Below are 71060 nucleotides of genomic sequence, written 5' to 3'. Positions count from 1 at the left end.
CAAAAGTGTTGAATACCTGGCAAGTTTCTGATGCTCCCCCTGCCCCACCCCCATCCAATTTCCATATATGTTGTTTTATTCTTTTTTTAACAATCACCGTGTGGGAGAGGATTTCCACCTGATATATTGTTTTATTCTTTTTTAACAATCACCGGGTGGGAGAGGATTTCCACCTGATTGTTTCATTAAATGTTGTGATTTACTTATTCTACCATATTTATTGGCATATACCTATTTAAAGGTTCAACTTTGACCCCAAAATCGTGTGTTGTGTGTTATAAAAATTATACATTCAATTCGTATTAGTGCGCTCGCAATGCTTGGTTCTTAGCACAGATTTATAGGGGAAATGCTGAGATGTCACAGTAATAAAAAAAGAAAAAAAGGTAGATCAAGGCTAGTAAAAGAATTAAAATTATGATTTTGGGAAATACCACTCCCGAAATAAGTTTGGAGAAATCGTATTACAAATTCTCAAAGCTTTTGCTGATACCGTTATGATAATTTGTTCACCAAAGTGCGCCTAAGGAAAGTCACTAAGAAATGCCACTAAGAAAAGTCAGTTTGGAGAAATCGATTCTGAGAAATGCCACTAAGAAAAGTCGGTTTGGAGATATGATATTGCAAATTTTTAGATCTTTTGTTGATACAATTATTATGATTTATACACCAAAATGCCCCTACATTATACCTTCTCATCACCTTTTCATATGCCCAAAAAGTGTCTTCTAGCTCCAACCAACACCACTACTCATGCTCGTCCCTCCTCCAGTTCGTATTACCTACATTCTATTTAATTAGAGAATCCACATCTAATCCAAAAGTTTCATATTAATTTGCAAAATGATGATTAATGAAATGAAAGTTTAATCTGAACAAGATTCAACCATACTTCAGAACATCGCAGCATCTAGCTAGCCATGCAGTTGCGGTAGGTTTACGATCACTCCATGTTTTTTCTTCTTTGCCGGAAACTTAGCATGACAAAAGTGTTGGATAACTAGCAAGTTTTTGTTTTTATTTTAAGTTCTATAATACTTTGTTTTATTAAATGTTGTGATTTACTCACTCTACCCATATTTTAACATGGCACACATGTATTTTAAGGTTCAACTATGAAGGAAAAAAGGGTTACGAGTCACCACAACTATACCATTCTATTTGTACTAAAATGTAGTTTTCAACGGTATAGTCTCTATGACACACAATTATTATATTGTTGGTGAAATTGATAGTCATCATGGAAAACAAATGCACCATGTAAATAGGGACAAGTGGAGTAAAATCTTTTATGTTCGTCAATTTTATTGCCAGATGTTTGGATGAGAGAGGTTTTCTTACCGAGTTAATAGGATTGAGTTGAAATTTAAACTAGACTATAAACAACCTCGCAATAGATGAATATGTATTGTCCATACTGGGAAGCTGAACCATGTTACTAGTAGAAATCCATTTGAAAAGTGGAATAATGCAATAGTTAAACAAAAAAGGGCACATGACATAAACATGTACCACGACAAGAATTACGGAACACAGGGAGTATCAGATAAGAATGCTCCATAGTATTTTCCCTGTTTACTACAAATTCCAAGCATTAAAAACGAAATAATACCTAGGACTTCCCCTAAGGAAGGCCCACAATAATACGTTGAAGCCAACATGGAGATATCATCAAAGCCGATGCATTGATCTAGCTAAACAAATTAAAAGAGTATATCAAGCTGCTGTTGTCCTAAATGAATGGGACACTGCATACATTTTCCCATGTGGCCCATTAGGCAAGTGATCGGGCTGTTGGTGTTTTGCATTTGCCTATATTTGATTCATGTTGTGCTAGTGTTTTTATCATCCATGTACTTATGTCATCTCATCTTAAACATTTTTGTGTTAAGAGAAACCATGTCTTATATTTGTTTACTTTTTTTAGAAGCGAGGCTACTGCCCGGCCCAAGAATAAGGCCCTTTATAAGGTTTTAAAACTTTTTTTTTTGAAAGGAAGGTTGAAACATCCAAGGATGCACACAACCATTTTATTAACTTATTCAACAGAGTCTGACAACATAAGGTTTTCAAACTTAGACAACATAAACAACAAAGTAAGGGAGGGGTTACAAGGCCAACTCTGACCCAACTCGCGACATAGCGCGCTACTGAACACTCAGCCTCATTTGAAAGAGGTGCGCCATTTATTTTTCCCAAAAATCTGCAGAGGTTGACAGTTCAATACTTTTTCCAGATGCCCTCATTTTCTGAAAACCTTGTCTGTTTTTTAACCTCCTTATTATGTTTACAAGGCATAAGCGATGGCATACACAAAAAGCCTAGGTGATTTTGGCTTCGATGGTATGTCAAAATATACATATTCATTCAGATCAGCTAGTAGTTATGTTTCGATGAAGCTTCTCTTTTCAGAGAGATGCCTTTTCTAAAGCTGGCTAGTACTAATTAATTGATCTGACTGCTGACACAATTTAGCATGTGACCGACCATAAATCAGGAAACAAGGGTGTCAGGCATTTCTCTATTTTTCGTGCAATACGGTTGATACCATTCTAGGGTTATCATGAAGGTATCTTAACTATAGCAATAGAATATGCATGTACAGCCCATGCGCCAGACCCAGCCTCCCAATAATAGAAGAATTATGCTTCTGACGGCGAACAGTTGCTAAACATGTAGCTGTAGTTAGTGAGATACTCCTGTCGGATATGGATAGTGGGACACATGAGCGAACTGAACATACTACATTTTGCTAGGTTGTCAACGGCCCTGTGCTCTTGCGCACCACGCATGGGCGAAGCCATGGAATCTGTGCATGGGCATGGGGTCGCTCCATTCGCTGTTGAATTTGGCAGATTTGAGTTGGGATCAACTGAACCTAACTCCACAATGCAGCTGCAGTAGCACTCTATTGGCCCCCATATCTGCTGGCTACGCTGCAGTGTACGTAGCTTAGATTAGTTTTGGTTTAATTTTGGCTTCTATCGGTTGCTTGTTAGCCTTGCTTTTAGTTTTGGGCTCTGCCTTGTTCCGCTTTGTAGGCCTTTGCGCCTCCTTGGTATGCTTCTTCTAATAGTAGGGACATGACCTTTAGATGCTCGGTTTTCATCCGATTTTTGTTAATTAACTGAGTAATTATCTTCTGTTTAATTAATTGATGAGTCGAAACTTTTGCCTCCGTTTCTGCGTGTTCAACTGAAAAAGAAAATCTACAATGCTGGCACCCGAGACGTTCCATCTATCCGTTGCCGGGGCGCCACGTACGTATTGGCCGGAGACGCCCGAATGAGAACGACCATTGCACATACAGGGGGCTAGGGTTCAAATCATCTGTACCCACTAGACCGGCCGAAGAATGTCAACCTCGCTCCTGTGGACGCACAGGCGATATACGGCTTAGATAAGCATTGACAAATCATGATAAGGCCAGGCCAGTCATGGCGTGTAGGGTATTTTGGTAAGTATTTTTCGACGTAACACGTCCATCCGTATTAGCTAGCACTAGAAATAATTGTGTGGTGTTCAGCTAACCTGCCATGCATGCATGTATACTCCCTCCGTTCCTAAATATTTGTTTTTCTAGACATTTCAAATGACTACTACATACGGATGTATGTAGACATATTTTAGAGTGTAGATTTACTCATTTTGCTCCGTATGTAGGCACTTATTGAAATGCCTAGAAAGACAAGTATTTAGGAACCGAGGGAGTACATGTCTATGCCGGATCAACCTACCTACCACTGAAATTGTGTCATTGGTGACGGGACAATCCGCAGACGTAGGCCGACGAAGAATCGCAGAAAATGCTCGCAATCATGCAGGCCAGGCGAGACCGCGATGGGCAATTCAAGCCTCGGTGTGAGGTGGCGGCTGCTGATTGGAAAGAGATAGAATGTAACCCATTTTGCACTGGCGGTCAAACCCAGCTTTCTATGATGATTGATGCATGCATGGCTGATGGCTCATCCCAGGTTTAGTGCACCACATTACATGAAGCAGCAGCAGCCGAGAAGGCGAGGTAACAACGTGCGTCCTTCAGTTGGGCGTTTGCTCCTTTCCCTCGGTAACTAACTGCCTGCAAGTGACGGCCGCCGTGACGGCATCGCGCACAAGCCTCGCTCTTGTTTACTATAAAATGTAAGTGGACCTTTTTCTACACCTTCATACGTGCAACGTTTGCATGAAAAAAGTTAAGCAACGCGCATTTCAACTTTCGAAGTGCCGCCTCGCAGCCGTCGCACAGTAGCCGCCCGGTCCAAACTTCTGAAAAGGGCAAAGCCTGGACTTATTACCTTTTGTTTTCTTCCCGAAAACCCTTTATATCTTCTTTTAACAAACAGTAACGCAGACGCTCATATACACGCGCATACACTCGTCCTTACGAACACACACGCACACCCTATCCCCTATGAGCACATCCGAGAGACTGAGCTGGCATACCATCTTGAGATTGACGAAATCATCAAAGACGTCTTATAGTTGATGAGAACGTCTCCTCCCACTGAACGCGCATCACGGAAAATACTGAAATAAATCCAGAAATAAATGCGAGCACGGAAACTTGAACCCTGACAGGCTGGGGATATCACTGTCCACCTAACCATCCAAACAGACAGACCCCACTCGAGAATCAGTTGGGCCAATTAATCGCTTGGCACGCGTACGTGGCTCCTCCAAAGCTACTCTCCCCTGGCTCCCCGCAACACATTTTTTTAAGAGAAACATTCCCAATCGGCTGACGATCAATCCGGAGTTTCACCGGCTGAACGCCGGCGACACATGGCCCATGGGACTCGTGTCTGAAGCGGTCTCGTCCGAAGCCTTATCGTAACAATGAGGCGATTCTCATCCGCAAGTTTGAAGTCGTCTTAGCTCGGTCTCTCCATGCAAAGGCATGACAAGCGCTCGTTTTCGACCCCTTTGCCCGCTTCTCCGTCGACCTCCTCTGCCAGAGGCCCCCCCTATCCTTCTATATACCTCCCACATACTGCTGCTCTCGCTCCAACCGTGCACCGCCGGAGCTGCAAAAGGCAGGAGTCGTTGATACAACGACGAGTCTTGCTATGACCGTGCGGCGTCGATGTTGATCCAGCAGCGTGGGTGCTGCAACATGCACGATGGTTGGGCTACGATTGACATCAGGGGATAAAAGCTCCAACGTGGGGGCGGTGGCGATGCTGGGTCGTGAATGCTGGAACCAGTAGCGACGGTGTCACGGCGATGCAACCATGCGGTGCGGATGCTAGAACCATAGGGCGGTAGAGCTACGACCGGGAGGAGGTGGAGCTGCGACGCATCACATATGTTCGAGCCATCAGTGGTTGGTGTTGTGATCGTGTGGCAAGGATGCTGGAACCGCATGACGACGGAAGTACGGCCACTTGAAGACGCGGCTTGGTGCTACCGTTTGGTATTAATATATTTTCTTTATTATTTTTTTACCACTTTGGCTTCACCTTTTTTCGCAAAGGAGGATAACCCCAGCCTTTTACATCGAGTGATGCACACAACCATATATTATTTATTATTCAAAATACAGCAACCGAACAACATCTATCCAGAAAGTAAAAAACACGAGGTCGCATGTCCCACAATAGTAACTCCATCAAATGGCCACTAACCCTAAGCCTTTAATAAAGAATAGCCGCTCGTGCACCAAAACCAAGATCATAACCAAAAACATGATCTTTGTTTTGGTAGCTTCCAATGCAACAACACTATAGTATGACAAGGCTTCTTTGTCATCTCTATCTTAGTCTCTAGTTAATTTTGGGCAATTCGTATGGGTGAGCAAGCAACACCTTAACTAGTCAACCATACAAATAAACCAAACACATCCTTGGATCTTCTCAGTGCTCCTTTGTAAGTCAAATTGACAAAGGAGTAACAATTCAGAAACTACTAGAACTTAGACTACAACTCAAAATTTTGAGCCCCCTCCTGATACTTTTTCTTTAGACCAACAATCAAGGCTAGAGTGGTGTATTTATTAGGGGAGACACTACACGTCGATCGATCGGGCGATAATATGATTGTATCGGCTGCCTGGGCATACATTGGATGGTGTGCGGGACAGCTGTGCTTCTAGCCGTTCGTAACATGGCTGGTGTTGCATTTGAGGCTTTGCAACACGAGTCAAGTTGCGCCCCGTCTTTCCTTCTATGCCGTCCTTTGCAATATGGCTCATGTTAGGACTATCGTATGAGCCATGTTGCAATCTTGGACTAAGTTCTCACACACAGACATACGTTGCCGAATCCTTTGCAACATGACTCGTGTTGTCACTCCAACATGGGTCATGTTGCAATCCTAGGCTGAGCTCCCATACTAACAACACCTCACGCTGGCCCTGTTCTTTGCAACATAGCCCGTGTTACAATTGCAACATGGGTCATGTTGCAATCTTGGTTGTGCTCCTACACGGACAAACGTGTGAGGCGGCAGATAGCGCGGCAGATATCAGTCGGTTGAGCCCAAGCCTTTCCCATATACTATTTCCAAACGAACCATCATTGCCCAAAGTGCAAAACTATTATTTTGCGGCCGCCCAAGTCCAAAGTACAACTTTGAACAACGGCTGATCCAAAGTACAACCGATGATGACACAATATCCATTCTAAAATGCAATGTGCTCGTGGAATATACCATTGGTTTGAAATACTTGCATTTCACTTTTGTTTTGAGTGGCATATCATAATTTGGGTCGGTTAGATGTGGCCATGTGGGCCCTGTTGCGACGTGAGGCAGGATCTGTTCCGCGTCCTTTGGATAGAGCTTAAGAACACAGACCTAATTAATGGTGCATTAGTGCTCAATTATCTGCTTCCTTTATTGGATTCAGCGGGGACCTAGCTGGGAGAATGAAGGAATCATGCAAGTTACCCCGTTAATTAGTCATCTGGTAAAGCTCTCAACGATGGACAATGTTCAAAGTAGCAACCATGTTTTTCTTACCGGGAGTCACCGTATTCCCTTGCCGACAATTTGTGATGCCCATTACTTAACACCTACTTTCTCTGTTCTTAAATATAAGTCTTTTTAGATATTTCAACATGGAGTACATAGGCGTAGTTTAGAGTGTAGATTCACTCATTTTGCTCCGTATGTAGCCATATTAGAATCTCTAAAAAGACTTATATTTAGGAACGGAGGGAGTAGAAATTAAAATTTACTGATGCCTAGGCACTCCTTTCAGTTGCATTGGTACAATACTGGTGGGTCATTGCCAAATTCATGTCGAAACTCGACGAAAATCCTATCAAACCCCTCTTCTAAAAATGGCAAAATATCGAACCATCATATAGTGCAACCAATTTAGCAAGAACACGTGAGTATCATCTAGTTTGCACGATACTCAAAGTCTGTTTTGGATGCCTTTTAAGTTGGTGTTCTAGTCAAATGGCAACAACAGTCTAGTTATTCCCTAGTAATCATTGAATTTGTTTTTCTTTTTAATTTACTTTTGCATGGGAAAGGGGTACTCATGAGGAGTAACATGGTTCAAAATTTTGCATGCATGGAGCTAGATGTCTACGTCTATAATAAATACACTATGCTTCCTAATTTTAGAGCTTCCTAATAATCACCGAGCAAAAATGAATCGTCAACATGCGACATTGTAGCATCAATATAATACATGCGGTCGCCAGCGAAAGAAACTTTCCTACATACATGTGGATTGATTAGCAGGTAACACAAAATCACACCTCTATAAAGGCTCAACTAAAACACTACATTATAAAAAGAAGAAAATATACACCATCATCTCCCTCATGCTCCAGACCAAATAAAAAAATTACTAAGTTTGACAACACAAACGCCGCAGCAAAGTGCGCACAACTCTTCTAGTGTATACCAGTTTACCCACCCACTAAAAATAGTAGTTGTTTTTCATTCATGACATTTTCAAGACGGTATTTGCATGCAGGTTATAATGCAAAAGTCACTACTGGACATTGCCAATTGGCTTCAGCAACTGATCATCATCGCTTCATCGTGACTACCTATATAACAAGGGTATTGGTTTGTGTCAAATATATGGCACAAAAGGAGTACTGGTAAGGAGCGTGCATCATGCATTACATATTCTCTTCAATCTTTCATGGATATGCCATCAATCGGCAAATGGCCCTTCGTTGCATCGAAATGCTAGTCCTTCCAAATGCTGCCTCCCCTAGATTATATGGAAAGATAAGTGGTACAACACGCGTACCGACGTATCGGAGCGCTGAAAGTAAACCCTCCCTGCTTATTTATCTACGTATAAAATTTCCATTGAAGTGGTATTTTAGAGTGGTACACTACATGCTGCATCGCCTACAAGATGCAAGCGCTAGCACTATAGTAAGTAGTTTTTGTCCTTTACAAATGTCAACTGAATGGTTCCTAATTTTATTTTATCAAGTACAGCCGGACATAAATGAATAGTAACCTTTTCTGGACAACAAAAACAATTTTCAAGGAACATATATAACATTCCTTGATGGCAGATTGTACTGTCTAAATATTAAGACTGAAAGCCAACTACCAAAAGAGACTTCCAATGTTGACTAAGATCGAATCACGGGTGCTGCAGGATGAGGCCAATGGGAGAAGTCCATCTCGGTGGACGCAACGGTAGGGTGAGCTCGGGAAAATATGGGGTGCCCCGGAAGCACCTAAGCTCAGGTACGGTGCTCCCATACAAACTCGGCTGTTAGATCTCAGATTCAAGAGCTCCTCTGAGATGACGAACATTTTTGCAAAAAATCCCTCGAGGAGTCCAGAAAATATGCATAAGTACAGTAGCTACAACAGCTCCTCATATGCCATTGGGTTTGATATCCAACGGTCCAAGAGGCCGTATCATGGGAGCACCTAAGCCTCCGTATCACAGGATACTCTCCTGGGCGAGCTCCTCTCGTATCGCGTTGCTTCGTCCCTGGTTGGGGCAGTGGGCCCTAGGCGGTGGTTCTGGTGGCAAGCCTGCTAGCCGCGTAGCAGGAAGGTCGAGCACGGCGGACCATGGGAAGGTCCAGCACATGAGGGATTTGGGCTCTAGTGCCATGATTCGTCAACTGCGATGGTGGCTTGACATGCTCATGGGGACGGGGCCGACCAACACGGTGGTGGAAGCTTGGTGTAGTGACCGGATTCAGAGTGGCAATTCGGGTGGGTCATTTGGCGATGTGTCGAGCTATGGGGCGGCTCGGCATTTGGCGGATCTGGCCCCAACGTCCATCTCGGTAGGTGGGCGGTGCACGTTGGACACGTGGGGTCGGTGGATCTGTGATGTATGGTTGTGGTGGTGGTCCTACTACGGGGTGATGTCTCTCATGGTGCGGCGGTTGGTACTCTAAAAGTCGGCGGCGTCGATTATGCTTGTGGAAGTTTGGGCACAGGTGGTGGTCATGTGTGGCAATCCGGTCGAAGCCCTGCTCTAGCTACGAGCTGGAGCCAAGAGGCCTTCGGGTGCCGCTCACCTCCATGGAGGCATCGTTCGATGGAGCTGCGACACTTCCTCCTGGTATGCGAGTCTTCGGGGGAAACTCGGATTCATTTGGATCCATCCATAGCACCGCTTCGATCATTACTCCCTCCTTGGAGGCATCGATTTGGAGCCTCTCTGTTTGCCAGCTGGTTGATGCCGTCCAGGGAAGTGGTTTATTTCTGGTGGTGTGGTTTCTTTTCTTCTCTGTTGGTGTTGTCTTCTGGTGTGGTTCCGTGGTGCCGGAGTTTTCCTTCCGCAATCACGACGGTGGGTGTGCACGATGAAGTGATCCAGGTGTGGACTCGGCAATTTGATGCCCTTTGGCTTAGTCGGCGGTGCCGCTGTTGTGATGTAAACTGCATGGTTTTTCGTCTGGGTGTGGACTTGGCTGCTCGTTGCCCTTTGACTATGCCAGTAGCCTTGAGGCATCATGGATGGTCCGGTTAATTGGGGCTTTTCATGTATGTTTGTAGTGTTCCTCATGCATCCTCGTACGTGAGGGAGGACGATGGAAGATGAAGGCACTCCGGTTCTTTTTCCTTTTTCGCGCTTGCCCTGCTATTGCCTCGTGTGTCAACCGGTGTGATCTATTGTCTTTCATTGTATTATAAATGGTGTGATCTATTGGTTCTCGTCCTTGTTTTCTCATGTAATTTCTCGGTTACTCCGGTTCCTCTTCTTAACGAATGAAAATAGCAGTTCTACGTTTGGTAAAAGAAAAAAGAATGTCAACTGAAGGGTTCCTAATTTTTATAAAGTACAGCCGGAAGCGATCTCACAGCACGACGGCATTTTGCAAGTCCCAATCTTTCTTCCCGTCCAAAATATTTTACTTGAAGATTCGACCTCTCCGAAATGGAACTACCTATATCATATCATTATACGACTAATTTAAGCGAGTCAAATAAACTCAGTACAGTTTCATTGGGGGAGCTCATATTAGCAACTGTTCGAGCAAGGAGGAGCCGTCGTCCGCTTAATAATGCACTTAGTTAAGCTAATGACATGTCTCCGATCTACGGTGAAAGCTTATCCAGTTGGTGGCCTGATAAGGTACCGGCAGATTAAAAACGGGCTGGACGCACATATATTAGGGCAATAATGCCGCCAGAAGAACCTGCAAGTCTTCACGGCGACCGATGAAATTATGTGCTTCCACATCGGAGAGGGACGATGCTTCGGTGCCTTAAGACACCTACCTTTGTGTCTATGACATGTGGGCCCAATAGGTGGCTGGCCCACATATCAGTGACCCAAAGGCAGGTGCCTTTAAGGCACCGAAGCTGCGTCCCATCGGAGAGCATCTCATAATATAAATTGTACTCCTACTTGTTTCCGTTAATGTAGCTTACATGTTAATCACCTCCAGAAGCCAAATACGGCGAAGTCCAATCTCGATGACGTGCTTATCGCCAGGAGATAATCAAACAAGGGTATCAATGTAATCGATGATCGATCGGCGTCCATCCCTATAATTCTCCACAATAGCAAGATGCTGAACTTGTACTAATTTGGATAAGTCAATTTTATAGGAGGAGGAACGGTTGTAGAAGGAAGAAAGCTGGAGGTTGAGAAAAGAAGGTTTTTTTTAGAATCACCCAGGGGGGGGGGGGGGGGGGGGGGGGGGGGGGGGGTTCTCCACCTGAATATATTGCTCAAAGTGGCCAAAAAGCCTGAGTAGTGATCCAGTTTATAAGAAAAACCGGATCAAAAAACTTAACAAATTGACCCCGTTTATAAGGAAAACCGGGCCGAAAAACCGAACAAGGCATGACCAAGCTGGCAGACATAAGACATCACCACGAGAGACACAAGTAGATGTGGGGTGTCGTCGAGAGATCACAATACCAGGACTTTGCAAACAGCCGGACGCATCGGCAGGCATACCGGCCCCCATGGCACAACTCAGGAGCAACCACAATCAACGAGTCTCATCCCAGACACGAACCTTGACTGGGGCTCCGCCACAGAAGAACGGAACGATTAGCAAGTTTGAGAGGCATCTTGCGCCATCCTTGAGCAAAGATGAGCCGAGACAACACCAAGAGCACGAAGCTTGCCGCAACACAACGGTAACCATGCGAGAGTCTTGAGCAATCATCACCAACCTGAGCCACATGAGAACACCACCATCGTAGATGAGGAGCTCCAATGAACCGAGACCATCCATGATGTGTCAAGGCTATTGGTGCAGCCGAAGGGCAACGAGCGACCGAGTCCACACCCGGACGAAGAGTCACACGCAGCCGAGTCTACATCACAACAGCGGCACCGCCGGCATAGGCGAAGGGCATCAAGGAGCCGAGTCTACACCTGGATCGCATCAGCGTGCACACTAGCGCAGGCCGGTCACGCCACCACCACCACAACACACACCACCGTCGACCCCAGTCGGCCGCACAACCACACTACCAGCTGCACCACCACCAACAACCACCGACCTCAAGCCAGTCAAACACCACCCAAACCTCAGGTAAGCAACATGGAGCAACGTCTACGAAGACAGGCACCACCAAGGTGGTAACGACGTTGTGGATGCCGCTGTCGTCCGATCCAGGAGCTGGATCTAAGGCTTCCATCCGGAGAACGAACAGAGTAGGCGAAGGAACCAATGCATCACACAACGGTACCTCCAGGGAGGGATCCGACGCTGCAGAGCGCCGCTACCGCCGATGCCGACCGAAGCCGACATAGGGCTTTCGCCCGTAGCATCACCCTCGTCACCTTTTTGCTGAGCCACGTCGCTGCTGAGACTAGAGCCACCACCGCAAGGAGGGGAAAACCTCCTGCTATGGTGATCGAGCGCCTATCGGACTAACACCAGACCGCCGAAGCAGCCAACAGGGGTGGAATCGAGCACGGCGCGTCAGGGAGTGCGAGATCCGCGGGAGGATGGGAGCAGAGGACGCACCTAGCCGCCCCTGACTTGGATCTAGCAGGAAAGAGAGAAGTGGCTGGACCACCGGCCTGGCCCTGCCGCCACGCCACCACGCTGCCAGCCACGCCGGGCTAGCAAGCCGACCAGCTCCATAGCACCAAGCCAGGAGGGGTGACCGCCACGCCACCCCATCCCGCCGAGCAGGGCTGCCGGGCCGAAGCCCGAGCAACCCACTGCAGCCGCAACATCACCGGGAGGGGTCTCGTCGAGCAGCCAGGAGCCGCAATTCGCATCCCCACCCGCCGGATCCACGCGCCAGGAGCCGCCGGAGCGCCGCCACCCGCCATGCCGTCCCCGCCAGATGATCCAGTCGAGGCGCACCGAGGCCGCGCCCCAAATCACCAGAACGAGGACGCCCATCTCTGCGCCCTGCGCGCCCAGGCCGCGCCCCTCGCGCCCTCGCCGCGCCGCCCCGAGCACAGCCACCCACGCCGGTGCGCGCACCCGCGCGAGCGCCGCGCCGAGCCGAGTCCCCACACGAACGAGCGGCCCGCGCCGCCCCTGCTCGAGCTGGAGGAGGGAAAGGCCCTGCCGCCGCGCGGGCTTCGCCCGGCGACGGCGAGGGGATGAGGGGCCGGAGGGGCTTGCGCTGGCAGCGGCTAGGGTTCGCTCCCGGGCCGCCCGCGGGAGCGACCTGGGGCGTCTTTTCAGGGTTCAATGGTAGATATTTTATACCACTAGTACAAATTAAACCATTGAGAAAAGAAGGTCGGCCATTAGATCTTTTATCTAATAACTGAGAAAATCGATTTATCCAAAATATATTTACAGACGACTTACATATAGCAGGTCACATATTTCTCTCTGCCTGTCGACAAATACCAAGAAGACCCAGTGATGTACTCCTACATGGACGAGGATGGATGCATAAAACAGTGGATATAGCGAGAGCAGAGCATGCTGCGTGCATGATTTCCTCTCGGTGTTGTCGCAGCTCAAGCTGACTCAAGGAACCCAACTGATCAATGCTATCCCCATCGATCGACCAGTGGCAGTGTCACGTTGTGGTCAAGAGCTAAAGTGCTTCCATATGTTGCTCCACCCTCAAGATACTATTGTCTGTGACAAATGAGCACATGTACGCGACGTGGCATGCGCGCACGGCATGTCAACATCTCTTCTCGTATATCCTAAATAACCACGGTTTAGCAAAAGTTGAGCAACAAAAAAAGATCTCCAACAGTTTTCGTAAACACCCAAAAAAAATACAAGACCCGGTAAATTCTTCAGAACTTTATCTTCATCTACGAGAGGATGGCCCTTCCCGTAAAAGCGTCTCAACAGAGTCCAACCCGTCTCCACCACCGCCGATCACCGCCGCTGATTGACGTGCCGCCCCCACTGACAGCCATGCCGTCGCGCGATGCGCCACCCCCACCGACTGCTGCCGCCGCCGCCGACCACCGCTAGCTGTGCGATGTCAGCTGCTGCCGGAGTTCACCGGCGTCGTCACGCCATCGCCAAAAATCACATTTAGGGATTTTTTTTACAAGAACCAAGAAAACATCTCACCCGTCAATTTTCCCTGAATGTTATGGACATCACATAAAACCACTTTCACGGCGAGTATTTTTACGGGTGTTGGAAGATGCTCGCCAGGCACACACCACGTCGATCGTTAGGCGCTTGCCAAGTGACCGACGGGCGTTTGTGCGACGGCACGATGGGTCGGCATCAGGCGAGGGGACCTGCAGCTACCTAGGCTACCTAGCGCGCGGTCCTGGTCCTTGAGAGGTCCTGTGGCTGCGACGCGACTGTTGGGTCAGCGGCCAGCGGAAGGTGGAGGAGGGCGTCGTGTCCAGAGATCTTGTTGCCCTGTCCATGTCTTGGGCGACCTGGGAAATCACAAGCTGCCTGCGCTCTGTATACCTGTCAAAGTTTCCGATGTCAGTAGTATGCACAATCGATCGATGCTTGTCAAACCTTGTTGCTTGCATCTTTCTCCCTCCACCCCAGCAGCCCAGAAACATGCACACATGCAAGTCTTCATCGGATAGACGCAGTTCATCTCTTGGAAGTTTGGCCACCAAAAACAAACACTCCTTGCATTTATTTTCGAAAGCCCCCCCCCCCCCCCCCCCCCCCACCACCCCCATCATGTTTCGTACCATACTATGATTGGAAACTATGGTCCAAAAATCTTCAAAGTATCCAAAAAGAAAGGCATGCTTGATTAGTAAGGCTCTGGACAACAATTTCTGGGTCAGGCAAATTGACATTACTCAGGGGCTCACTTTGGCACATATCCAGGAGTTTGCGGTCCTATGAAAGATGATTATTGATGTTGCTCTCAATCCTGATAGGAAGGACACCATATCCTGAAAATTCACTTCCAGTGGTGAATATTAGGCGGCTACGGCGTACATGGCACAATTCGGGGGCTTCTCAGTCCAACTGCTCCCACAATCTGAAGGAATTGGGCTCCCCCAGAATGCAAGGTCTTCACTTAGCTTATCATCCAAAACCGTGTCTGGACAGCGGGCCGATTACAACGGCGAGGATGGCCAAACTGTGGACTTTGTCCCCCTATGCAAACAAGTTCAATAGTCCGCCTCCCATCTTCTCTTCCAGTGTAGGTTCACTGCCCGCGTCTGGAACGAGGTGGTCGCCTGGCTCGGCATGCATGACCACTCGCCACTGATTTGGTGCCATCAAGACACGGTTCAAGACTGGTGGCTTAAGACGATCAACACTGGAGGGCATATCAAGAAAGCCATTGCATCCGTTCTGATGCTTGTCATGTGGGAAATGTGGAAGGAGCGGAACGCAAGACTCTTCCGCAACACGTCTTCACCGACCATCATTATTGTTGCTAAGATCAAAGAGAAGACCCATTTTTGGGCGTTGGCGGGAGCCAAACACCTGAGTGCGCTTATGTCGCGAGAGTAGTCTTTCTTTTTGCCGCTCTGCTGCTCTTGTCTAAACCTTCTTCTTAATTAATGAAAATGGTAAGTCATTTGCCTTGTTTCAAAAAAAAAACTTACATCAAAGCCGGCAAAGAAAAGGTCGAAGCTAATGACTTTCTTACATCAAAATCTGGTGTAAACTCCCCCGCAAACAAAAGTGTGTAAACTTCTAGCGGCGACTCGAGACAAAATCTTCATTTTTCTTGCGTATGATTATCCTTTTGTGGGATGATGACGCCAGTGGCGGAGCTACAACAAAGTTACATGGGTCATGGCCCGCGCATCTTTGTGGCATTTGCTCTTGTTACAACCTGCCTGTGGACCAAGAAAAGCCAGACGTGAGCAATCTCTTGCAGTTTGGCCCGCTCGGTTTTTTGTTGCAAGTTTCGAGGTGGCGGTGGCCCAGCATGCGACACATCTGGCTCCTGGTACAAGTGGAAGCATATGGCGTCGGGTGCATATGTCTCCCCATCGGCATCAACTAAGGCAACATCCGCCTCTATTCACACTGGGGACGTCGGGACAACAACCTTGGGGACGTGGCGGATGCTACATGTCAGTTTACGCAGGGGTGGAGTGACAATAGCTGAATCTGCAATATGACATAGCCAGCCTCCCGATGGTTTTGGTGATGGTCTGAGTGGGAATATATCTCATCCATCTGCTAGCGCCACTCCGACTTCGTGTGACTATCATAAGATCAATTATCAAGATGGTGAATAGCTTCATGTCCATGATGAAAACTTTATTCTGACATTTATTAGTCGGGCTTAGCAGTGATGAACTCGCGTCATTATCATGTTGAAGGTGTTATCTCCTTGTTGATGTGCTGACCTTCAATGGTCGATTTCGACAATCATGATACAAATCCTTGTCTTGACCATCTATGGACGGACATGATGACATTGGCGCAAGAGTATTTATCCCTTCTTGAAGGCATTATTGCAGAAAAGTCTGGTTAATTGTAGGTGTTACATTCATATCTTGTAATGATTCTATCGTAGCTGCATATGTTAGAGCATCTTCAACGCTGACCCGCAAATATGCTTCGGCATCCGTCTGCGGATAGGAGACCCGTCCACGGACACTGATGCATGAGCTGTTCATCGATCCAACGCTGCCCGCCACATCCCGCCCCAATTTTTTAGCCCGCACACTCAAATAGCCGAATATATATAGTCTACAATAGTTTAAATGTTCAAATGCAGCAGTAGTTCTACTTAAATAAGTTCAAATATTACACTCAAACATTGTTGTCCCCTTTAACCATCCACAGATGCTTAATCAGATCTTCCTTTAGCTACCTATTTGTTGATGCATTTAAACAAACTCTTCAAATATGGTCGGATTCTGATCAGAAAGTTCGATAGGATCACCCATGTTCTCAAATGACTTGTGGTAGCATCTTCACCCTCATCCTCCATGATCATGTTGTACATGATCACACAACAAGTCATCACCTCCGACAAGGTCTCCGCATCCCATTGTTTAGCTGGTCCACGAATACTGCAAAATGTGTGCATAATTTTAAATGCCCTCTCAACATTCTTTCTAGCTGCTTCCTGTCTTTGGGCAAAGTGAGCCTTTTTCTGGCCAACTAGGTTAGAGATGGTGTTGACAAACGTAGCTCACGGAGGATAGATACCGTCAACCAGATAGTAACCCATGTTGTAGTCATGCCCATTCACTGTGTAATGGCAAGAAGGAGTTTTTCCTCCAGCCAGCCCCGCAAACAATGGTGATTGCTGCAGCACATTGATGTCATTGTGAGACCCGGACACGCCAAAAAAAACATGCCAAATTCAAAGATCATGTGATGCAACATCTTCAAAAATGATGGTGGACTTCTTAACATGGACCTGATATTGCCCTTGTAGAGTTTTTGGGTAGTTCTTCCATTTCCATTGCATGCAGTCAAGAGATCCGAGCAAATCTGACCACCCTCTTACTTCTGAGATTGCCAAGAGCCTCTCGTGTCTACGACATTTGGTTCTCTCAGGTATTGAGATCCAAACATCGAGACCACGACAGTTGCAAACCTGACCATGTCATCCCCTCATGTGCTCTCAGACATCCGTAGGTACTCGTCCCATGAATCAGTGGTCGTGCCATATGCAAGCCTCCGCAGTGCGGCCGTGCAATTCTGGTAACCGAAGAACCCAATCCTTCCCATGGCGTCCTTCTTCAAGATGAAGTAGTCATCAAAGGACCAGACCCCATGGTAGAGATGATCGAAGACATTTTTGCGCATCCGAAACCATCTGTGAAAATTGTCAGCGAAGAGGACATCGGGGGCAAAGTAGTCGGACATCAGCATCAATTGGCCGCGAGCCCTGTTGCAGTTGAGCACTTGATGACCCTTGATCGATCCCTTGAAATTGAGAACATGCTCCTCCGCACGCTCCGCGTCTGCAAGGACCTCCTGTATCATTGCCGTCTCATACGTGTAGTCCTCCTCGTCGGACAAGCCGTCTGACAACTCAATGTAGTGTTCGTATATGTACTCCATATCCGAATCCATTGCTTCAAAGAAGAAGGGGCAAAAGAATTTAGCATGTGCATTTCACCGAACAGTTGCCGGGCATGGTGAGCACCGTATAAGCCGATGGTATCTGTGCGGCGGCCAGAGGAGAGATGTGGAACGGGCGGCGGAGAAGAAGAAGCACCGTAGGAGCAAGGTTTCATTCATAAAGAAAGTGTTGAATTGTTTCAGGATGCCCACAAAAGTGGCATTACTTATTTCCAGTCCAACTCCTCTTAAGCAAATTTTCTTTGGTCAAGATGCATTTTTCAGCATCAACCAAAGGAAGATCATTATCTTTAGTGGCATCTTCAACTTCCATATGAATCTGTAGCCCACAAGGTCAGTTTTTTCTGCAGCCATGCAAGTGTAATTATCTCATAGAAAGTCTTTGCTTGCCACTAAGATTCCACTTTACTGTGTCAGCTCCACCAGTTAAAATAATATCATTCACCATCATCTTCAACTTGTCCCACTGTTCAACACAGTATGACCACGGGATTTTTCTGAATTGCATTAACATTCAGTCTTAACCCTATGTACATTAATCTTCTTACAGTCTAGGGAATTTGTCTGCTGGATTTATCAGTCCACTCTTGACATCCTCCTAGGACAAGGTCTTGGATCTACCTACAATTCTTTCAGTGATTTGGTGAACTATACTTTTCACCTTCATGAGTCGCTGCCAGAAATGAGATCCGCCACTTGGGTTTTTAGTTACAGATAAGCTATGTTGCTGGAGGTATTTTATGCTCACCATCTGATGCCAGTCCTTGAGCGCTTTCTAATTTCAAATAACCATTTACACATCAAGGATTGGTTCAAACTTGTCAAATAAATATGATTCTATACATCACAATGATGTAATGATGTGTAGATGATAGGGCCTCCTTTTTATATTTTTCTCATACAAGGCTAATAAGTTTGCGATTGCTGTTAAATTGTTTTCTTTACCATCACTGTCATAAATTGCTAGCTAACTAAGGGGATTTTTCTAGTAATCATTGGTATGTGGGATCGCTTCTGTTAAAAGCAAGTATTCCAACTAACTGTTATACCTACGTATTGATGGGTCCAAATAAGTTCTTCCGGGTTGTGGCAATGCCAAAAAAAAGGTCGCATTGTCAATCAAGATCACCCAGCTTGTCCCATTAACGAAAAGAATTATTTAAGTATGAAACAATTTACCACATGATTCCTTGAATGATCATCGCCATCCTTTGTTAATTTTGTATGAGATTGTTGGCTTCTGGCTATTTGAAGTGTGAAACAAGTTAGTTTGGAGGAAATAACTACTATCTTTGATGGTTAGCTTTCGTGTGGTGGAACCAGCCCACCAAGGTTCAAGTCCTAGACTTAACATTGGTGCTCGTATTGTTCTGAATGTATTTCAAGTTTACCGACGATGTTCGTTCAGTGGGAGGAGACGTTCCCAGCGACTACGATGTGTCTTTGGTGACTTGGTCAATCTCATAATGTTGTGTCGGCTGAGTATCTCGAAAGTGCTCATGAGGTAGAGTGTGCATGTGCGTATATATGAGTATCTACGATTGTACCGATTGTATCGTGTTTAGAAAACACGTAGTTTTTCAGGTGATCGGAGCATGCAGTTATCTCTACTAAATTTTCAAACAACGTGTTAATTTTTAATATGCATCCATTATTATAGAATATAAGTTGCTCAGAATGACAACTTCGTATGTCCATACGAAAATTAGAGCTTTATATAGAATGCACATGTGAAACATATAGTATATTGAAATAAATGTTGGTCCCACTTGACAGCTAACTCATCTTTTGTTACAATACTCATCCTTTGTCGTAATGTTATTCATAGTATATAAGTAATGTAACCTTTTAATTCCGCGGAGTTTTCTCATTCGTTCTCATGCCAAAGCCAGAGAGCTACCGAACATGCCCTTAGTGTTATTCCAAGTGAACGCCAACCTCTGCATTCATGTGAACATTGACAAATGGGTCTCTCGTGTCAGGTTGCCAGACAGGACAACTGATGGTTTGAATAAGTTTAGATACCAACTCAAAATAAAATAAAAAAGAATTAGTTTGTGTCGCAAATCATGGTGTGCTGAGAAATTGGCCTAAAATGAAAACCAAAACAGTAAATGTTGTGATTTTGTTACAACAACAAACACACTGTGCGGCTGTCGCCAGTACAGCATCCTACATGCAATGGCAGTGAACTGGCAGCCTCCCAACCCGTAAATACTCGCCGTAATACTATCGAGCAAGGTCAACGTGGCAGCAGGTGGTTAACTCCCATCCCGTTCTTCACGCCTGCGCTGCCTCCCCACACCAGGTTCATCGAACCTGGACACTGTTTGACTCTCTTTCTCCCACTCTCCCTCTCTCTTTTCGCTTCTTCCTCCCCCAATCTTTTAAATAGTGATGAAGGCGCTGTCGTCGACCTCCTGACCCACAATCGCGTCCACGTTCGAGGCGACCCTCCACCATCCAATCTGCTGGAAGGTATAGTCCGAGCAGAACACTGGCGGGGCCCAGGAAAAGCCAGGAGGAAAAGGTCCGGAGCTCCACGAAGGTGCTCCCAGAGGAACAACACAGTAAGAAAGACCACTTGCTCCTTCTTTTCGATCTCTCTTTCGTTTATTTTTTTGCGAATTTTTTCCTTCCCTTTTGGCACAGCGAGGCAGGCAAAAAGCCCCACGGAAAAGTTCTTTTTCGACCGCGTGTTCGTAAAGGGTTTTAGTTCCTGCATTTGTTTATCACCTCCTCTCTGTTCTTTGTGTGCTTGTATTCTTTCTTCAGGCCTTCATTGTTCAGTTTTGAGTGATCTAGATGCTTTCTGGAATGTTAAACCGGAACCATTTTCCTTAGATTTGTGCGATAGGGTCACTGGATCGGATCACTAGGGTGACTTATTCTTCTGCTGTGTATTTTTATCATGGGTTTTAGAAAGAAATATCTTTGGGTTTTGACAGCGGAGTTCCTGTGATTTCTCATGAATGAATACCATTTCATCATGTATTCTAGTAGAAAAATGCCATTTTATCATGCATGTGTGGAACTTGGTGTACACAGAGCTGTTACTGTCTTACTGAACACTGTAGATGCTCCTATCCTGAAACTGTATTGAAAATAGCAGAGCACCACTGGGTCACCACTAGAACGAAAAGGCTAGCTGCAACGTGTGCCAGGGCCAAGGTACATTCGCAAGCGAGTGACTAGAGCCACCGAGAGTGCATGGAATCTATTAGGCAGAGGAGCACGTCGGTTGGTCTCTCTCAGCCTCTCGGCTGTGCATTTTAGGACCGTCCACCTGCATCAGGAACCCATCACATTAGCCTGCCTTTCGATCGGTTCTTTGACCAGGTTCATGCAAATGGCAGACCATTTTTCTTCCGGCGCTACTGCTAGTTGATTAAGGGAAATTAAACTAGTAGTTGATGGAACGATCGGGTTTCGCGATGACTAACTGTGCCGATCTCCAGTCTGATCCTGTACTTCTGCTGCCGCAGATCATGTTCAGACGGTGCATAGTTAGAGTTAACAACTGCATTATTACGGCCTGCCTAGTCTGTGAGAGGCAGCTTATTATAGCTTGCAATATGCCATTAGTAGTGGAACTTGTCCATAACTACTCCGTTTTAAGGAATTGTATTTTTTTTCCTTGTCGACTTGATCATTTTTTCCTTTTCTTCTTGAAACAACGGGCGTTCCTATCTTGTCGATGTCCAGTAAAGAAGCCTTCCAGCAAAAACCCTGTTACATTATCAATTTCATGTTGAATGAAATTGGGAGCGATGTTCCTCAATTCGATTTTTTTCAAGAAGGTGTCAAATAGTTCAGTACAGCAGAAAAAGAAAAAACTTGATCGATTGACCGCCTTCTAGAGCTACGCCAAAGATGAGCGTGTAACATGCAAAAGCATACGGCAGGGTAAAATAGCCACAGAATCCCCCAATTTTGCTTTTTCAGTGGCCAGTGCTCTTCTGAATTCTGAAGTTTCTGTTTGGCTTCTGAAGTCATAGCACATGCATTTGGGTAAGCCTAAATGTCAAAATTGCACAAGTCTAGCCCCCTTTATGTCATATACTTTCTATTTTTCATCGGAGTTTGATTGCGCATTAAGCCAACGTGTGCATGACTCGATGGTACAGGAAGGGAATCGTCCCTTTTCATCAGCTAGAAAAACTGGCAACGTTTCAAAACTGCAACTTGGTGAAGATTGGAGTATATCTTAATAAGTTACCCTGTTGGGGCACATCACACACACACATTTGCTCAGGTCCACTCTGGCCCATGTAGAGCTGAAAGCCAGTTTCATTGTTCCTTGTGTCACCTGTCACTGAAACCGTTTGATTGTTTTCGCAGAAATGATTTACAAGTTCAGCAAGTGATGAGCTGTGAGAATAACCTATTCATTAGGGTAGGCGTTTCCTGCGCTATGCTGAATGTGGTGCGATTTTCGACGCAGATTCATAATTTGCAGCTTAGCTTATCTCTTGGCCCTCCGATTAAAATATAGGGGTTGACCTTCATCGCGGCCGCAGCTTCTCTGCATCTATATATAATGGACATTCCCTAGCTTCTGAACAATCAACACAAAGCAGCAGGCCTTTGGCTGAGTGTCATCCTTGTGTATGTTTTCTTTCCTTGGTCCATCAAGTCTTCATTCATGGTTATGAATGATATGCAATGATCAGTGGTGTTGGCTGCTTCCATTCTTGATATATACTGTATTTCTTGTTGTTCATGCATAAGTTTCTGATTCCTTCCTTCAGTTCCGAAGAAAAACACCTATGGTCTTGGTTTTCCCTTGCTGTAAATTGTTTCATTCAGTCCAGAGCTTAGTTGCACCATGCATGCAGATGGATGGTCATGCATGTCCATGCGTGTGTGTGTGTGCTTTATTTGACTAGTACTAATGATTTCTCCGTCTGAAATACATGGAGAGTTAGCTTCAGTTTCGCAGTATATGCTAATTGTCTCGCCCGATGTAGATAGGGATTGATGTTCTCATTTCTCGCTCGCTGCCTTATTTCCAGACAGACGTATCCATCTGCACATAGGTGCAAGCAACGTCGGCAACAATGCCAAGAACCGTGTCGGACGGAGGCGAGGACTTTGACGGCGACGTCTCCAGCCAGACGGGGTCGCACCGTTACACAGACAGCAACAGCACCCACCACCACCACCACCATGGCTACAAGGTCGGGTTCCCGCCGGCGAAGGGCCTCCTCGCGGAGTTCGCAGATGGGGTGAAGGAGACATTCTTCGCCGACGATCCGCTGCGTGAGTACAAGGACCAACCGAGGTCCAAGAAGCTGTGGCTCAGCCTGGTGCACCTCTTCCCGGTGCTGGACTGGGCCAGGAGCTACAGCTTCGGCAAGTTCAAAGGGGACTTCGTCGCCGGCCTCACCATCGCCAGCCTCTGCATACCTCAGGTAACAAACTAGAAATCAAAGCTGCTCTCTTGTGTAGTGTAGTTGCATGCACAGGCAGCCCTTCAACGTACTCTGACTGACATGTGCTCTCTGATGGCATCTTACGCCAGGACATCGGTTATGCCAAGCTTGCCTTCCTGCCAGCACATGTTGGACTGTGTAAGTTCAACATACCTGTTAGCTTTTTCATTACTGATCAGATCTCAGAGTTCCAGTTTTGCTCCTACAAGTCTGCAACTATATATAATGATGATGAGAGTTTTTTGCTGATTTTCTTTTGCAGACAGTAGCTTCGTTCCGCCTTTGGTATACGCTATGATGGGCAGTTCCAGGGATATAGCCATAGGTCCGGTGGCCGTCGTGTCCCTGTTGCTTGGAACTCTCCTCCAGGAAGAGATCGATCCAGTCAAGAATCCGTATGAGTACAGCCGGCTGGCCTTCACCGCAACATTCTTCGCGGGGATCACTCAGGCGATGCTTGGATTCTTCAGGTGAGCATCCGTGGTCCTTGGCCCGTTGACCTGGCAGTTTCTGATGTCATATTGGCATGAACTCCAGAAAAGTTCATCTGCTTTACGTAGTCTCTGACCCGACTCGATCGATCTGCTGCAGGCTAGGGTTTATCATAGAGTTCCTGTCTCATGCAGCCATCGTTGGTTTCATGGCGGGTGCCGCCGTAACCATTGCCCTTCAGCAGCTCAAAGGCTTCCTTGGCATCAAAAAATTCACCAAGAAGTCTGATATCATCTCGGTCATGGAGTCAGTATGGGGAAATGTACACCATGGGGTAAGGATATTCAACCTTTTTTCTATTTTGTTACTTCTGTGATGACAAAAAAATGGTATTTCATCAGCTTACCCTTGCGTTGTTGATTCAGTGGAACTATCAGACGATATTGATTGGCGCATCCTTCTTGGCGTTTCTTCTAACTACCAAATACATCGTAAGATAAAATATTACATGCTCAGAATTGCATCTTGGTTCCCTTGACTATTTGTGATGATCATTCTGTTCCATTGGAATAATTCAGGCCAAGAAGAATAAGAAGCTCTTCTGGGTTTCTGCAATCGCCCCGCTCATTTCAGTTGTCATATCCACCTTCTGTGTGTTCATCACCCATGCAGACAAGCAGGGCGTTGCAATTGTAAGTCGCTATTTGACTACTCGCAACTTTTTGCCATCAGAAACTTCAGTTGTAAAAAATTAGTCGAAGATAACAATGTGGATCAATTACTGGATAATCGCAGGTCAAGGATATAAAGCAAGGCATCAATCCACCTTCATTTCATCTCATATATTGGTCTGGCCCATACTTGGCGAAAGGATTCAGAATTGGTGTAGTAGCTGGAATGGTTGCCCTTACGGTAACAAAAACTTCATTGACCTTTTAGTTTCATTTTTTTCCGAATAGATTTTTTAGAATATCCAACAATATGTCAAAACCAATGCAAACTTTATCAGGAAGCAATCGCAATTGGAAGAACATTTGCTGCCATGAAGGACTACCAAATAGATGGGAACAAAGAAATGGTAGCTCTAGGAACCATGAACATTGTTGGCTCAATGACTTCATGCTACGTGGCCACAGGTGATTGCTAATTTAGTAGAGAAAAGCCACATATCACATGCAAATATAGCATTGTACTGACAAGATATGTTTGCTGCAGGTTCTTTCTCGCGATCAGCAGTAAATTACATGGCTGGCTGCAAAACAGCAGTATCCAATGTTGTTATGGCAATTGTAGTGATGCTCACACTGTTGTTGATCACTCCATTGTTCAAGTACACGCCCAATGCCATTCTAGCTTCCATCATCATAAATGCAGTGGTTAGCCTAGTTGACTATGAGACGGCGTACCTTATCTGGAAGGTTGATAAAATGGATTTCGTGGCATTGCTAGGAGCATTCTTCGGGGTCGTATTTGCATCAGTGGAGTATGGCTTGCTCATTGCGGTGCGTGCTACTACAATTTCGGTCATGTTAATTACAACTGAATTTCTCCTACTGACATGGTTGATGATTGTGGATCTTGCATGAAATAGGTTGCAATATCTCTTGGAAAAATTCTTCTCCAAGTAACACGGCCGAGAACAGCTTTACTCGGCAACCTCCCAAGAACAACGATCTACAGGAATGTTGAACAATACCCAGAAGCTACCAAGGTGCCCGGGGTTATGATTGTCAGAGTGGACTCAGCTATCTACTTCACAAACTCCAATTATGTTAAAGAGAGGTAAACTTCCTTTCAACAAGATTTACTAATTTATATTATTCAGTGGCATCATTACTAGTATAGTAATTTATTATCGCATTTTCAGAATCCTGAGATGGCTGAGGGATGAGGAGGAACAACAGCAGGAACAGAAGTTGTCCAAAACAGAGTTTCTCATTGTTGAGCTATCTCGTAAGGAGACAATAGAATTACTATATTTTAGAATACGGAAATTAATATTTGATTTATTCATTGCTAAACACTGATCAACTAACTCTTCAACAGCGGTAACTGATATCGACACAAGTGGAATCCATGCTTTGGAAGAGTTGCTGAAAGCACTTGAAAAGCGCAAAATTCAGGTAAAATACCAAAAACTAGGATCAGAATTGTTTAACTTCTAGCTGCTACCGCAAGCATGTTCATGGAATAATCACTGAACAAAAATCCATGTGTGCAACTACAGCTGATCCTCGCCAATCCCGGGCCGGCAGTAATCCAGAAGCTGCGGTCAGCGAAATTCACAGACCTCATCGGCGACGACAAAATATTCCTGTCGGTCAGCGACGCAGTGAAGAAATTTGCTCCGAAGTCAGCCCTGAACGTCTGAAGAAGACGCGTCGAACGAAGCGATGTACAGGAGAAGCAGAGAGATGTGTTGGTGTGATTTTTATAGATCAAGGAATACAGAAGTACACGGCATAGTTCGTGCAAAGGTAAATAATGGAGGTGTGTGGAGTTGGGGCGCATCAGGTTCGCAAGATGTGGTTGGAGAAAAAAGGAGAAGATGGTGGCCTAGTTGGACATCTGCATCATCAGTGTGCGTGCTCGGGGTGTGCGTCGGCGAGCAGTTGGATGGAGGTTTATTTGATGATCCATCTTTGGGTTTTTTTGTCCAGTTTTTGGATCTGTACCACTGTATTTTGTTAGTGTTTGTACTTCAAGGCTTTATAAAGAGGTTTTGCATTTGGCTGAGTGGAATGGATACACTAAAGGTTCTGATACTACTCCGATAAGATGAGTTGCTTGCTTGTGCATTCTAGCTTTGAAACTTAATCCCTCATCGTATTCCTCATGCTCTAAAACTTAATCCCTCATTGTATTCATCATGCTCTAATCTAATTCCATAGTACTTTTTTTAGGAATTAAACTTTGTTCATCTAGCCGATCTCTCAAAAAAAAGCACAAAATTTTGCACACATTTCAAACATGCATTTAAACTATTTCAGTGCATAATTAAATGACAATATCACATTAACATCAAACATAACATACTTGAACAGTTCATTACCAAGTACATTTCCACTGCACCGACCTTAAATGAGCTAATGCATCACCAGATACTAGAAACATAAGAGGCTCCCGGTCGAACGGGATATTGATCAATGATCACCCCCACGCCGGAGGGGCTGACCTCGTCGTTATTGGCGGCGGGCCGATTCCACGCATCAGTCCTTGCAACATTCATTATCACAATGCCTGAATGGCGAGCACAAGATTTTGGTAGAGGTACGCAGGCAGCTTCACAGCATATACCAAAAATCGCTTCCTTCGAATGAGATCGGCTCATACGCACAAGGTTAACTGGGAGGAAGAAAATACGGAACGGTTCGCTCCGGGGCATCGCTCCCCGGGTTACGCCAGGAGCCAAGCCCTAGCACTGCCGCTAGCCATCATTCGTTGTGGCCTCCCCTGCCGTTGACCTCTACCGCGGTGGCGGCAAGCCCTATCTCCGAAGGGGTGGGGGGCTCCCCTAGGCGCAGTCCATAAGGTGGAGGTTGGCCAGTGTGAGGCGCGCTGACGGGGAAAACGAAGGAAGGGCGACGACCCTAGTGGTCTTCTCCCATCCAACTCGCCGATCTTCCTACTGCTGGTCGTCCTCGATCTGGCTGCTGACGAGTTCCAGACTCCTCCATCGGTGGTCTTCACGCATTGATGGATGACATCTGGATCAAATGGGATCCGGTCGTGCACGTTCGGAAACATCAGCCTGTGCAGCTTCAAAGGGGCACATCGTGAAGCTCCGCTTTCTGTTGACACCATGGGGTATGTCGACATCAGCATCTACGTCGTGATCTCCACGATGTTGACAGAGGTGGGAAATGTCAAGGTGGCTACGATTGGAACACCAGAAGGTCTCGATGGCTCATGTCGAGTTCGAGACTGCTAAGTAATGGCGAGGCATGGTCTTGGATGCGATGAAGATAATGCTTCACAGGCCGTTATGCGGGCACGGTTCTGCTGTGGGACCGAACGTGTGATGCCTGTGAGCCAGTTGATTAGTGATTTGCAACAGCAGCCTCAACAAGCGGAGGCGGCGGCACTAGGGGACTTCAATTTTATTGGTGCTACTCGAGTACAAGTCTCGATTTCCAAGGTGAATACCCTAGGTCTGACCTTCATTGGTTGTACCTAGCAATGTCAATCAGTCAATCGCTCCCTTGTTGAAGGCATTTTCCGGAGAGTTCAGACTTTCTCCAGGGCGGAAACCTTAGACCCGTTGATCGGCGACGACAACGCTTGTGCACTGTTCCCTAGAGGTGTCGCTTTTGCAGAGCCTTTTTGTAGTTCAGGCGCTGTCATTAGTGGCGGTTTGGGTTCAGCTGCTGTTCCCTCTGTCAAAAAACGCACAAGGTTAACTCATGACTAAATTATTAGCTCTAGCCTACAAATAGAATAGACCTATTTATTTACTAGAGCTGGTAAGGATTTCCTCCAAATATTTGATCCATGGCTGAGGGAAGCACAACATTACAACACAGCAATACATCATTGACAACGCTGCCTTGTGTAGGCATGCAGTTACTCATCCTTTCCATGGCTGTTCAAGTGGCCTATTGATCAAAGTCATAAAGGGGATAAAATATACTCCCTTTGTAAACTAATATAAGACGTTTTAGACCACTACTTTAATGATTTAAAGTGTCTTATATACTAGGTGATTTTTCCGCGCGTTGCGCCGGGAATTTAAAGATTAATTTCAGATAAATCATGAATGAAGAAAATGATCTAAATCAAAAGATTTTTTAAGGTAGAAATATTTCATACTTGCACTGTTTGAACAAAGAGTATGCATACTTGCACTGGGTGTGAACAAAGAGTATGCATGAGGTTTGCACAAGGCTGCAAAATAGTGTTAGTGGATGCTGACATGGCACATTTGGTGACATGGAAGGCAGCATGTTGAGAGAATTAGAGTTAGTGGAGATAAACTATTTAGGAATAGTAGATTAGTTTAAAGAGGAAGTACTAGTTTGTTAACACTACTTGTGGACTTGTAAACAAGCGCCCCTGCTTATGGCAAGGTACAACATACTCTACTTAATAAGGTGCCTCATGGACTACGCCAGACCCCAATAATGCAGTTGTTAATTCTAATTATGCACCGTCAGAACATGATCTGCAGCAGGATCAGACTGGAGATCGACACAGCCAGTCGTTGCAAAAACAGATCGATTGCTTAATGCAGCAGGATCAGACTGGAGATCGACAAAGCTAGTCGTCGCAGAAATAGATCGATTGCTTAACTACCAGTTGATGAGATGCTGCTATATTTTATCCCCTTTATGACTCTGATCAATAGGCCGCTTGAACAGCCTTGGAAAGGATGAGTGTGTAACTGCATGCATACACAAGGCAGGGTAAACAGCAACTAGCCAGGTTATGATATGATGTCTTGATAAACTGATGAAAGCCACCAGGGAGTGCTCATAGCCAGTCTGCTTGTTCAGCAGATGCACATTCTTTCAACACCGGTTGTGTTCTGCAAAATAATTTACAAGTTGAGCGAGTGATGAGCTGTGAGAATAACCAGTCCATCAGGTAGGTGTTTCCTGCATGCGCAATGTTTAATATGGCACAATCCTCGACGCAGATTCATAATTTGCAGTGCTCATTAATCAAAAAAGAGGGGTTGACCTTTGATGGTAACGGGAGCTTCTCCGCATCTATGTATAATGAGCATTCCCTAGCTTCTGAACAATCAACACAAAAGCAGCAGTACTTTTCATCGCTGTGTAGGTTCTCCTTCCTTCCTCCATTCTTCATTGTTTTGAATGATACATTGGTCCTGTTGGGTGCTCCATTCTTGATATACATTGCTGTCCATGCATAAGTTTTGAATTCCTTCCTTCGGTTCTGAAGAATTACATTTCTGGTCTTGGTTTTGTTTCTGTAGATACTAGAACTGAGACCTTAGTTGCACCATGCATGTAGCTGGTAATCGTGCTTGTTCATGCGTTTGTGTGTGCCTGTTCATGGATGTTTAACTTCAGTTCTCACTGCTTCATTTACAAATAGACGTTCCCTTCCTCGCACCAACGTGCAGTGCAAACAACTTCGGCGACAATGCCGAGAACCATTTTGGACGGAGGTGAAGACTTCAATGGCGACATCTCCAGGACAGGGTCACACCACCAGACAGACGACCATGGCTACAAAGTCAGGTTCCCGCCGGCGAAGGGCCTCTTCACGGAGTTAGCCGAAGGGGTGAAGGAGAACTTCTTTCCTGACGACCCACTGCGGGAGTACAAGGACCAGCCGAGGTCCAAGAAGCTGTGGTTCGGCCTGGTGCACCTCTTTCCGGTGCTGGACTGGGCCAGGAGCTACACCTTTGGCATGTTCAAGGGGGACTTCATCGCCGGCCTCACCATCGCCAGCCTCTGCATACCTCAGGTAACAAACTAGCAAACTTCGCAAAGCAGCACCGTAGCCTCCACTGGCTTGTCAACGTACTCTGACATGTGCTCCCTCATGGTATCTTACACCAGGACATTGGTTATGCACAGCTTGCTTTCCTGCCAGCACATGTTGGGCTCTGTAAGTTCAGCATACATTTTCATCATTGTTGAGATCTCAGGATTTCCAGTTTTGCTCCTGCAAGTCTGCAACTATAATGACCAGAGTGTTGCTGATTTTTCATTTGCAGACAGTAGCTTCGTTCCACCTCTGATATACGCTGCGATGGGCACTTCCAGGGACATAGCCATCGGTCCAGCAGCCGTCCTGTCGCTATTGCTCGGGACTCTTCTCCAGGAAGAGATCAATCCGGTTAAGAATCCACATGAGTACAGCAGGCTGGCGTTCACCGCGACATTCTTCGCAGGGATCACTCAGGCAATGCTCGGATTCTTCAGGTGAGCGTGCGTGGTCCCTGGTTTACTGACCTGCCACTTCCAGTTTATGATGTCATATTGGCATGAACACCTGGAACTCTCTGAACTGACTCGATTGATCTGCTGCAGGCTAGGGTTTATCATAGAGTTCTTGTCTCATGCAGCCATCGTTGGTTTCATGGCGGGTGCAGCCATTACCATTGGCCTTCAGCAGCTGAAAGGCTTCCTTGGCATCGCAAAATTCACCAAGCAGTCTGACATCATCTCGGTCATGGAATCGGTATGGGGAAATATACAACACGGGGTAAGAATATCCTACCTTCCATATATTCTGTTACTCCTGTCATGAAGACCAATATCTCATCAACTTGTCCTTGTGCTGTTGTTGATTCAGTGTAACTGGCAGACGATATTGATTGGAGCATCCTTCCTGGCGTTTCTTCTAACAACCAAATACATTGTAAGATAGAGTACCAGTACATTTCAAAATTTCATCTTGGTTCTCCTCGAACTATTTGTGATGATCATGCTGTTCCATTGGGACAATTCAGGCCAAGAAGAATAAAAAGCTCTTCTGGGTTTCTGCAATCGCTCCGCTCATTTCAGTGATCGTATCCACATTCTGTGTGTTCATCACCCGTGCAGACAAGCAGGGTGTTGCAATTGTAAGTCAACTTGAGTACTCGCAACTTCTGCCATCAGAAATTTCAGTAGTAACAAATTAATTGAAGATAACTATGTGGATTAATTACTGGATAATTGCAGGTCAAGGATATAAAGCAAGGCATCAATCTACCTTCATTTCATCTCATATATTGGTCTGGCCCATACTTAGCTAAAGGATTCAGAATTGGTGTAGTGGCCGGAATGGTCGGCTTAACGGTAACAAAACCTTTGATGGCCTTTTTAGTTTCAATTGCATGGATTTTTTTTAGCATACCCAACAATCTGTCAAAACCAATGCAAACTTTTTTAGGAAGCAATCGCAATTGGAAGAACATTTGCTGCCATGAAGGACTATCAAATAGATGGGAATAAAGAAATGCTGGCCCTAGGAACGATGAACATTGTTGGTTCAATGACTTCATGCTACGTAGGCACAGGTGACTACATTTTTAGAAGAAAAGGTACATACTCCATACAAATATAGCATTCTACTGACAAGATATGCTCCCTTCAGGTTCTATGTCGCGATCAGCAGTCAATTACATGGCTGGCTGCAAAACAGCAGTATCCAATGTTGTTATGGCAATTGTAGTGATGCTTACGCTGTTGTTGATCACTCCATTGTTCAAGTACACGCCCAATGCCATTCTAGCTTCTATCATCATAAATGCAGTGGTTAGCCTAGTTGACTACGAAGCGGCGTACCTTATCTGGAAGGTTGATAAAATGGACTTCATGGCATTGCTAGGAGCATTCTTTGGGGTCGTATTTGCATCAGTGGAGTACGGCTTGCTCATTGCGGTGTGAACTACTACAATTTTTTGTCATGTTAATTACAGCTGAATCCTCCTACTGACATGGCTGATGATTCTGGATCTTGCATGGAATAGGTTGCAATATCTCTTGGCAAAATTCTTCTCCAAGTAACACGGCCAAGAACAGCTTTACTCGGTAACCTTCCAAGGACAACAATCTACACGAATGTTGAACAATACCCAGAGGCTAGCAAGGTACCCGGGGTTATGATTGTCAGAGTGGACTCAGCCATCTACTTCACAAACTCCAATTATGTTAAAGAGAGGTAAACTTCTTTTACAAGATTTAATGATTTATTGGCATGATTACTAGTATAGGAACTTATATCCTATTTTCAGAATCCTGAGATGGCTGAGAGACGAGGAGGAACAACAGCAGGAACAGAAGCTGTCCAAAACAGAGTTTCTCATTGTTGAGCTATCTCGTAAGGAGACAATGGATTTACTGTATTTTATAATAACAAAGTTACCAATTAATTAGTTGCTTTTTTGCTATCAGTTTATAACACTGATCTACTAACACTTCAACAGCGGTGACTGACATCGACACAGGTGGAATCCATGCCTTGGAGGAGTTGTTGAAAGCACTTGAAAAGCGCAAAATTCAGGTAAAATACCAAAAACTATGATCAGAATTGCACAGCTACTAGCTGCTACCGCAAGAATGTTCATGGAGAAACACTTTACTAAGAAAGAAAAATCCATGTGTGCCACTTACAGCTGATCCTCGCCAATCCCGGGTCAGCAGTGATCCAGAAGCTGCAGTCAGCAAAATTCACGAAGCTCATCGGCGACGACAAGATATTCCTGTCCGTAGGCGACGCGGTGAAGAAATTTGCTCCGAAGTCAGCCCTGAACGTGTGAAGAAAATGCGCCTCACAAAGTGATGTACAGGCAAAGCAAAGATATGTGTTGATGCTGTTTTTATAGAGCAAGGAGCATACATGGCATAGCCTGTGCAAAGGTAAATAATGGAGGTGGTCAGAGTTGGAGCACATCAGGTTTGCAAGATGTGGTTGGAGGAAAAGGAGGAGATGGTGGCCTAGCTGGACATCTACATCAGTGTATGTGGTCATGGTGTGTGCCGGAGAGCAGTTGGATGGAGGTTCATATCATGATCCATCTTTGGGGTAATTTTTCTCCCCGGTCTTGGATCCACACCTCTGTATCTTGTTAGTGTTTGTACTTCAAGTTGAAGGCTTCATAAAGAGGTTTGAAATTTTGGCCCAGTGGTATGATGCACTAGATTGCGAGGCATGCTCGAACTTGTGTGAATAACAAGGATAGTAAAGGTTTCAACACTGTACTATGATAAGATGAGTTGCTTGCCTGCGCATTCCAGCTCTGGGGTATTGAACCAAACAGATGGTGTGCATGTGTGAACCTTGCTATTGACTGGCAAATGGCAATGCCATGCATTTGTAAGCTGTCGAGTGCTCTCTGTTGCCACAGAACTACAGAAGGCATACGGATGCTTAGTATAGTATATGCTTACTCAAATTTGCTTGACCACGGCAGCTAGGCGCAGAGACAAGTGAGCTCACCGTCTCCGTCCGGATTATCCTTCGCCGCCGCCGCCCCTGCTCCGTTCAGGACGAGATCAATCGTCGCCGCCGTCCGCTTTCCGACGCTACCCAGTAGGAAGCAGCAGACGCGCTTGCTCGGCAGGACGAGACAACAGCGGCTGGCTCGCCTGCGCCGCCAACGCCTCGGCTGCCACGGTGGCGCCCGTGCCGTGCGGCCGACCGCCGACGAGCCCCGTGGTCACTATTTGGGCCTACGTTTTCCGCTCTGTAGTACTGTAAGTTTGGGCCTGAGAGTAACGCCTTCCTCCCTTCTTCTAAGAAAGAAGGAAATGATGCTCAAAAAAAAAGAGAAGGAAATGGCGGCCCACGACGGCCCATATCTCTCTGTTCTTCTCCGTGGAGCTCCCTCCCTCCATGGAAATCCCTTGGCCACCGCCCTCCCCACATGGATGGGATCCCCCGCCTCCAATTCCTCCTCCTCCTCCCCCAATGGCGGCGCCCACCTCTCGCCACCGTCCCCCCTCTCCGTCCTCACACGCGCCGCCCACCTCAGACCGCTCTCCCCTCTCAGACCCATCCTCCCTCCGCTCCTCTCCGCCCAATGTTCGAGCAGCCGCCCTGATTAAGCGCGCCCGCAAAGGCCTACGTAGGCCGGCCGCGTTGCAGCCTCCCAGCCGCAGAGGGTCCAAGATGGGTCTGTTCGCGTATAGCACCCTGTTGATCCACCTGAGCAGGCTCAACACGACGGCCACGGTCATGGACAGGCACCACCAGCAGCTTAGAGAGGGTTTGAAGCCAAATTTACGCCGTGATTCAATGCATTGTGCAAGGATGGTAATGTTAGGCATACAGAGTCAATTATGAATCATATATCTGAGTCTGGGATGAAGCCCGACACGTTCACCTAACCCTCAATTATTCTTGGGTATTGTAGGAACAATGGCTTGGATTCTGCACTTGAGGTTTTCAATCGAATGGATAAAGAGGGGCGTGAGCCAAACGCCGCGACATACTCAACCCTGATCAATTCGCTGTGCGATAGTAGGAAGGTGAACGAGACACTGGATTTGATTAGCAAAATGACACGGTGTGGTGTTTTGCTGTCCCTATTGCTGCGTTGTGTGGCATGGGGCGCATTCAAGATGCCTGGAAGCTGTTTGTTTATATGAAAAAGAAGGGATGCTGACCAACTGTGTGTACGACTATACGTACAGTCACTTATAAGTGAGCAGCTTTTGTCAAGGATGTCCATTGGACTATTTCATAGGTTGGCAAAGAGATGGAGTGCTCCCTAATATGGTGACATAATGCTTTGATGAATGTTCTGGTGGAGGAAGGATAGAAAAATGGATTCTGCACGTACTGTTTGTAATGTGATGCAGAGACATGGTTGTTTACCAGACACCGTGACATACAATGTATTGATCAAGGGCTATTGCACAATTGGTAATACTGATAAGTCAATGTCCATGCTGATCAATATGTTTGAGGGCAGAGCTACAGCTACACTTCTGACACACAACACCATCATCAAAGGATACTGTGACTCAGGGAATACTGCTGCTGATGATGATGAGTGGTCTTATACTCAACTGATCTTTGGCTTTTCCAAGATGGGTGAAATGGAATCAGCTTATCAAATGTTCAATGAAATGAGGGACCATGGGTTTTGCCCAAATGAAGTTACCTACACTGCACCCATAAGTGGATACTGCAAGGACGAGAAACTGGAATGTGCAACAAGAATGTTTGAACACATGAAAATAAGTGGTCGCAGACCAACTGTGCAGACTTGCAATGTTTTAATCCATGGTCTAACTAAGCATAATATTTTTTCTGCTGTAGAGGAACTATTAATAGTGATGCTTGAAGAAAATATATCACCAAATGTAGTCACTTACACTACTATAATTGATGGGTTATGCAAAAATGGGGCCGCATCTTTGGCCCTTGAAATGTTCAACAGGATGGTTGAGCATAACTGCTCACCTAATTTGCATATTTACAGTTCTCTTATCCAAGCTCTGGGTCAAGAAGGCAAGGTAGAGGAAGCTGAGGAATTGTTTACAGAATTGTGAAGCGACGGCTTAGTCCAGATGAAGTCGCTTATGCTAAGATGATCAAAGTTTATGTAATGTCAGGCAACGCAGATCGTGCCTTGGATTTTCTGTGGAAAATGATAACTGCTGGATGCCGACCAACCTTGTGGATATGGTATTTTAATTGAAGGCTTGCAAAATGAATACCTGATGGTGGACCAGAAACTTGTAGCCTTTCCTGATGTAGTCTCAGACTGCAACTTTGATTACCAAATACTAATTAACAAAGATACCATTTCAGTCTTGTCTTCTAAATTAGCAGAACTGGATCTTAGACTATCTCAACAGTTGCACGATGCATTGTTGTCTGGATTAAGCAGAAGTCAGAGATGGTTTAAGGCAGTGAAGCTGTACAGACACATGGTTGGTCAGGGTTTATGCCCAAACCAGGAGGCATATAATTGTTATTTCACTTTTGAGAGCCCTGAAAGTTGACCTAGCTATGGATGTATTCAGACATGTGTCTGCTCAGTGTCGTGAACTCCACCTTGTTTGTTATAAAGAACTAATATGTGCTTTATGCCAACTTCATAGAAGAAATGAAGCCCAATTTGGTAATCGAGGAATTTTAATTCTGATGACATTGTATGGACTGTTCTCATCAATGGACTGATTGGGGCTGGATACGAAGACTTGTGCATGGAGTTTCTGCACATCATGGAAAAAAATCATCATAAGCCTAGCTTCCGTATGTGCACAATTTTAGCAAGGGAAGCATTGAAAGAGTAGCCATAGAATCAGCTGGACTTGATGCACTGCAGCAATTTGGGATTTTCTTCTGATGCCTGATGTGCCAGAGCTGTTAATCTGGAGTGAGTTAGATGGCTAGAGGGACTTTTCGTTGTTTTGCTACTTGGTCTTCCTTGATCCTTGTTATCTATTCCCAAGGCTTCCGCATTGTGCTACCCGTGAGAAGTGAGATCAAAGAATGCCTATGTGCAGCAAGTTTCATATCCAGTTTAGATGTTACACGCTGAACATTCCCATCATTTTGCACTCTACACTGATTACCAACCTCCATTTCAAACCTCAGGTACGGACTTCAATTCCTGTGCTTAAATTCTAATTTCCTATATCCTGTGATGGTTCTGTAAAGTTGTGGTGCATAATACCTTCAAGATTCTGGTTGTGTTTAGGATTCCTAGGGATTGTCAGAAATGGGAACCAGAGTTGGAAGACCCAAAAGATCAATTCCGTGAATACTTCCTGGTTGCCCTTTAATTGGAAAGTGGTGCAAGATGCATCAGGTGCTACACCTCTTACACTGTCCGCATTTTGCATAGGCATAAAAAAGAGCTGTTTGCCCTGCCATAAACTCAAACTGAAAACATATGCACAGGGTAAAGCTGTTACCAATTTCCTGGACTCTATTTGGACAAGTCCCTTGCGAGTTGCGAGCATGGTTGCCTTGCTCGCTGCTCGTGGGCATGGGAAATCAGCCACCCTTGGTCTTGCTATTGCTAGAGCCATTGCAGGTGGTAAGCTCAACCAGATGAGCCTCCCCATATGAGCATGCCTTGTTGGGATTTAGCTTCTACTTAGGCCAAAGGGGCGGTCCACGGCGCTCCTATGCAAGCCAACACGATGGAAAGCAGCACGCAGGCCCTCTGAACTGGGCCGCATAAATGTATGAATGCAGCAGGCACAACATGTCAGCAATTTGGGGCCTCCTTGGGGTTCAACGATGGCCACCCCCGCAGCTCGAGGACGAGCTGCTAAAATGAGCGGTGTAATGTCAGAGGTGTAGATCTCTCCCTTAGTCCATTGGAGATGATAAGTAAGATATCTATCTAGTCAGGGAAGATGTTGATTCAGTTAGGAAGATATAAATATGGTTTATTAGGACAGTCAAGATTCTATTCTTAGGCATAAAGTAAGACTTTCCTATTAAAGGGACACCATGTACCCATAAGGATTATTGAATAGATGAGAATAAACTACTCCCTCCAGGGGCGAATCTACTGTACAGGCTTTAACAGGCTTGAGCCTGTCCTCCAACCGGATCAATTAGGCCTTTACTGCTCATGGTACAGGGCTTAACCCAGTAAATCGACTGCATTTTGGCCCATCTCAGTGCCTCTCGCTTGTTTGAGCCTGCCCTACAATTAAGTTCTAGATTCGCTGCTGACTCCCTCTGTTCACTTTTATAAGACCTTGAAGACATTTCAGACAATGTGCCAAACAGCCTATTTTGAGTTGTTCGAAACAACTTACAAATCCTCGTCCGGAACCTTCTCTCCCTCTTATCCCCGGCACCATGGCTGGCCAACCTTCGCTCCTCGGAGCTGTAACCCCAACCGTGTCACATTCATCGGTCTTAGGACCGGTTCCAGTCCTAGCACATGACAATCTGATACTCTATATATTTTGGTTTGGAATCTGATGAGAAAACCTGCCCAAACTGATTTCATGGACGCCAATTGGTTCAGAAACCGCTATGCTGCTCGTGTTACTAGCATATATACCAATACTCGAGTCTGAGAAAGAAAGAGCAACCAAACTTGTGTTGGGCTTTCATGCATGGTTGCAGTTTTTGGAGCTCAAACTCAGTTCGAGTCGAACCCTGTAGCAGAATCCGTCGCATATTTTCACGGTGCGGCCGTCGGTCCGTGATCCAACGACGTTCAAGAGTGAAAGCTCCATACATCCATGGCCCCAGGGGACATTGCGGGTAAACTGAGCAGTGAGAGGCGTGGAGCTTCTAACCAGGCCGACTGCTCCGCAACGCTGCCATTCCAGCCTAGCTTTGGTCGCTTGCCTGCACGCACGCCTGACTGCACAGCACAGCACACCACAGCACAGCGCAGCACAGGAAGCGCATCCGCGGTTAATTTACACGAGCTGATGGACGTAGATCAGCACAGTAGGTCAGTAGATCCTCGTGACGCGCATTGAAAGGGGTTGCGAAAAGCCTGCGGCGACGCCTGAGCTCCGCATGCTTGCACAGCACGTACGGTGGACGGGTTGGTCCCTGCGTGACTGCGCCTGCGCGCGCCTGGTTCAGGTCCGATATTACGCATACGATGAGGCAGGAAAAGGCAAGGGAGGAATGAAGGAAGCGCTGCGGCGGCGCAGCGAGCGAACTGCTGCCCGGGGCATGCATGCATGCCGTCGCTGAGGCCGATCTGCCACGCAGCCATTGGCCGCGCGCGGCGACGGGGCCTCATCACGTGGCGCCGCTTCGGAGAGACCTACCACGTACTCCGTCGTCAGGAGCCTTGTTTGTTTCGCTCCACAGCGGTCAATGTCTAGCTAGCCAGCAGCGGTACTGCCGGCGCAAGCGACACGAAAACGACGAAGACGGCTAGGCTAGGCCACACGATCCGTTCGAGCATTCTATGCCCCGCGAAATACTACACTAAATGTAAAGTACCCGAGCGTTGTTGTACTACTCCCTCCGTTCCAAAATATGGCCACGATTCGTTCGACCGTTCTATGGTGAAAATCTGGCCATTTTTTTAAACTTCAACTCAGAATGGCCCAGTCTGAAAATATTTCACAAACTGGTCCCTTGTCGCATAATGCCCGGGACTGGGGATGGCGCGCTAGCCTCGGAGGGCATGCAAAAGGGTCTGTTTTGGAAATATTTTCAGATTGAGGTTATTTTGTATTGAAGTCTTGAAAAAGGGTCAGTTTCGTCCATCTTCACATTGTATGCTCCACAAAATATTGTCTCGATGTTGTACGAGTACCGACATAAAGGTACTTGAATGTTTTGATTGAGTGTGTGCGCACCAGTCACCAGCACGCTTCGTATGCTTTTGCATGCCAGCAGGCTTGTTTCCGGTTGATTCAAACGGCTGGTCTTTCATCACCAGTCACCAGCAGTATGTATTCAATTCAAACACTATGCGATGTCGGCTCGGCTCAAAATTGATGAGATCACGGTTTGGGTGCGCCATATTGAATACCCTGGCCAGTTCTGCTGTCCGTCCGCCTTGATCACGCGCTGTCCGTGATCCACTTCGGTTTCTGACCGAGGAGCCACTATACTTTCTTAAAGTGCGTCGCGTCAGTAGACTAGTAGCCCGTGCGTGATGCATGTGATCGACGTTTCTTCTCCTTGCCATGCTTCAAGTTGAGCAGTGTGTGCGTGTGTGAACACGTAGTACGTTCAAGCTAAATATAATATCCGATGCGACATGCACTTATCTTTACTTTGAAATGAAATTAGATATCATCTTTTATTTCCTCTCTGCATGCAGGAGTATATGCGTATGCTCCCATGTGTAGTGTCTCTGTTAGGATTTGTTCTTTTATTCCCTGACCAAGTGTATATGTAAGTTGGTTACTCTGGTTCGTTGAGAACTTCGGCCAACAATGTTTTGTTTTTATATCGACGTACGTAGGAGAATCCCATGTGTAAATTTTACTCAACATGAGTGCTTTTTATGATTAACCAAGGTCATGATCTTGTCTGGCTTTATATACATACGTGTATTCCGATAAAGAAACATTATATGTATTGGAAGTCGCATTCTGAGAGATGCATGTGTCAACATCGACCATCCTAATAATGGACATGCTAATTAAGTAAGCAAGCATATGCGCGCACCTTGAAGGTTCAGTTCAGATATGTAAAGTGGTGTGACTAAGCTGGGACTGGGAGACCTCAAATTATAGTAACCCAACAGGCAACAGGTAATAACTAGTGGTACTGCAAATAAGTCCGGAGCTTACAAGCCGTACGTACAAAATAACCAAAGAACAGCTAGCCGCAGCCCGCAGCTGGGACGGCGTACGTACGTAGACGACGATATTACAGATGAAGCGAGGTGTCCACGTCTACATCACCCCTATAGCCCGAATTCTGCATTCTCGGCACCTCCCCCCACGAGCCCGCCGCCGCCGCCGCGGGCTGCGACGCCTGAACGCCGCCGTTGTCGCCGCCGAAGCCGCTGTAGGCGGACGCGCCGTGCAGGGGCCTGGACGGCCGCACCAGGTCCGGGTGCAAGAACCACCTCGGCCGCTCGTCGCCGCCGGCCGCCGTGGGCTGCAGGCCAAGGTCGAGAGGCGCCGGCGGCAACGGGGAGCCGGCGCGGTCGGTGGCGTCGGCGGAGTGGTGCACCCGCTGCAGCTCCCTGCCCTCCCGCATCTCCTTGACCCTCTGCAGGTTCCTGAACCGCTCCTGGAGGAGGGCTATGGACGACGTGTGGATGATCGACGGGGAAGCCTCATTGCGCCCCTGCCTTCTCATCGGCGAGATGGACTTGCTTACGACGAGTAGCTGGCTCGCAAGTGCTTCTTGTTGCAGAGCTAGGACTGGCTTAGCTCACTTGTAGTGGGTAGAGCGAGCTAGCTAGGTGGGTATGCGAGTGTGCGATGCGAGAGGGAGGGGTGGCGCTGTCTGGTCTGGTTGGAGCTAGCTAGCAAGCTGCAAATGGACCGATCATTGGCTGAGGGGAGGTTGGAGGGGGCGAGCCGGGGTATATATATGTATGTAGGAGGGAGGAGGCATGGGGGGTTTGCGTAGCATAGATTGTCTGTCCTCTTGCACTAATACTCTCACACTGGCTAGTGGCTAGTGGCTACTCATGATCGATGATGCGTTCGTTTGGGCATGCACAGTGATCGCATGTGTTTCCGCGCCAACTCAAATCCAAGGGATCCAATCCAAGGCCCGTCCACTTTGCTGGCGAGCTAAAGCGGTTCGGGGAGGAAGAAAGGGAAGGGAATCGGGGCGAGGGGTGGAAAGTCCAAGCGGCAAAATGCCTCCGGGCCGGGGTAGGGTGTATGCATGGACATGGACATGGACATGAATGGTGTGGCGCGTGCAGCTAGCTAGCGCTGGTGTAGTGGTGGTGGTGGTGGTGGTGTGGTAGGGGGTTGGGTTTGGTTTGGTTTGGTTTGGTGATTGGATGTGAGGCGCCACTTTTTAAAGTCGGGTGACGCCGGGGAGGTAGTACAAAGGGCCCTGGAGGCTAGCGCTTGGCGCGAGACAGCGGGGAGGAATATGGTCGTATAGGATTTCGTGGTGCTCCTTGTCCTCTAACCCTTGACGTCTCCCTTCCTTCTCTTTTACTTTTAATTCCGAGGGTTGGTTTGGTTGCATGCTCGATCAGTGGCTCTCCCCCCTTGTCCCCGCCCTCCTTGTTCCCCAATGTTTATCGTTGCCTTGTTTCATGTCATGGACGCGGACGACCCTCGGCTCGATTGGGACAGGAGCTGCTCATCAGCTTGATCGATCACCAAGGTTATGTTATGTTAAGATAAGCTGGCCCATCGATCCATGGAGCATATATCCATGCATGGCAGCGCATTCTATTCTCACTCCGATTCTTGATTTCATAGTTAATGTACGAACGAAACCCTAGCTCGCTAGATGGCTTGGGGTTTTGCGCGGTGGAGCCGTGTGCCGTCGTGTGCGTAGGGGTTGGGGTGGCTTTGATGTTTTCTGTTGTTTGGTTGCTGTGTGCGCGGCCAAGGACGGGGTTAGTGCTCCAACCAATCGACCTGCCAGATGATGAGTTAAGGATCGGTGTAGATAAATAATATTACCACTACCTAGCCTATAGCCTTTGTGATTGCATGCGGATTCTGTTTTTTACGCGGTGCGGTTGGACTATTGGAGCAAGTTCACGCTTTCCAGGGGGGTAGGTTTTGAGTTACCCCATTATTCTATGCTGTTTGTTCTAAAATGAGATCATGCTTGTCCACCCCCCAAAAAAATGGCAGGGTCGTAGGCCCATGTCACATGCAACGCCAAGAGGGAGAAGACAAGGGGCACAAACAGTGCGACCTCCGTCCTTGCATGCTGACTGCTCTTTGTGTCCTGCACATTAATTTATGATTACCCCCTCTCCTGTAAGGATCAAAACTCATTACTTATGCGTACTATATCTTGCTCTTTTCCGTCTACTGTTAAGACCTGGCCTTGGTGCGACAAGCAAGCTTTGCGTATTCTGATTCCTCTGGCTCTGGCCTTGTGGGCGCGGGCGGGCGGGCGTAGGAGTACATGCATGTGTGCGCATGTGTGGATGTTCAGCCAGGTACTGTGTGTAGGTGTTTCCTTTCCTTTGTTTGCCAGAAAGGGACCGGCCGGGCCGTGTCACAACTTACAGATCCGTCGCAATTATGCTTGTGTCATCATGCATGGGCCATCCATCGATCCATCCATCACCGGGCACACTTACATCATGTGTGTCGTATAATAATTACGCGAATACAAACTAATGTGTGTCAATGTCCTAATCCATGCCTGACAGCCTGAGTTTGATTATTGACAGAATCCGCTCGTGGGGCCTTTGCTCAATCATATGCTCACACTAGCTTGTGCATCACTTGAATTGGGTGTGTAGCTAAGAAATGTGTGTTCGTGCATGGAGTAGTACAAAAAAACTGATCATGATCGGTACTCTTGGCCTAGAAAATCGACCGTATATATTTGCATATATCACAAATGGGGAGGCTAGTTGCCTACTACCCCGACATGACATTTACCGAACCACCTCGATCACGCTAATGTAAGATCTAATCAAATCATGCATGGATCGGCATCTCTCTTCTTTTTTCCTTTTTTGAGAAATTATGTGTCAGCAACTCGATCAGCAAGCGTACGGTGCATGCATCGATCGATCACTACCAACAAACAACGGGCAGGCATGCAGCCTCTGTGCCCTGAACCTACACACTGACGACTGATCCACCGTGCATGCATGCATCGTATGCCATGCATGGCATGCGCCGGATCCTAGATAGAGATCGAGAGCCTCTCCTCCTTCCCTCACGCTATCCCCACCTGTCACGCTCTCGGCCTTCGATCTCAGCTATACCTCCAGCTGCTGGAACACCGATCCCCCGGCCAGTTCGATCCCGGTTCCCATGCCTCGCCGTCCCCCGATCCACCTCCATTGCTGATCGGCACCAGTACCGCCTCTTGACAACGTACGTACGTGTCGGAACCAAAGGAACATTAGGAGGGAAGAAAGAGTAACTCAAATACTTGGACAGTATGTAGCCACCTGAACATTTATTTAGGGATGTATATGTTGGAGTAGATAAATGTCTAAATATGCTAAATGTGCCAGTACTTTTATTTCCTATACAGTGTATGTATCATGATACTGCTACGCAACCACATGGTATGAGCGGTTCGCTATCTTAGAAAAAAATGATATGCGGTCATGCAACCATCGTTCGTGTTATATATACTCTAAACGCATGCCCTACAATCGACCATGTTAAAAAAACTATTAACTGAAGTATCCTCTGTGTACGGGCGTTCTTTGCGCTCCTACCCCCTGACTAAGGCGACATGTGGCGGCGGCTGATTTATCCAACTCTTCAGCGAGTCCAAGGGTCCCCTCTCCCTTCGTTTATCACTCCGGTAACGGGAGGGGCGGAGACCCCAGGGCTTCGGTCGGTGATGGTAGGGTTCAGAACTAATTTAGGGTTTGTCTCGTTCGGCTTTGGTGAGATGATGGTACTGTCGTCAACGTAGAATAAGGTCTTCACGCCTCGCCCAGCTCCAGTAATGCTTTTTTGTATCGTGGGAAGGTGTGTGAAAGATGATGTGTCCCTAGATCTGGCTCTAGATACAGCCTTTTGTTCTGCATGTTTGTCTAGGTCACACTGCCCTACGTAGCAGACAGCGTGGTTGTGCATCTTGATTCTCTTGCTCCAATTTCAATTGATGAAGGTTGTCCAATCTCGGCCTCGTCGAGGAGCGTGTGAGATTTCTCATTTCCCAACTTTGTTTAGCTGGAACTAAAGCTTTCTACATGCCCTCTCCGACTTTTGCTTCTCGGGGGTGATTATTTGCTATGCAGGTCGAGTCTACCGACATCTTCTGATCTACTTCTATAAGATCCTGGTTTTCAAACAAGTTTGCCTCGCTGAGACAGAGACCCAGAGACGACAAGAGTTTTGCTCACGGCGCATTGTCAGTGGATGCAAGAGGAAGAAGACCTCGACATCTTTAAAAGTTTGGATGTATTCTCCAAAAAATCTAAGGGTGTTTTTTAAGTGTTTGTGCTACTTAAATATATGACCTTTGATTTTTCGCAGAATAATCCTAATAATAATTGAAGTATCCTCAATGCATGTCTGTGGTAGCATGACAGGTCCTATCCTATCACACCTACGCTTATCGTTTGTTCCATTCCAGGGATGCCGATGCCGATGACGATGAGACGTACTCTTCCGTCGAATAATGATGGCCGGCCGGCCGGCCGGCCGGGCGGGTCGCGTCGATCGACCGATCAGGGGCGCACGTCGCCTCCTCCATGCATGCAGATGCAGATGCAGAGTACGATCACGGTGCCCCCCGCCTCCGGAGCGTAGCGCGGCGATAATTTCCCGCCGGTGTCCGCTAGCGCGCGGGCGTCGGAGCGGAGGACACCTCCCCCGTCGGGGACGGGGAGCGGCAGTAATCATGCGGTCCGGCGAACGAAACGACCCCTGCGCGGCCCGGTTTGGTTTGGATCGATGGACGGATGATGGATTGATCGCCCACGGCCGCGTCCATACGCATACGCATGCGCGCCTCTGCTTTCGCGGCCCGTCGCGTTGCGCTTGGCGCCGGGTTGTCCTCTGCATATCCGCGGGTCTGCCTGGCCCCGGCCGGCCGGAGGGAGGGAGACGGCGCGCGTCTGGCTGGCCGGGGCGGTCCGTCGATCAATCGCGCGCAATGGACAGGCCGGCCGGGCTGCGGGCAGGGCAGTGCGGGTCGGGTATTCTCTCTGTCGCGTACGCTCCGGTGATGTGGCGCTGGCGCGGCGTCCTTGTTCCGTTGCTTGGCTGGAATTTGCGCACAGGAGCTAGTGCTGTCAACTCGGCGATCGGTGGCATTGCATGACCAGCATACCCATATGTAGCGCTCGTGTTTTATGCAGTCTGTGTGGTATATAGGTAGGCAATGAAGTGTACGTGCACAGTTTCATTGTTTCCAGTACATCTCTAAAAGCATCTTTAGCAGACCTCGTATAAAGCCGTGATCTGCAAAATAACCATCGAAATGCGGGTCGACGCTGAAAATGCTGCCCGATCAGACCCTGCAAATGCGTCGGACCCATAAATTTTTTTAAGAGGCATAGTAAAATCCCATCCCAAACCCGCGAAAACACAGGTTTTCGCCTCGCCCCGGCGGTGCCCCGTATTCCAGGAAAGCGGTTGGTGGAAGGGACATTTCAGCCTGCACCCTTTCGCCACCCTCTTCAGCCACCGCCTGCCATTGGTTTCGCCCGTCCGCCGCCGGCGATTCCGGCCAAATCTGCGTGCGAAATTGTGCCGCGGGGGCGCCCCTACCCTCTTCCACCGAGCTGCTTCACTGGCTCCCCCGGATCCGCCGATCCGAGCTACCCCTAATCGTCGTCGCCGCTCAGGATCCACTGCCCCTAGTCGCCATCGCCACCTTGGGATACACCGCCGCAGAGCCACCACCCGAGCCCTCGGTGGGTACTTGTATTTGTGCTTGTGCCGAGCGGTATGCATAGTTGGTTAACGCGGCGTGCGTATTTGTGAATTTAGATGGAATTGAACCTGTGCGAGAAGTTTTTGCTCGAGGATTCGTCCGATTCTGACGACTCGGATGTTGAGACGCTGCTTGTCAACTATCGGCAGCAGACGTTGGTGATGGCCCTCGCCGTGAAGGAGCACGAAGATGAGAACCGAAAGAGGTGGCGAGGATCGAACATCGCCCGTCTTTGCATTCCTCGAAATCGCCATCTCGGGAACGAGATGTTGATGCAAGATTGCTTCGCAGACAATCCAACATATCTGCCGCACCTCTTCCGGAGAAGGTACCGAATGCGTCGATCCCTCTTTGTAAAAATTGTTCAAGCTTGCGAGGCCAATTGTCGGTATTTTACTCAAAGAAGAAATGTCGCGAGCTTGAAGGGATTTAGTGCATATCAAAAAATCTCGGCAGCTATGCGGGTAATTGCATACAACATTCCGGTTGACTATGCCGATGAGTACCTTCACATTGATGAAGATACTACAATTGAGTCAGTGCGTAGGTTTGCCAAAATGATCATCCGTGTCTTTGGTCCTAAATATCTTCGGGCACCTAACAAGGAAGATACAAAAAAGTTGATGGCATCTAATGAGAGAAGAGGTTGGCTTGGCATGCTAGGAAGCATTGATTGTATGCATTGGACTTGGAAAAATTGCCCGAAGGCATGGTAGGGAATGTATTGTGGCAAGTCTTGTGATGAAACAATTGTGCTAGAGGCCATAGCATTTGAGGATTTATGGATGCAACGGTCTCATTTTGTTTGCTAGGCTTGCTAGTGGTAATACTCCTGCTTGCAACTACACTGTCAATGGGCATGAATACACAAAGGGGTACTATCTTGCAGACGATATATATCCTTCTTGGTGCACATTTGTCAAGAGCATCAAAGATCCCAAAACTAGAAAATAATGTGAATTCGCAAGAGTACAAGAGGCAGACCGAAAAGCCATTTAAAGAGCATTCAGGGTTTTGCAATCTATGTTTGCTATTGCTCGTGGTCCTGATCGTTTTTGGGACAAGCGATCCTTAAAAAACATCATGACATGTTGTGTTATTCTTCACAATATGATTCTCGAAGATGAGAGAGGCATGAACTTCGATTTCTTTCACGACAATGTGGGTAGCCATGTCAAACCAGCTAAAGACCCTAACCGCATTAGAGATTTTCTTCAGACCTATATGGAGATTGAAAATGGAAACACCCACTTTCAGCTTTAGGAGTATCTCATTGAGCACCATTGGCAAAGGACTGGGCAGTAACACATTCCATTTTTTCATTCATTTTTATTTAATTCATATGTGATTTATATTCGGGACAAGTTTTGTATTCAATTATTTAGTTTGCTTCGATGATTTGAATAATTATTGTAATTTGGATGATTGTCGTATTGTGATATTGATATTTTTTTTCTTATATTGCAAATTAGCAATTCTGAATATGTGCGTATGTGTCAAATTCAGATAAAACCGCATCTGATATGCGGGCCGCCGCGGGCGCCGGCAGAGCAGACACCGCATAGCGGAACTGTAAAACCAAAAATCCACGAATATTCCGTTTTACAGTTTTGCTATGCGGGGTCTGCTCGGCCGGCGCCCGCGGCGGCCCGCAAAACCGTTTTTCCGCGAATTGTAAACGAGTTTTGCGGGTCCGCGATATACAGGGTCTGCTAGAGATGCTCTAAGGGCATCTCTAACACTGACCCGCAAATCTCCCATATCAATCCGGACTGTGCTGTCCGGACCGCGGAAACCATCCAAAGCGGTCCTGCACCGGTTTGCGGCGCGATTCGGACGCGTTTTCTCTCATAAATCGGAGACAAACATGGGAAAGGTTTGCTGGAGTCCGGACCTCTGTCACATCCGCTTCTGACCATCCTGGCCCACCAAAAAACCCTCCCCCGCCCGCGTGCTTCCCGTCCATCGCGCAAATGCCTGCACTCATGCCGCCGTAGAGCGCGCCGCTCCATATTGAAAACACTTCAGCGCAGACGCGACCTCTCACTGCCTCTGCCACTGATGCAGCGCACTGACCGAGGGCGCCACCCGTTGCACGCCTAGTTGAACAAGCCTCCACGCCACATTCAAACACCTCCATTAAACCCGCATGGAAGCCGAGAAATCTACTCCAGCCACATGTCCGTTCATGAGGGGGCCGGCATTAAACACAATGCCGGGTAAACTCCTCCTGTCTGCCCTCTATTTAAACAAGGTCAGATGTCGGGCAAGAATTGCACCACTTCGCCGCTCCCCATCTCCTCCTTCCACCATTTTCTCCACTCTTTCGATGGCATCCGACGAGCCGGAAAAGTAGTTCTCTGTCATAAAAGCCAGCTGGGTGGCCCACCGAGCCCGGCGGATAAATGTGAGGCAACTTGTTGATCCACCTCCAAACCTGATGGAGCAAGTTGCTGCCCAAAGCCGGTGCGTGGTTCAGCAACGCGCCGCTCCAAGCCAGCTCGAGGGGAAGTGGCGAGTTGCTCTAGGCCGGCACGACGGGGAGCATGGCGGTACGGGCATCGTCGCTGCTGTCAATGACCCCGCGTCATTCCGCTCCTCTAGTGCATACGATCGCGCCATCCGTGGTCGACGCGCGCGTAGCCGCGCCATGCAGGCAAAGAAAGAAGCTGGTTGTGCGGATGTCGATGAGGTGGCGGCCCGCACGTTTTCGCTCACCGCCATCACCGAGGATAAGTAAAACACGGGGGCCGCCGCCGCTTGGGTCCCAGGAAGGCCACCACCGGCATACATAGTCGGTGTCTTACCCTCTCGCCGGCCAGCGTCGTCCCCTTACCCAAGAACCAACTTTGGTCCGTGTAGCATAGGGACCGTTCTTCTCCGCTGAAGCATCGGGAAACGTTTCCACTCCGATAAGCGGTGGTGAAGGGAGCCGTCCTTTGCGCTGAAGTATGTACCTCTGGGGCACACCACTGCCGGTCATGGGGACAACGTTGGAGACCCGCTGTGCCGGCTATAGACTAGTCCGGTTTCATTTTTAATTAAAAATATTGTTGAAAATATACCCTAGAGGCAGTAATATTTGTAATACTATTGAAAGGGGATGAGGTATTGTTGATGAGGTTGTTTCTCAAAGTGCTTAGTGATATTGCTCCAAAAACCCTCCATCACTTTCCCAAAAACACATTTGTCCAAACCCTAATCCATCATTAGTGATATCATCCACTCCGGACCCACCTAGATGATCCTTCTATTGCCACAACCAAAACCCTAACAATTCGGTTTGACCAAAATGGTTCTCGGTCCCACCGAGACGGCCTTGCTAAGCTTCTGTAATGAAGTCGCTTCATTTTGGAATCACCGAGACGAATCGATCGGAATTACCGAGACGCGGCTCTGCCCTAGCCATTGCACTCCGTCCCGTTGAGTTGGTATAATCGGTCTCACTAAAAAGCCTAACAGTCAAGTCTTTTGCACTAGTCGGTCTCACCGAGATTTTCATATCTGTGCCACCGAGTTGGGTCAAAAGCTTGTAACGGTTGGATTTTTGGTGCTACCTATTTATGCCCCTCCACCACCACTCACTCTCTAAGAGATCCATCAGAATGAAACACAACTTCCGCCATTGATTTTTTGAAAGTCAGACACCTACTCATGTGCTGAGGTCAAGAGATTCCATTCCTACAATTTGACCTTGATTTCTAGCCTTTCAAGTTGCTTTCCACTCCAATCCTTCTCCTACCGAAGCCAAATCTGTGTGTGAGAGAGAGATTGAGTGTTGAGGAGACTATCATTTGAAGCACAAGAGCAAGGAGTTCATCACCAACACAACATCTATTACCTTTTGGAGAGTGGTGTCTCCTAGATTGGTTAGGTGTCACTTGGGAGCCTCCAAGATCATGTGGAGTTAAACCAAGGAGTTTGTAAGGGCAAGGAGATCGCCTACTTCGTGAAGATCTACCCGAGTCAGGCTAGTACTTCGTGGATGGAAGCCATGGTGGAATAGAAAAAGTTGCTTCTTCGTGGACCCTTCGTGGGTGGAGCCCTCCATGGACTCGCGCAATCCTTACCCTTCGTGGGTTGAAGTCTCCATCAACATGGACGTACGATAGCACCACCTATCGAAACCATGGAAAAAATCATTGTGTTTTCATTGCATTTGATCTTCTGACTCCACCCCTTACTTTCTGCACAATTGCATGACTTGCTATTTTCGCCGCTCTATCTCTAGATATGCATGTGTAGAAAGTCTCGGTGTTATCTTAACTTGTGCCAAAATCTGCCTAAGTTTCAAGAAAACTATAAATTACACCTTTGGTTAGTTAAGTGTCTATTCACCCCCCTCCCTAGACCTATCGTCTTCGATCCTACACTAAGTGGATTTGAGGTTTGGGAATGTTGAATCATAGATGTGTGAACATCGCTCTCAAAACGAGATGGATCTGGTTGAACGGTGGATAGCTCTCGCCCTTGGGATGACTTTGGCATAGCTGTCCGGCTGTCCCGGTCGAGTCTTTGGCGATTTACCAGTTTGCTACTTGGGTGGACATAGGCGATGGAAGGAGTTGTTTTTTCTGGGAGGGTCATTGGTTGGCTGGATGGCGTATACATGAGATTGCACCAGCTGTTTATGAGAGGATCGGACCCAAGATCAGGAAAACAAGAATGGTAGCAAAGGCTTTGGCTGGATCATGGGCACTGGATGTTGGGCCAGATTTAGATGCAAGGTTGCTTTTGGAATACCTCAACTTGTGGAACCTACTGGCGGCGGTGGGTTTAACAGAGGGGTCGAGGACAAGGTCAGATGGGCATGGGAATCCTCATGCCAATATAGTTCGCCCTTGGCGCAGTCAAATTCACCGGTCATCAACAGGATCCGGTGGCAGAATTTATTTGGCAAGCAAGGGCACCCCTTGCTTGCAAAGTGTTCCTTTGGCTTTCCACCAAGGATCGTTCTTGGACATCCGACAAATTGGCTTGTCGCGGACTGCCTTATCAGACAGCTTGCCCCTTCTGTGATTAGAATCAGGGATCGATCGACCATCTACTCATCATGTGCGTGTTCGTCCGTATCATATGGAGCAGGGTACTAAAGGCATGTGGCTTGGAGGCCTAGACCCCAACAATGGATCACCTGCTCTGTCATGGTGCAATTCCCACATCCTGGTCGCCAATATGAAAAAGGATCTTCTCGCTATCTTCAGCATGGTATTCTCGGAGGTTTAGAAACACACAAATGCGGTTGTCATCGACAAGGTTGCGCCTTCGGTTGACACAGTGCTAGCACAATTTGGGCGGAGGTTAGGGCTTTGGCCGGAATTTTGCGTCAAGACTAGGGAGGGGGGGGGGTGGTCACGACGAAGTTGTATGGCTGGATTATTAGGCGGGTTAGCCGCAAGTAATCGGCTTTTGTAAAACAATGTACTTGGTGGATGGTTTCCATGCCATTTCTTTTATGAATATATAATACACATATCTTATGTGTATTCTAGAAAAATATGACTCACGCTCCTATATGTCGCATGCGGATCCTATTCCCCGTATAGGTTGGGGAATAGCGATAGCAATCAAACACATACCCTGCACTCCTCTTCCTCTATAGAGTAATGCTACAGTTACATAAAGAAAATTACGTGTAAGGACGATGTGGATAACCAGGATTGGAGAAGGGTAGGAAGTGGGCCCACCCATCGGAGGGGGGGGGGGGTGAGAGAATTATTATGTAGTTTACATAAAACGTTTCGTAGCTTCATGTAGATGTACGATTATCGTTCTCTAAATGGTCCGACCATTCCTCTGTTTTCACTATTCCGTTTCAAACTCATGAATTATTTTTTAAACTTATGAACAATTTCGGAAATTCGTAAATATTTTTGGAATCTGTGAAAAATTTCTCAAAATACCTGAACATTTTTTGAATTTGCAAAAAATTTCGAACTCATGAACATTTTTGAAATTCACGATTTTTTGAATTAGTGAACCATTTTTGAAATTATTGAACATCTTTTGAATTTACCTACATTTTTTAACTATTAAAACTTTTTTGAAATTTATAAAAATTGTTTGAATTTATGAACCTTTTTAAAAGCATTTTTTAAAAATTCAGAAAAAAATCAATTAATTTTTTGAATGTATGAAGATATTTGGAATTCGTGATTTTTCCGAATTAGTGAAAATTTTATGAATTCACTAACATTTTTTGAATTCATGTCAATTTTGTGAATTGATGAAATTTTTTTGAATCTGCGGAATTTTTCAACATTCTCTAGATTGATCAAAATTCAATAACCTTTTTTCAGTTCTTTAACTTCTATGAATTTTATTAAGAAGAAAATGAGCAATAGAAAAAGGAAATATGCTGGCTCCCGCACGGGGTCAGCCCACTTAGCTGCAACAAGCTGGTGGTGGGTGCCCGATTGTTTGATTTCCACCGGATAAGGCCTTGTACAATGGAAGGTGCTTAGAGAGATGTTTAGAAAAATAAACCGATTTTTTCTGAAGCACCGATGCCTATTTCTACAAGAGAGGCGCTTAGTTAAGCGTCTATCCTGTATAAATAAGCATTGGTGCTTAAGAAAAGCCTGGTTTATTTCTCTAAGCACCTCCCCTAAGCATTTTCCATTGTATAAGGCCTAAGTCGCCAAATAGGAGCTCCCTTTGTCACCCGTACGGCTGAGGCCTGAGGACTCGCGGACTGCGCCATTAGCGTTACTTGCTTGCTACGCTCCGTTGGTTCCGTTTGGTCCGGCTATAATTGGTTTTACTTTTTTTTTATGTTTCCTTTTGTTTTTTCCTTTTTTTATTTTTTCACCCGTTTCTTCTATTCTTTCTTCATTTTACTTTTGTTTTCTTTGTTTTTTCATTGGTTTTATCGCCTTTTTTCTAAGTTGTACTTTGGTTTTCTTTATTCTCTCTTATTTTTGCTTTGTTTGTTCCTTTGTCAGTTTTTATTGGTTTTGTTTTTTTTCCAACACATATCTACTTTCTCTCGGTACACAATGTACATTTTTGGAGCGCATGTGAAACATTTATCGCAGACACGTTGGACATTTTTTAAATAATTGATGTAAAACTTTTTAAAATGCATGATGTGAACACTTTTTGAATACATGGTAATTTCCAAATGCAGACTGTACATATTTTAATGTCAATAAACATTCTTTAAAACTATGTGAACATTGGTTTTACCTTGTTTTCATGGATATTTTTACGAAACATGCGAATATTTTTAAAAATATCATGCACCTATTTGAGTGGAAAGAAACATTTTCTTAACATACACAAACATTTTTTTACATTTTACATAGCATTCTAAAAATGCTTAAACATTTTGCAAACATGGGAAACCTCCATAAAATGTCATGTACACTTTCCTTCTGGTAAGAAACAATTTTTTCGATTCCGCAAACACTGTTTTTACATTGTATACACATTTTGCAAAAATCCATACATTTGTTTTAAATGCACAAACATTTTTGTTTGTCACAAACATTTTTTAAGTTATCAACATATTCTAAAACTACCTAACACATTATTAATAGTAACTTATTTTTATTTTCTTAAATTAATTTGTGTTTTTGAAATATGTGAATTTAATTTAAAAAATATAAATGCAATAAAACGAGGCACATGAGAAAGTTGCTCTCACATCAGCTTCGAGTGCCCGTTCTCCGTGGCTGCCTCACCTATGGGCCCATAGGCGAGGCAGCCGTCTGCCTCGCCCTAAGCGTCTTATAATTACGCCGACGCTCCATGGGCCGGCTCAGGTAGGGTTGAGCAAGTTGTTCCACTCCAGTTTTCTAGTGATTTTCTCAGTAATGTCTCGAAAAATAGTGATATTTTTAGTTTTCTTTTCTTTTTTAATATTTTCGCCAAAAATTAGGAATATTAACTTTCAACAAGATGAAATTTCTTTAAAGCAAATACTCATCCAAAAAAGTGAACATTTAAAATAACTTGAATACTTTTCCAGACTGGATGCTTTTCTTTTGAAAAAAGACGAGCAATTCTTTAATTACATTTTTTAAAATGATCAAGAAAGTTTAAATATTGCTCATGTATTTATACCAATATAAAAAAAACCAAAGAGGCGGATCCAGATAATATCGGCAATTAAACCATGTCAATCGAACGTCCTAGATTGTTCCAAAGGTGAGTTCGCAAAATGTTAACATGCAAATAATGTCATACTAAATATCACCATATGTGCTCACCACATAATTAGTGCATAACTTATATCCTACCTAATATTCATATGATTTTATAATGTGTCGTAAATTTGGAAATATGTTCATGTATTTTATAGAATATTCAAAAAACATAAAATTGTTTGTGTATTTTGAAAAAATGACGTTGTCAAAGAAAAGTGAAAAAAAGGAATAACAGGTAAAATGAAATAATAAAAATGGAAAATATTTGAATTTATTTAGGAAATAAAAGGGAAACTAAACCTGGAACGGAAACATAAGAATTAAAATAAAAACTAGAAAAAGGAAAGAAATCAACAACGAAATGTGCCGCAAACCGATAGGTAGAAAATAGACAATGATACGCTAGAACAAACCGGTGGAATCAGTATTAAAAACCGTTTGTGTGCTGCTGAAGTTAGGACACTCAGAGTTGTTGGCCATGTGTGGCATCTCGACCATCGGCTAATGAGCGTTATATAGGTATTGTCGGCTTTTCCTATTCCATGTGTAGTTTTTTAGGGGGTGTCAATACTTTATTGATCAGTATGAATATTAAGAGGAGTACAAACTGGGTTATGTGGATTGGTAAGCCACACACGACGAACTTGATCAAGCATAGTAGAGTATTTGGTAAGGTTATGATCTTAAAGATTTTATGGTCCACCTTCAAAGAGAACAGTACTACTGGCAAACTTACTAGGCCTAGTAACAAATTCTCTTATATAGTGATGTAGGAGCCTTCAATGCCTTCCTTAATATCATTAACTATTGGCTTGCGGTCATAGGCAATAACAACTCTAGATAGAGAAAGATCTTCAGCCGACGCTAGTGCTTGGCGACATGTATACCTGACCATCCGCCGGGCCAGGGCGGGCCTAACAATGGCTGAAGCAAAATACCTAGGCCCGAGCCCGGCCCGGCCGTCGAGCCTAGATTTCAGGTCCAAGCTTGCCCCATGAGTGAAAAAACTCGCCGGCCCTCTTTCCTAAAACGCAAATATGGCAAGCCCAGGCCCGACCCGGCGTGTCGTTCGGGCTCAAAATCTAGGACCAAGCCCGGCACATGGGCAAGAGGCACATGGGCAAGATCGGGCCCGGCTGGGTCAGACTTTTTCGGGCCAGGCCGGGTGGCCAGGTATAGCGACAAGATAGGGCCTCCAAGGTTGTCAGATCAATAACGCCGGTGAAGGTGATCAAAGAGGAGCGCAGGTATGTACCGTCCCGACCTTTGCATACTGCCGCCGTTGCACCAACTTCTCCGTTACGGGAACCCACCATCTACTTTCATTTTAGCATGACCAATAGGTGGTGGCTTCCAGGTCTATGTTTTTCCCCCTATTCCATTTCTAGCATGGGGTGCCAATCAACCCCCCCCCCCCCTCCCCCCCAAAAACACACGCACGTATTTGGTTGGCCCACTTAGGCTTTAGGGTTGTTTATACCCTTCCGATGTTACCAAGGTTCCGCCAGCTTTTTTACCGGTTTTCTTCCATTTTTTATTTCCACATGTTTCCTTTTTGCTATATTTTATTTCGGATTTTTTTGAAAGTCAACAACAAATTGGAAATTCATAAACGTTTTATATTCATGATTTTTAAAAATATTTTTAGTTTCTTTCAAATTGTTGAACATTTTTAAAATTTATTAATTTCTAAGAAATTACAAACTTTTCTTAATGAACATTTATAAAATTCGTGATCATCTTGTAAAATTTGATAAAGGTATTAATTCACAAACCTTTGTTATATTCATGAATATTTTTAAAATTTCTGAACATTTTATAAATGCACAAGTTTTTTAAAATTTATGAATGTTTTTTGAAATTCACAAACATTCTTAAATTAATGAATACATTAAAAATTAGAAAAAAATTTAGTAGCCAATCGACCGAAGTAGGAAATCGGCAAAAGAAACCGGTCAAAAACCATCTCCTAGGGGGCTATCCAAAAAATTGGATTTCCCATCAGGCTGCCTGGCGCATCGTCGGCCAGTACATGCGGGCTTGCGATGGTGACTGGGCTGCCACTACACAATCACGGGACTCCATTCTGCTTCGGCCGTTCTCTGTCCGTTCGATCACAATCACCGGACTCCTCCCTTGCCCCATCATATCATATCAGGAGATTTACCTACTCCCTTCGTCACAGTTAAATTTGCGTGCATTTTCATAATAGACAAGGTTTAAAACGCATTGTATTTATTTCTAGTAGTTAATTAGTACTCCGATATACTATTTCTATATGCATGCGTAATGTGAATGCTATTTTTTAGCCCATCTCACAACCAATAGATAACCACCTAGGTCTCAGAGAATTTCCAAGCGCGTCTTCTAAACCGTGACGGAGGAAGTAAAATAAATATATCATATCCTGAAAGAAAAAATCACTGGCGATTTATGACAATAAGTCGGCAAAAAATCTTACCAGATTAATTGCTTCCTAATGCACCCAAATTTTTTTTGCTTCCTAATGAGATGTGAAGATCATCATACTATCAAGCAATTACCCTTCCCGTCTCAAAAGGAAAAAAAAATCAGGCATTCGCCCCTACAGAATGGCCGCTTGTGGAACTAGGGCATAGCCCTCTCCGGCATTTTGTTCTTTGGGCGGTGATTTTACGCAAATCACGGCCATTGATGTCTTCTGGTCTACATCGACGACTTCCGGTCACCGCTTCTTCAATCTCATAGGTTTAAACAAGTTTTGCTTTGTTGAGAAGAGGCCCGAAGACGACAACAAGTTTTTCTCACAACATATTTTCGTTGGATGCAATCGGAAGAAAACATCGACACCGCAAGAATGTAGATGTATTTTTTTTATTTCTGCAAGTGTGTTTTATAAGGATTTGTGCTATTTAATTATGGCCTTCAACCCCCTCCTAAAAAACTGATAAATACAATAGTAGATTACTTGATTCGAAATTGATGTGCACACGACATGCAATGCCCGATGTGCAGCCGACACAAGCTCTACACTGTCAGATTGCCTAGTATCAAATTTACAAACGGCCTGATGGGACACATCGGCTGTGTATCGTCTGGAACCGTCGGCTATATAGCAACACTCTACTTGATTTAGGGACCGCGGGTGGGATTAGATTGTTTGCCAGGCCCAATGATCAGTAACTCTGTACACTTCAAATCAAAGTTAAAGTGAAAAAACAAACCGAGCCCAATATTATGGTTAATATGTTTTTTGGTTGTTGATATGGTATGAGATATAAAAACCATATGAGACTCGGTTTTTTCGCTGTAAAACTAAAAATACCAATGACTTCGGCCCTGTTTGGATACTCTAACTCAATTAGAGGTTAGAGTTAGATTCTAACCCTGAACTAATTCTAATCAAGGAGGTGTTTGGATGGCAGTGTTTGATGGAGCGCGGATACGGTGAGGCGCCTTCACGGGTGGTGCGAGAGGGAGGGAGGGAGAGGACGAGAAGCTTCGAAGAAGTGGGGAGGGATCTGCAGCAGGAAGAGCGAGAGAAAAATGTGTTTTTTTAGTGATCCCGATAAGAACTAACCCAAATAAGCACCTCTTGGGTGGGTTAGTTTTTTGAGATGGGTTAGATGCATTTAACCCAAACTAACCCTCCTGTTTGGATATTTTTGAGTTAGTTAAATCTAAACTAATCCAAACTAACTCTAACCCATGGATCCAAACAGAGCTTTCGTCTCATTTAGTCTTTTAGGCATAAATAATGTAATGCATGGTCTTCTTTTCTTTTTCCATGATTGGATCCTTTTTTAGCATCAGTACAGACACAAGCGTTCATATACACGCGCATACACTCATCCCTATGAACGCACACACGCACACCCTACCCCTATGAGCACCTCTGAAAGACTGAGCCGACATATCATCTTGAGATTTACGAAGTCACCATAGGCGCCTCGTCGTCAACGGGAACGTCTCCTCCCACTGAAAGCGCATCGCCAGAAATCCTGAAATAAATCTAGGAATAATGCGAGCACCAGGATTTAAACCCTGGTAGGTTGGGGATACCACTGTCCACCTAACCAACTCAACCACAGGTTGATTCGCCATGATTGGCTCTGGCACCCACATTAAGGAGCGATGAATAAACCGGGATGCAACAGCGATTTAAAAACATTCCAATTGACTATTTGATCCTCTAATTTTGTAGCACCAGTCGGAGTAGTACATGATTCGGTTGTGCCAGATTGAGCAGTTTTAAAGGATCTTTTTTTTCTCTAAGGGCATGTTCAAAATTAACGTAACATCATAAATGGTATTTGATCCTAAAAAAAATCATAAATGGTATTTCAATAACAGTAAAATGCACCCAACGATGACATGGTTCATGCGGGGTTCTTCCGTGAAGGCATGGCATGAAATTTACTCAACCTTCTTTCTGAGGTGAAAATCCATAATCTGACTTCAATGCCAGCCTAGAGCACGCGGAGGTCACCATTGATGCCGATGTAACCGGAGGAAGGGAGGGAGGACGGCGCTGAACGACACGACCTCTCGGCAGCCGCCGCTTCAATGCAGACACAGGTTCCCGAGGAACCAACTCCGGCCGCTGCGCCGCATTGAAGCTGCTGACCAGCCCTTCGTCTAGTCCTCATCGCGACTATTTAAGTCATGCGCCGGAGTTGCACAAAGATGCACCACTCCCTTCCCAGAGCACCAGCCCCCTTCCCTCCCCCGTCTCCGTGCCTCGAGCCCCTGCCTCCCCCTCTTCATCCCAAGCTGCGGCAATGCCGAAGGCGTGGTGCTGCGCACCAGTAGGCGGAGTAGGCAGAAGCTCATCCTCCGGCGATTCTTGGTGCCGCCGCAGACGCTGTCCGGGCCTGTCAGCGTCTATGGCGGCCGGCCCTCCACCAAGGAGGAGATCGTCATATCCTCAGATGATGAGGAGGAGCAGGTGCCGCCGCAGCAACCAACATGACTTCTCAAGGAGGCAACTCTAATGGACGAAGATTTTGTCCGTCAGATCAAGTTAATGACGAAGTGATCGCTTCGTGACATGGGGCCGTCGCCGCCATCGCTGGCACGCGTGAAGGAGGAGCCGACCTCCCCGCCGCACCACGGCGTCAAGACCGAGCAGGCATCCACGCTCCTGCCGATGAAGGAGGAGGCGACCTTGCCCCAGCAGAACCGTGACATCCAGATCGGACGCCGCGTCAAGGAGAGGCGGTCTCGCCCTTCCACCGCCACGACGTCCAAACCGGATGTCGCAGCAAGGAAGAGCCCGCGTCCCCGCCGCGCAGCCGCTACGGCCGCATCGATGTGTCGTTTGTTGGGGAACGTAGCAATAATTCAAAATTTTCCTACGTGTCAGCAAGATCAATCTATGGAGTCATCTAGCAACGAGGGAGGAGTGGATCTGCATACCCTTGTAGATCGCGCGCGGAAGCGTTCAAGAGAACGGGGTTGATGGAGTCGTACTCGTCGTGATCCAAATCACCGATGATCCTAGCGCCGAACGGACGGCACCTCCGCGTTCAACACACGTACGGAGCAGCGACGTCTCCTCCTTCTTGATCCAGCAAGGGGGGAGGAGAGGTTGATGGAGATCCAGCAGCACGACGGCGTGGTGGTGGAAGTAGCGGGATTCCAACAGGGCTTCGCCAAGCGCTGCGGGAGGAGGGAGATGTGTCATGGGAGGGAGAGGGAGGCGCCAGGGCTTAGGTGAGGTTGCCCTCCCTTCCCCCCACTATATATAGGGCCAAGGGAGAGGGGGGGGGGCGCAGCCTTGGCCCTTCCTCCAAGGAAGGGTGCGGCCAGGGAGGAGTCCATCCTCCCCAAGGCACCTAGGAGGTGCCTTCCCCCTTTAGGACTCTTCCTTTCCCTTATCTCTTGGCGCATGGGCCTCTTGGGGCTGGTGCCCTTGGCCCATATAGGCCAAGGCGCACACCCCTACAGCCCATGTGGCCCCCCGGGGCATGTGGACCCCCTTGGTGGACCCCCGGACCCCTTTCGGCACTCCCGGTACAATACCGATAATGCGCGAAACTTTTTCCGGCGACCAAAACAAGACTTCCCATATATAAATCTTTACCTCCGGACCATTCCGGAACTCCTCGTGACGTCCGGGATCTCATCCGGGACTCCGAACAACTTTCGGGTTACCGCATACTAATATCTCTATAACCCTAGCGTCACCGAACCTTAAGTAGACCCTACGGGTTCGGGAGACACTGCAGACATGACCGAGACGTTCTCCGGTCAATAACCAACAGCGGGATCTGGATACCCATGTTGGTTCCCACATGTTCCACGATGATCTCATCGGATGAACCACGATGTCGAGGATTCGATCAATCCCGTATACAATTCCCTTTGTCTAGCGTACGATACTTGCCCGAGATTCGATCGTCGGTATCCCGAACCTTGTTCAATCTCGTTACCGGCAAGTCTCTTTACTCGTTTCGTAACACATCATTCCGTGATCAACTCCTTGATCACATTGTGCACATTATGATGATGTCCTACCGAGTGGGCCCAGAGATACCTCTCCGTCACACAGAGTGACAAATCCCAGTCTCGATTCGTGCCAACCCAACAGGCACTTTCGGAGATACCCGTAGTGCACCTTTATAGCCACCCAGTTACGTTGTGACGTTCGGGACACCCAAAGTATTCCTACGGTATCCGGGAGTTGCACAATCTCATGGTCTAAGGAAATGATACTTGACATTAGAAAAACTTTAGCATACGAACTACACGATCTTTGTGCTAGGCTTAGGATTGGGTCTTGTCCATCACATCATTCTCCCAATGGTGTGATCCCGTTATCAACGACATCCAATGTCCATGGTCAGGAAATCGTAACCATCTATTGATCAACGAGCTAGTCAACTAGAGGCTTACTAGGGACATGGTGTTGTCTATGTATCCACACATGTATCTGAGTTTCCTATCAATACAATTCTAGTATGGATAATAAACGATTATCATGAATAAGGAAATATAATAATAATCAATTTATTATTGCCTCTAGGGCATATTTCCAACAGTCTCCCACTTGCACTAGAGTCAATAATCCAGTTCACATCGATATGTGATTAACACTCAAGGTCACATCCCCATGTGACTAACACCCAAAGAGTTTACTAGAGTCAATAATCTAGTTCACATTATCCATGTGATTAACACTCGATGAGTTCTGGGTTTGATCATGTTATGCTTGTGAGAGATGTTATAGTCAACGGGTCTGAATCTTTCAGATCCGTATGTACTTCGCAAATCTCTATGTCATCTCTGATGCAGCTACCACGTTCTATTTGGAGCTATTCCAAATAACTGTTCTACTATACGAATCCAGTTTACTACTCAGAATAATCTGGATTAGTGTCAAAGTTTGCATCGGCGTAACCCTTTACGACGAACTCTTTTACCACCTCCATACGAGAAAATTCCTTAGTCCACTAGTTACTTAGGATAACTTTGACCGCTATCCTGTGATCCATTCTTAGATCACTCTTGTACCCCTTGACTGACTCATGGCAAGGCACATTTCAGGTGCGGTACACAGCATAGCATACTGTAGAGCCTATGTCTTAAGCATAGGGGACGACCTTCGTCCTTTCTCTCTATTCTGCCGTGGTCGAGCTTTAAGTCTTAACTTCATACCTTACAACTCAGGCAAGAACTCCTTCTTTGACTGATCCATCTTGAACACCTTCAAGATCATGTCAAGGTATGTGCTCATTTGAAAGTACCATTAAGCGTTTTGATCTATCCTTATAGATCTTGATGCTCAATGTTCTAGTAGCTTAATCCAGGCTTTCCATTGAAAAAATACTTTCAAATAACCCTATATGCTTTCCAGAAATTCTACGTCATTTCTGATCAACAATATGTCAACAACATATACTCATCAGAAATTCTATAGTGCTCCCACTCACTTCTTTGGAAATACAAGTTTCTCATAAACTTTGTATACACCCAAAATCTTTGATCATCTCATCAAAGCATACATTAACTCCGAGATGGCTTACTCCAGTTGTAAGGGCATATTTATCCCTATGGTGTTTTGGTGATTGATGACAATGCATTTGCGGACTAATCGGGTGCTTTGAGTTCTTTCAGATATTCATCTTTCGGCACAAAACGATTATTTCCCCTCGGCGCTCTACTCAAGACGGTGTAGCTTCTTTGTGACATTGTTGGTGGACTAAGTTTCGTAGTAGTCACCGTACTATCAAGAGGGGATCTTCTTCGGTATGGTTTGGGTGGAATCAACACGTACACGTCCTTCTCACACCCACTGTTTCTTTCCGCCTCTCTGGAGCTTCTCTTTTCTCCCCTGTGTGTCTTTTCCTGGACCCAGCGGTAGTACCGCGGGCCACAGCGGTAGTACCGCTAAGGCTCACTAAGCGGCAGTACCGCTCCTCGGAGCGGTAGTACCGCTTGATGGCCTCAGCTGTAGTACCGCTGCGGCTCCGTGCTCCTACCGCCTCGACCCTAGTGCGCTCTTTCTCGTGTCTGGGCTTTACGGCACTAGCTGTAGTATAGCGGTAGTACGGCTGAAGCTCAGTAAGCGGTAGTACCGCTCCTCGGAGCGGTAGTACCGCTTGATGGCCTCAGCCGCAGTACCGCTGCGGCTCCGTGCTCCTACCGCCTCGACTCGAGTGCGCATTTTCTCGTGTCGGGTTTTACGGTACTAGCTGCAGTAGTAGTGGCGGTAGTGCTGCTTGTGAGCGGTAGTACCGCCCTGCCTCCGCGGTAGTACCGCTCTGGGTCCCAGCCCCAGCCCCTTCTCTTCTAGCGCGGCAGTACCGCTGAGGGGGAGCGGTAGTACCGCTTATGAGCGGTAGTACCGCCCTGCCCCCGCGGTAGTACCGCTCTCTGCGGGGCTGAGTGGGGGGTAACGGTTGGATTGTTCCCCCCACTATAAAAGGGTGTCTTCTTCCCCCCTTTGACTTACCTCTTCCCCCAAGCTTCATTATTGCCCAAGCACCATTTATTGCTCAAGCTCCATTAAATACTCCAACCCTCCTTTTGCCCGATCTATCTCCCTAGCCAATCAAACTTGTTGATTTGCTCGGGAGTGGTTGAGAAGGCTCCGATCTACACTTCCACCAAGGGATTTTTGGTTCCCCCACTCATCCTTAGCGGATCTTGTTACTCTTGGGTGTTTGAGCACCCTAGACGGTTGAGGTCACCTCGGAGCCATATTCCATTGTGGTGAAGCTTCGTGGTCTTGTTGGGAGCCTCCGATTAAGTTGTGGAGTTTGCCCCAACCTTGTTTGTAAAGGTTCGGTCGCCGCCTTGAAGGGCACCAATAGTGGAATCACGGCATCTCGCATTGTGTGAGGGTGTGAGGAGAATACGGTGGCCCTAGTGGCTTCTTGGGGAGCATTGTGCCTCCACACCGCTCCAACGGAGACGTACTTCCCCTCAAAAGGAAGGAACTTCGGTAACACATCCTCGTCTTCACCGGATCCACTCTTGGTTATCTCTTACCTTTACTTGTGCAAGCTCTTTAGTGTTTGTTTCCTTGCTTGCTTGTGTGCTTGTTGTTGTTGCATCATATAGGTTGTTCACCTAGTTGCACATCTAGACAACCTACTTTGATGCAAAGGTTAATTTGGTAAAGAAAAGCTAAAAAATTGGTAGTTGCCTATTCACCCCCCCTCTAGTCAACCATATCGATCCTTTCAATTGGTATCAGAGCCTCGTCTCTTTATTAAGGACTTTACCGTCCAAAGAGTATGGTTGATACCGTAGACGGTGTGGAGGAACACTCCGGTGTGAATCCGATCTCGTCTACGGGCGATGGGGGAACTTCGGTCTCTCGTGAGGAGTTCAATGTAGCCTTAGAGACATTGAAAACCTCCATGACGACCGAAGTAGAAAACATGTTTACTAAATTTCTTAAGGGGTTTAAACTATCCACCGCACCATTGAAAGTGGGGGATCCCACCAACAAGGTGTCGGATGCTATCCCCGACAAGGGGGAAGCTAGTAGTGAAAAGGCTCCTTCTTCTAGTGGCAAGAATGGCACCGGCATCTTTGCCCATGTAGAACCACCACTTGTGTATGGTGGACCGGTTCCTTCTACTCATTTGAATCATGCCGGTCCTCCTCCTAAGATTGTGAAAAATGAGGATTTTGATTCTTGGGTTTACCGCTTTAAACGTCATTTAAATCATGTGAACACTAACCTTTGGAGAATCATTGAAGAAGGTTTCTACCCACATGATCCAAGCAACTTCACTCCTCGAGAAGCCGCGGACAATCAATTCAATGAGAATGCTCTCTTCATCATTCAAGATGCAATTCCACCCGAAGACCTACCTCATCTTCGTCCCTTCGCCTTGGCCAAAGATGCATGGCATTGTGTCGTGTCTCTCTACCGGGGAAGCACAAGCATTCAACGCTCCAACTATGAAGTGGTACAAGATGAGGCCGATGAGTTTGCAATGAAGGAAGATGAAGAACCTCGTGAGCTTTATCGGAGAGTCACCAAACTCGCGGTCTCACTACGAGATCACGGGAGCAAGGACACGGATGACAATTGGATCAAGCGCAAATTCCTCAAGGCAATGATGCCCTACCACAAGGCCATGTCCTCCGTCATCCGCCAAAGACCGGACTTCCACACTTTGACCTCAAGCGAGGTGTTGGATGAGTTTGTGGCCATGAACATTTTGGACAAGACCGCCGATAATGCGGTGCTCCGTTCTCAACGGGCAAAGAAGCCTAACCTTGCTTTGAAGGCCAAGCTCACCGTGGAAGAAGAAGAAGAGGAAGAGGAGGAGAGCAACCCCGAAGACACAAAGTATGCGTATCATGAACACATGGCACTTGCTTCAAGGCAATTTTGGAGCAAGAAAAACTCAAGGCCCAACTTTAGCAAAAACACCTCGAGTGGCACGAGGGGCAAGCAACGTGTAAGGACTTGCTACAATTGCGGCAACGTGAGTCATTTCGTTGCGGAATGCCCGTATGAGAAGAGGGAAGACAATGGTGGCAAACTCATCCGAAAGGACAAGGCCAAGTCGTTCCCCAACAAGAACAACTTCACCAAGAAGACTCCTCCCAAGGCCTTGGTTGTGCAAGAAGAGTACAATGAGGATGATGACAATGATGAAGATGATGAGTCGGTTGCCATGGCCTCCGTCGCCATTGCCACAACGTCACGAGTGTCTCTCTTCGACTCACCTAACGAGAGCATCAACGCCAAGTGCCTCATGGCGAAAGCCACCAACAAGGTAACCTCCAACATCAAAACTACCATCATTAATCATCCTTCCCCATCGGAGAGCATTAATGAAGTTGAGGGAGCTAATGTGGAGGCTAACGAGTTTGAGGCCTTTATGGGCAAACTCAAGGGAAAAATCCAAGAAGCACTTTGTTGCTCTCTTGGAACAACTTGGTGAGGCCAATGACATGATCGAGGCTCACGAAGACACCATCTCAAAGATGAAAGGGCATAGTCGTGACTATGCCGATGAGATTTTGGATCTTTCCAATGCTCTTGAGGAAGAGCGTGGTCTTCGTTTGGCTCTTGAGGAGTCATACAACGTTGATCATGCTAAGTTAGAGAAAGATCATGATCATGCCCTCGTTGTTTCTCGTGTGCTAAATTCCGAGAAGGCCAAACTCGGAGTTGATCTTGCTAGACTCAAAGAGGAGTTTGATATACTTGACAAGGCCCACAAGGCCTTGAAGGGTATTCACGCTAGTCTCAAGGAGTCTCATGATTAACTCCAAGTGAAGCTAACTAAGGAGAAAGCAACTTTTCCTCATATGGTTTTAATTGATAATGCAAATGCTACTAACCCGTGTTGTGAGCATATACATCTTGTTGAGGAAAATGCTAAGTTGAAGGAGCAACTTGAGAGAGGCCTTGCGACTTGCATACAAGGCAAGAAGAACCTCAATGATCTCTTGATCAACCAAAAGGGAGGTGTGGCGAAGGAAGGGGTTGGGTACGTCCCCGACTCCAAAAACAAGAAGAAGAATGACAAGACCAAACGACCTCCTCCCCTCATGCAAACCTTTGTGAGGGCGGGAGAGAGTGTCCCCAAGGAGAAGAAGAAGAACAAAGTCAAGAAGGGCAATGTCACCTCACCCAACAAAGCCGGCGATTTTAATCCTTCTTATGTGTTGTGCCATGCTAGTGATGGGCATGTTTATGCCAAATTTGTTGGTTCTCTTCATGAGTACATTGAATGGTCTATTTGGGTTCCTAAGACCCTTGTTACTAACATCAAAGGACCCATTACAAAATGGGTACCTAAAACCAAGCATTGATCTCTTGTAGGTGTTTGCTTCCGGTGGTGGATCATGGTTGCTCGATAGTGGAGCTACAAATCATATGACCGGAAGGAAGGACTTGGTGGTGGACGTGCACAAGGTTCCATCTATGCCCACCAATGTCGAGTGGGGTGACACCTCATATTCTAAGGTATTGGGACTTGGCAGGGTTGTCATCTCTCATGATCTCACGATCGAGAAGGTCATGCTTGTTGAGTCCCTTGCATACAATTTACTTTCTGTTCGTCAACTTGCAGTCATGGGCTTTGCCACTTTCTTTGATATCGATACCGTGGCCCTCTTGTGGAGCAAGACTCTTAAAGTAGCCTTTGTTGGGCATGTCGAGAACGGTCTATATGTGATTAACTTTTCGGAGCGACCCACTAAGACCGCGACATGCCTAATGGCTAAAGTTGATGTGGGATGGCTTTGGCATCGCCGTTTAGCCCATGTCAATATGAGATCTTTGCAAAGTCTCCTAAAGGGGGACCATGTCCGTGGACTAACGAATGTTAGTTTTGCTAAAGATCATGCTTGCAGTGCCTGTATCGAAGGAAAGCTACATGAGAAGGCTCACCCTCCCACGACTATCATTTATTCAAAGAGGCCTTTGGAGCTCCTTCACATGGATATCTTTGGGCCTCCATCCTTTGATAGTCTTGGAGGTAGGAAGTATTGCTTGGTGATTGTGGATGACTACTCAAGGTACACGTGGGTGTATTTCTTCAAGAGGAAGAGCGAGACCCAACAAACCGTCATTGACTTTGCCAATGAAGCACAACATCAACACAATGCAAAGATCTTGACAATAAGAAGTGACAATGGCACCGAGTTCAAGAACTACACCTTGGATGAATTTCTTAGTGATGAGGGAATCAAGCATCAATATTCCGCACCATACACCCCTCAACAAAACGGTGTTGCGGAGAGGAAGAACCGGACGTTGATGGATGCGGCAAGGACCATGATGGCGGAGTTCAAGTCTCCGTACAACTTTTGGGCCGAAGCCATCAACACCGCGTGTCATGCATCAAATCGGCTCTACCTCCGCAAGGGCTTGAACAAGACTCCTTATGAGATACTCACCGGTAACAAGCCCAACCTCAAGTACTTCCGGGTATTCGGGTGTAAGTGTTTCATTCTCAAGAAAGGTGTTCGGTTGTCTAAATTTGAGGCTAGAGCTTATGAGGGCATATTTGTTGGTTATGCTACAAACTCTCATGCTTACCGTGTCCTCAATAAATCCACGGGACTTATTGAGGAGACGTGTAACGTGGAGTTCGATGAGAATAACGGCTCCCAAGTGGAGCAAAGTGGCACTTGTGATGTAGGTGATGAAATTCCTCCTCAAGCCATAAGAAGAATGGGTGTTGGTTTCATCCTACCCATTGAGGAACCCCTTGTGGCCGAAGGAGAAGGACAATGCTCCACTCAAGTGGAGCCATGTAACGCCCCAGATATAACTTGCCCAATTTGTACTCGAACTCTTGCCGTTTCCGGCGTTAAGTTATATTTATTTTCTCGGGTTCGGGTCTTTGTCTCCGTGTGTTGTTTTCGTTTTCATGCATCTCATATCATGTCATCATGTGCATTGCATTTGCATACGTGTTCATCTCATGCATTCGAGCATTTTCTCCGTTGTCCGTTTTGCATTCCGGCGCTTCGTTCTCCTCCGGTGGTCATTTCTAGCTTTCTTTTGTGTGTGGGGATTAAACATTTCCGGATTGGACCGAGACTTGCCAAGCGGCCTTGGTTTACTACCGGTAGACCGCCTGTCAAGTTTCGTACCATTTGGACTTCATTTGATACTCCAACGGTTAACCGAGGGACCGAAAGGCCTCGTGTGTGTTGCAGCCCAACACCCCTCCATTTTGGCCCAAAACCCACCAAACTCTGCTCCATGTCCTAGAGCGTTCGATCACGATCGCGTGGCCGAAAACCGCACCTCATTTGGACTCTCCTAACTCCACTTATGCCTATAAATAGACCCCCCATTTTTCGGATCTCACCCCCCACGAAACCCTAAAAATCCTCCGCGCGCCGGGCGGACACGTCCGTCCCCGGCCGGACACGTCCGCCGCCGCCGCCAGCCTCTCCGCAGCCGCCACATGGCAGCCGGCCGCCTCCGCCGCCACGAGCCCGCCAGGCCCGGGGACGGCCCCCGAGGCCCATCACCCGAGCCGGCCGCAGCGCCTCCCGGCCCCTCCTCTCGCCGCCGCCTCTTCCCACGCCGGTGGCCGGCGCCACCGCGCCGCCATCTCCGGCTGCTCGCCGCCGGAGTTCCCCGCCGCCTCCTCCCGGCCGGAGCCGCGCTCGCCGCCGAGGCCATCGCCGGCGCCGACCGCCACCGCCTCGACCCCGCCGCCCTCCGCCGTCCTCACCGCCCGCCGGAGCTCGCCGCGCCGCCCAACTCCATCGCCGGCGGCCTCGGTTCCGGCCAGCTACAGTGCCGCCGCGCCTCGGTTTCCGCGCGAAACCCTAGATCTGATCCGAGAGGTTGATTTTTTTTGCTAAGTCCCAGGAATTTCACTTCATATGCTCCTGTTCGAGGCCCGGTAACTTTGCATCCGTAGCTCCGACTTGGGCGTATAGCATATCGAAATGTTCATCTCAGAGAGTACATCATTTCATTCCATTGCATCATTTTCATTTGAGTCCATCTTGATGCCCAAAATGCTGTTAGAAGAGGGCTTCGTGAGTTAATTGTCAGATCTGCTAGTTCATCTTAGACTTTTGTCATTTTTGCCATGATTATTGTGTGCATGTTATGCCTGTGAGTCCTTCATATGTTTTGTTAAGCATTTTGTATTCTTTACAGAGGTGCAACCCATGCATTTTTAGGATGTGTGTGGTGACTTGTGCAAGCTTCCAAAGTGGGGCACCCGATAACTCTGTTTTCAGGGACTTAGTAGTTTTCACTAAGTCTGGGATTATTTAGTTCATGATGCCATATGTTCAGCTTGTTTCCTAGTGATCAGTGCCTCTTTTGAGGATTATCAGTAAAGGAGTTTTGTTAATCATGTTATGCTCTATCCATCTATGTCTTTGTTTGCAATTATGGAGCACCCTATCTTGAGTCAATCAAGCTCTACTTTTGCTTCATGGTGAATCTGGACAGATCGTCAACTCGTTTGCGGTTTTGCCGATGTTATTGTAGTTGATCCGTGCATGCTATGCCATTGTTCTTGCCATGTCTAGCTTGTATTTTGTGCCTTCTTTATGGATGTATACTTGCCTTTCCATGAATTGCACCTTAGTGAGTGCATCGAGCTCGTTTACATGCCTTCGTGAGTTATATTTCAGCATGTCTCAGTTTTCACTAAGTCTGAAAACTGAATGTGTTTTAGCTATGTTCGTGTGCCCGTTAGTATATTTTGTGATCCCTTTTGGCCCCAGGTCACTTAGGGACTTTTGTTAAGCTTGTTGAGTAGCTCCATGCCATGTTCTTATTTATCATAATCAGGTCCTGTATCATATTGTTTTGCTGCTCCGAAGAGGGCTTCGTGGTCTGAAATTTCAGACAAGTGTTAATTTCACTAAGTCTGAGATCTGTTTTGCATTTGCGTTTTTGCCATGCTTGTTTGGACCTCATAATGGATGAATTGGCCGTGGCTCAGTGCTAGTCTTTTGTTAAGCATCTTGTGTACATCCCTGCCATGTATTTTGTTGTCATGTTTGGTGGCTGTAGCATGTTCATCTCATTGCATTTAGATGCCTACTTGCTGCAAATCGCAGACCGGAGTCATTCTTAAAACGCTTGTCATTTCCAAACCGTAACTCCGTTTCCGATGATCTTTATATCGTTTTCAAGCGATTTCATCTCATCTTTCCAGTGGCAACCTTGGAATTCCAAGTTGAGGCCAGGTTCATGCATTTCCTGTCATATCTTGCATTTTGCATCCCGCATCGCATCACGCATAACATGTCATCATTTCATCATATTGCTTGGTCTTGCACGTGGTTGATTGTATCCTTGTTGCTTGTTTGTCTTGTTTGGGTAGATCCGGGAGACGAGTTCGCTACCGAGGAGCCCATTGAGTTTGCTTGTGAGGATCCAGTCAACTCTGACAACTGTGCAGGCAAGATGATCATACCCTCGAAATCACTACTATCTTTGCTATGCTAGTTTGCTCGCTCTTGCTATGCCAATGCTACGATGCCTACCTTTTGCTTGTCAGCCTCCCAATTGCCATGTTGAACCTCTAACCCATCATTTTCCTAGCAAACCGTTGATTGGCTATGTTACCGCTTGGCTCAGCCCCTCTTATAGCGTTGCTAGTTGCAGGTGAAGATTGGAGGCCGTTCCTTGTTGGAACATCATTTATTTACTTGTTGGGATATCATTATATTGCGATGTTATCTTAATGCATCTATATACTTGGTAAAGGGTGGAAGGCTCGGCCTCTCGCCTAGTGTTTTGTTCCACTCTTACCGTCCTAGTTTCCGTCATATCGGTGTTATGTTCCCGGATTTTGCGTTCCTTACGCGGTTGGGTTATAATGGGAACCCCTTGATAGTTCGCCTTGATTAAA

At 46.5% G+C, this 71060-nt stretch overlaps 3 protein-coding genes and 2 long non-coding RNA genes across 8 annotated transcripts; 3 read left to right on the top strand and 2 right to left on the bottom strand.

Annotated features, from left to right (window-relative positions):
• The first annotated feature begins 20263 nt into the window (after positions 1–20263).
• LOC125552599 (sulfate transporter 1.2-like) lies at positions 20264–26449 on the top strand. 2 transcript variants are annotated; one of them, XM_048716202.1, is made up of 14 exons: positions 20264–20416; positions 22862–23260; positions 23371–23419; positions 23544–23751; positions 23873–24047; positions 24139–24204; positions 24292–24405; positions 24509–24625; positions 24723–24849; positions 24929–25215; positions 25305–25495; positions 25581–25666; positions 25760–25836; positions 25941–26449. In XM_048716202.1, exons 2-14 carry the CDS (start codon positions 22907–22909, stop codon positions 26082–26084), a joined length of 1995 nt encoding a protein of 664 aa, XP_048572159.1. In that variant the 5' UTR covers positions 20264–20416; positions 22862–22906; the 3' UTR covers positions 26085–26449. The 2 variants fall into 2 exon arrangements, with proteins under 2 accessions (XP_048572159.1, XP_048572158.1); XM_048716201.1 differs by lacking the exon at positions 20264–20416 and adding an exon at positions 22302–22454.
• Positions 26450–28116: 1667 nt separating this feature from the next.
• On the top strand, positions 28117–33499 carry LOC125552600 (sulfate transporter 1.2-like). 3 transcript variants are annotated; one of them, XM_048716203.1, is made up of 14 exons: positions 28118–29490; positions 29774–30148; positions 30244–30292; positions 30402–30609; positions 30718–30892; positions 30983–31048; positions 31140–31253; positions 31354–31470; positions 31565–31691; positions 31769–32055; positions 32145–32335; positions 32409–32494; positions 32601–32677; positions 32790–33450. In XM_048716203.1, exons 2-14 carry the CDS (start codon positions 29822–29824, stop codon positions 32931–32933), a joined length of 1968 nt encoding a protein of 655 aa, XP_048572160.1. In that variant the 5' UTR covers positions 28118–29490; positions 29774–29821; the 3' UTR covers positions 32934–33450. The 3 variants fall into 3 exon arrangements, with proteins under 3 accessions (XP_048572161.1, XP_048572162.1, XP_048572160.1); XM_048716204.1 differs by having other exon boundaries at positions 28117–30148; positions 32622–32677; positions 32790–33499; XM_048716205.1 differs by lacking the exon at positions 30244–30292 and having other exon boundaries at positions 28117–30148; positions 30377–30609; positions 32790–33499.
• Positions 31153–32924, bottom strand: LOC125552602. The gene is made up of 3 exons (XR_007303691.1): positions 32788–32924; positions 31385–31536; positions 31153–31280 (listed from the first exon to the last, which is right to left on the bottom strand). It is a non-coding gene; the product is annotated as an uncharacterized LOC125552602 (long non-coding RNA).
• Positions 33500–34018: 519 nt separating the features above from the next.
• LOC125552601 lies at positions 34019–38056 on the top strand. Its single transcript, XR_007303690.1, has 3 exons — positions 34019–34429; positions 34530–36727; positions 36831–38056. It is a non-coding gene; the product is annotated as an uncharacterized LOC125552601 (long non-coding RNA).
• A 2278-nt stretch (positions 38057–40334) lies between these two features.
• On the bottom strand, positions 40335–41404 carry LOC125554109. The gene has a single exon (XM_048717717.1). It carries the CDS (start codon positions 40889–40891, stop codon positions 40454–40456), a length of 438 nt encoding a protein of 145 aa, XP_048573674.1. The 5' UTR covers positions 40892–41404; the 3' UTR covers positions 40335–40453.
• Positions 41405–71060: the final 29656 nt, after the last annotated feature.

The sequence above is a fragment of the Triticum urartu genome, chromosome 4 (assembly GCF_003073215.2).
Source record: "Triticum urartu cultivar G1812 chromosome 4, Tu2.1, whole genome shotgun sequence".
In the NCBI taxonomy this organism is placed as follows: domain Eukaryota; kingdom Viridiplantae; phylum Streptophyta; class Magnoliopsida; order Poales; family Poaceae; genus Triticum; species Triticum urartu.
This window is presented reverse-complemented; position numbering and strand designations above follow the sequence as displayed.

What these genes read in the sequence shown, in the direction of transcription:
- LOC125552599 (XM_048716202.1), top strand. Translation starts at nt 22,907, where the DNA reads ATGCCAAGAACCGTGTCGGACGGAGGCGAGGACTTTGACGGCGACGTC. An exon ending in GGGGAAATGTACACCATGGG is followed by an intron (nt 24,048 to 24,138) that starts GTAAGGATATTC and finishes TTGTTGATTCAG; the next exon opens with TGGAACTATCAGACGATATT. An exon ending in CTGGAATGGTTGCCCTTACG is followed by an intron (nt 24,626 to 24,722) that starts GTAACAAAAACT and finishes AAACTTTATCAG; the next exon opens with GAAGCAATCGCAATTGGAAG.
- LOC125554109 (XM_048717717.1), bottom strand. Translation starts at nt 40,891, where the DNA reads ATGAGAAGGCAGGGGCGCAATGAGGCTTCCCCGTCGATCATCCACACG.
- LOC125552600 (XM_048716203.1), top strand. Translation starts at nt 29,822, where the DNA reads ATGCCGAGAACCATTTTGGACGGAGGTGAAGACTTCAATGGCGACATC. An exon ending in CCAGCCTCTGCATACCTCAG is followed by an intron (nt 30,149 to 30,243) that starts GTAACAAACTAG and finishes ATCTTACACCAG; the next exon opens with GACATTGGTTATGCACAGCT. An exon ending in AGTACGGCTTGCTCATTGCG is followed by an intron (nt 32,056 to 32,144) that starts GTGTGAACTACT and finishes TGCATGGAATAG; the next exon opens with GTTGCAATATCTCTTGGCAA.